Source organism: Nicotiana tabacum, chromosome 12, assembly GCF_000715075.1.
Source record: "Nicotiana tabacum cultivar K326 chromosome 12, ASM71507v2, whole genome shotgun sequence".
In the NCBI taxonomy this organism is placed as follows: domain Eukaryota; kingdom Viridiplantae; phylum Streptophyta; class Magnoliopsida; order Solanales; family Solanaceae; genus Nicotiana; species Nicotiana tabacum.
The window spans coordinates 95,258,971-95,331,059 of NC_134091.1; the positions used below are offsets into that span (position 1 = coordinate 95,258,971).

At 37.9% G+C, this 72,089-nt stretch overlaps 2 protein-coding genes across 3 annotated transcripts; one reads left to right on the forward strand and one right to left on the reverse strand.

Annotated features, from left to right (window-relative positions):
* The first annotated feature begins 26,331 nt into the window (after positions 1-26,331).
* LOC107821314 (serine/threonine-protein kinase PBL34) lies at positions 26,332-32,744 on the forward strand. Of its 2 annotated transcripts, none has more exons than XM_016647752.2 (6): positions 26,332-27,329; positions 28,563-28,900; positions 29,013-29,148; positions 31,450-31,586; positions 31,657-31,780; positions 32,092-32,744. In XM_016647752.2, the coding sequence occupies exons 1-6, from the start codon at positions 27,140-27,142 to the stop codon at positions 32,616-32,618; spliced, it is 1,452 nt and encodes a 483-aa protein (XP_016503238.1). In that variant the 5' UTR covers positions 26,332-27,139; the 3' UTR covers positions 32,619-32,744. The 2 variants fall into 2 exon arrangements, with proteins under 2 accessions (XP_016503238.1, XP_016503239.1); XM_016647753.2 differs by having other exon boundaries at positions 26,594-27,329; positions 28,566-28,900.
* An 886-nt stretch (positions 32,745-33,630) lies between these two features.
* Positions 33,631-36,769, reverse strand: LOC107821313 (pentatricopeptide repeat-containing protein At2g02750-like). The gene has a single exon (XM_016647751.2). The coding sequence runs from the start codon at positions 36,654-36,656 to the stop codon at positions 34,800-34,802; it is 1,857 nt and encodes a 618-aa protein (XP_016503237.1). The 5' UTR covers positions 36,657-36,769; the 3' UTR covers positions 33,631-34,799.
* Between the last annotated feature and the right edge of the window lie 35,320 nt (positions 36,770-72,089).

Consider the following 72,089-nt stretch of genomic DNA (forward strand, 5'->3'; position numbering starts at 1 on the left):
GCTTTCAGAAGCTCAAGACAGCTTTGACTATAACACCAGTTCTAGTGTTGCCTTCCGGTTCGGGGATGTATACGGTGTATTGCGATGCTTCACGCGTTGGTTTGGGTTGTGTATTGATGCAGGAGGGGCGAGTTATTGCATATGCTTCACGTCAGCTGAAGCCCCATGAGAAGAATTATCCTGTGCACTATTTAGAGTAAGTCGCGATTGTTCATGCTCTTAAGATCTGGAGGCATTATCTATATGGGGTACCTTGTGAGGTTTATACTGATCACCGCAGTGTGCAGCACTTGTTCAAGCAAAGGGATCTCAATTTGAGGCAGCGCAGATGGCTTGAGTTACTAAAGGACTATGACATTACTATTCTTTATCATCCGGGCAATGCGAATGTAGTCGCGGATTTCTTGAGCAGGAAGGCAGAGAGCATGAGTAGCTTGGCATTCATTTCAGCAGAAGAGAGGCCACTAGCTTTGGACATTCAGTCCTTGGCCAACAGACTTGTAAGGTTGGATATTTCAGAGCCCAGCCAAGTTCTTGCATGTGTTGTTGCCCAGTCTTCATTATTGGAGCAGATCAAGTCTCGACAGTTTGATGATCTGCACTTGGCAGTTCTCAGGGAGACGGTACTACAGGGTGTTGCCAAGGAGGTTTATATTGAGGATGGTGTCCTGCGACTCTGGGGTCGTCTATGTGTTCCTAATGTCAATGGCTTGAGGGAGAGGATCCTAGAGGAGGCACACAGTTCTTGATATTCCATTCATCCAGGTGCTACGAATATGTATCGGGACCTGAGACAACATTATTGGTGGCGGCGGATGAAAAAAGACATAGTTGAGTATGTATCTAGGTGCTTAAATTGCCATAAGGTTAAGTGTGAGAACCAGAAGCTAGGTGGCTTACTCCAGCAGATGACTATACCAGAGTGGAAATGAGAGTGCATTACTATGGACTTCGTAGTTGGGTTGCCACGGACCTTGCGGAAGTTCGATGCAGTTTGGGTCATTGTTGATAGGTTGACCAAGTCAGCACACTTCGTTCCAGTTGCAACTACTTATACTTCAGAGAGGTTGGCCCAGATTTATATTCGGGAGATAGTTCGGTTGCACGATGTGCCTGTTTCCATCATATCACACAGAGGCCCTCAGTTCACTTCGCATTTCTGGAGAGCCGTACAGAGTGAGTTGTGGACCCGTGTAGAGCTCAGCACTGCGTTTCATCCATAGACCGACGGGCAGTCATAGCGGACAGTCCAGATCTTAGAGGACATGCTTAGAGCATGTGTGATTGACTTTGGGGGACAGTGGGATCAGTTCTTGCCTTTGGCCGAGTTTGCTTACAACAACAGTTATTAGTCCAACATCGAGATGGCTCCATTTGAGGCTTTATATGGTCGGCGATGTCGTTCTCCTATCGGGTGGTTTGAGCCTGGCGAGGCTAAGTTATATGGTACTTATTTGGTGAAGGTAAAGTTGATTCAGGAGCGACTTTGCACCGCACAGTCCAGACAGAATAGTTACGCGGATCAGAAGGCGCGTGATATGTCATTTATGGTAGGCTAGAAGGTTCTCTTGAAAGTCTCACCGATGAAGGGTATTATGAGATTCGGGAAGAATGGAAAGCTGAGCCCCAGGTTTATAGGCCCATTCGAGGTGTTGAGGCGAGTTGGGGAGGTTGCTTATGAGCTTGCTTTACCTCCCAGCCTATCAGGGGTTCATCCGGTTTTTCACATGTCTATGCTCCGGAGGTATCACGTCGATTTGTCACATGTGTTAGACTTCAGCACTATTCATCTAGATAAGAGCTTGGGTTATGAGGAGGAGCCAGTTGCCATCGTTGCTAGACAGGATCGCCAGTTGAGATCCAAGAGGATTTTCGCGGTAAAGGTCCATTGGAGGGGCCAACCAGTCGAGGAGGCGACATGGGAGTCCGAGGAGGACATGCAGAGCAGATATCCACACATATTCAGCACTTCAGGTATGATTCTAAACCTGTTCCCCTAAATAAGACTTCCCATACATGCGTTTACTGTTTTATGACTTACGGGTATGGTTAGTTCGGGATTTGGAAGGGTTCAGGTTGAAATCGGAACACTTGGCTCCTTAAGGTTGGCTTAAAGGCCAAGTTTGACTTTGGTCAACATTTTGAGTAAACGACCTCGGAATCGAGATTTGGCTGTTCCAATAGGTTCGTATGATGATTTCGGACTTGGGCGTATGTTCCGATCGGGTTTTGGATGACCCTGAATCATTTCGGTGTCTAATAGTGAAAGTTGGTTCTTGAAGGTTTTAAAAGTTCTTTAAATTTGGTTTAGAGTGGGTTTTGGTGATATTGAGGTCCAAATAAAATTCTGAGATCGGGAATAGTTTTGTAATGTCATTTAAGACTTGCACGTAAAAATTTGGTATCATTTCGAGTAGTTTAAGTACGATTCGGCGCATCGGAAGTAAATTGAAGAACGTGAAATTCTTAAGTTTGATTCAATTGGTTTTGGGGTGCGATTCTTAGTTTTAATGTTGTTTCGGGTGTTTCGAGAGTTCGAGCGAGTCCGTTTTATGATTCCAAACTTGTTGGTATATTCGGGCAGGGTCCCGGGGGCCCTGAGTGTCAATCGGACGAGGTTCAGACCAAGATGAGAATTTGGAGCAACAGCAGATGCACCAGATCTGTCAAAACCGCACATGTGCTTGGTCAGCCGCAGGTGCGAGCTCGCAGGTGCGGGCTAAGCCTCGCAGAAGCGGCCAAAGGAGGGCATCCCAAGTTCTGCAGATGCGGCCCATCCTCCGCAGAAGCAGGTACCCGTCCACAGAAGCGATCCCAGCCGGCCCAGTGAATTTTGCGTAAGCGGACCCTTGTCCGCAGAAGCGAGGGCGCAAGTGCGGAAACCGTTGGGGGCAGTGAGCCTCATTTATTACGGGTTAGGACCATTTTTATCACATTGCTTCTTCCACTCTTGGGCGATTTGAGAGCTTCTAAGGAGGGGATTTCGACCTAGCTTTGTGAGGTAAGTAATTTCTTTTAAATATGAGTTTAGTACATATATTATGGGTAGATTTCCACATGAAAATTGGTAGAAATCATGGGTTGAGATGAAAAACCTAGGGTTTAATAAAAAATGAGATTTTACCACAAAAATGATTATGAAACGTAGTGAAAATCATATATTGTGTTGCTAAGGTTATGGGTAATAACTTTCTTCAAAAATTGCCGAAATCCGGGCGTGTGGGCCCGGGGTGAATTTTAGGAATCTTGCAATTTTGGTTGGGTAATCACTTTAATAGTGGAGATATGAACTTTTGAGTATAGATTGATCGATTTATATAATGTTTGGCTAGTTCCGAGTCATTTGGCATCAAATTTGGAGGTTTGAGCGCATTCTTGAATTGGGAAGTAAGCTTTGAGACGAGGTAAGTCTCTTTTCTAACCTTGTAAGATAATATGTGTTGTTATTTGTGGAGGGGCTACGTATGCACGAAGTGACGAGAGTCCGTACGTAGCTACTATTCCTGTTTATGTCCGGATAGTTTTAGGTTTACACCATACTTATGGACACCATTATTTGATTATATTTGTTAACTGTATCAAATGGAACCGAGTTGAGGATTTTTAAGGATTTAAAAGCTTCAAGTCGAATTGTCTTTATTTTGAAAAGAATCAAGAAAGGGTTATGATTTATTGATAAATTTTTATTTGACTGTGTCGCATGTATGATCCACGAGCGGGGTAATAGATGTATCTATGATTTGCTTTGTTCGACCCTCGGCAGTGCACAGTTTATATTTATGTTGGATTGGGCCGAACGTCCTCGGTGGTATTTCGCGTGTGATAATAGAACTGGGAGTTCCTTTCATAATCGGTATAAATTTATTGTTTGTATGATCTTATGTTTTAAAGGAAGGAAGTGATTCAAGCTCTTAAATACTTATGAAGACTTGTTCAGTTATTTCTTGTTCTGAGTCTTATTGTTGTATATCATGAATAATTAAAATTTCATATTATCATATTATTGGCCCTAGTAAGTGTCGGAGTCGACCCCTCGTCACTACTTCTTCGAGATTAGACTAGATACTTACTGGGTACATATTATTTATGTACTCACGCTACACTTGTACTTAATTGTACAGGATCTGAGGCAAGTGCATCCGGTTACCAGTCTGGTGCGCAGATTTGATCCCCATATCGAGACTTCACGGTGAGCTGCCTTCCGAGACGTTCTGCAGCAGCTAGAGTCTCCCTTATGTTTTATTTATTTTTTTTGTCTATTTTCTTTCAGACAGTAGGCTAGTGTCCTTTTGTATATTCTATTAGATTGCCCACATACTTATGACACTAGGTCTTGGCACACACACTAGTAGACTTTTGATTTTAGATTTATTTATATGATTACGATTTGTACTCGTTTGCTTCCGTTTACTTATGTCACATTCGCAAATTTCTAAATCTATTTAACAAATGAGGAAATGTTATCCACTTAGTATTTTGTTTAAACGGAAAATCATTAGTTTGATAAGTGTTGGCTTGCCTAACAATGGTATTGGGTGCCATCACAGCCTAAGATGGAATTGGGTCGTGATATTTAGATAAACGACCACTCAAGCCTATCAAACGCTTTTTCTAAGTCGATTTTAAGGATCATATAGGCTTTAGAACCCTTGAAACAATTAAATCTAGCAAGGATTTCTTGGATAATAATAGCATTATCACTAATCCTTCTATTTTTCAAAAAAGTAGCTTGAAAAGGGCTTATAAGGCTGCTTAAGAAAGGCTTGATTCTATTGGAAATGATCTTGGTAATTATCTTATATATAGTGTTACATAGACCCATAGGTCTAAATTTTTTTAGGTTTTTGGCATTAGGAATTTTTGGGATAAGACATAACTATGTATCATTGATAGAATCAGAAAGAGATAGTGTAGAAAAAATATCATGGCAAAATTTTAAAACTGATTGACCTACTATTTTCCATTATTTTTGGGAAAAAAGGGGTGAAGTCCATCCGGGCCCGGAACTTTAAAAGGTTTGAAGGAGAAGACATCTCTAGTAATCTCACTATCTAGAAGAGGATTATGTAATTGGGATAGGTCAAGATTGCTAAAAGAAGTAGGGTCATTTTGGATGCTGAACCAGTTTGTGTGTAAGTGAGAAGTAGTGAACATTTCGGAAAAATAATTAAGAGTGAGACATCAGAGTTATGGTCATTAATCCATTGACCTTGGTCATTTTTAAAACTAGTAATATGGTTCCTTCTTCTCCTGTTGGTGGCAGTAATGTGAACAAATTTAGTATTTGCATCACCTTCATTAAGCCACATAATTCTAGATTTAAGTTCCTATAGTCTTCTTCTAACTTGAGGATATTATTATAGTCGCGTATTAAAGATTGTTCTAACTGTTGGAGGAAGTCACTAGTGATGTAATTAGAGGAGTTTTGAATACCATTAAGTCTAGCCAGCAGTCTCCTCTTTTTATTAAAGAGATCACCAAAAGTCTTTTTTTTCCAATCCAAAATATCATGTTTAAAGGAGAGAGTAGCATCACATAAGTCTTTGTCTTTCCAACTGGAGTTCACAACATTAATAAAATCCGGATGAGTACACCAAATAGATTCTAGCCTAAAAGATTTCTCTTGACTTATATTAGGCATAGAACTAAGGTTAATCAATATTGGTCTATGATAAGAGTGAGTTTTGGGCTAGTGAGTAACAGAGACTTCAGGAAAAAGACTAACCCAATCTTCATTGGAGAAGACCCTATCTAATCTTTCCATGATTAAATCTTTATTCCTTTTCCTATGATTTGACCATGTAAACTTACTCCCTTTAAACCCAAGATCAAAAAGATTACAATAATTTATACTAGACTAGAGTTTGCAGGACTTATTAAAACTAGCAGGCTTACCGTAAAATTTATCCTCGACCATTAGAACATCGTTGAAGTCACCTCCTACTAGCCACGACCCTTTATAGTTATCATAGATTTTTTTCAAATTGTTTCATAGAAGATTTCTATTGGCCTGATAAGTGTTGGCATAAATAGTAGAAAAAAGCCAAGAGTATCGATTAGGCAATATCTCGATCATTGCATGTATTTCAGGATTATGCCTAACAAAATTCTGGATAGTCACAGTGTTGTGATCCCATAAAATCACCATTCCTCCAGATCTACCCTCTGCATGGACTTCTATCATCTTCGTCAAATTAAAATCATTAAGAGAGGAGATATGGTTATCCATTCTAGTCTCAAGTAGAGCCAATAACCATGGCTTATGAGTATCCAATAGATTTCTAAAGTTCATACGAAAAGTTTAATTATTAGCACCCCTAACGTTCCGGATTATAAAACTTTTTGCTCTATTCATCATTGGAGTGTGTGGGATTTAGTTCAATAAATTGTTGTCCTCCAAATTGGAACTTTGGTCCCCCTCAGTGGTAGGTTTGATATCATGATGTAATTCTTCATTGACCTGTTTGATGGAGTTCTTGTGGCTATCGATCACTTGTACATATTCGGATGACAACTGAGAACATGCTTCTTGTCTATCCTCTCCGTGAAGTCCAACGTTGTGGCTTTTCATAGTTTTGAAAACTCTATGCGAGGTTTCTTGACTTGGTATGGAATTTTCTCTACTTCCTTGGCTTTGTTTGCGTCTCATTCTAGTGGATTGGGAAGGGGTGGGTCCTAAGTAGTTAGTGGAGTGTGTTGCATCTCCATAGGGGTTGGATTCAATGTATTCCGTAGTATTGTTGGTCGAGGCATTATGGAGTTTGTAAAACTAGTCTTTGTTGGAATAGTTATTGGACTTAGTTGACAGTTCAAGATTATGATTGATCCGGTCCTTCTCCGGCTTACAAGTAAGGGAGGTCTTGGTATTCTGAGATGAGTTAGGAATTACATGGTGTGTTTGATCTATATAGGTATAATCAGGTGATGAAGAAGAGCTAGGAGGATCTAATAGAGATCACATCTATATGCATGCATGAGTATTGCTTTTCCAAGAGAGAATTAGGAATTTGGTTTACATGCTCTTCAATTGCAACTTGGTCAATATTATTGTCCAAGATTTTCTCTTTGTTATTTTGATTTGAATCTTTGGATGGTACTAGGTTATTATTGGAGTTTTTAGGATTATAGTTCCTTGAATAAGAATTTTCGCTAATGGGAGAGGCTTTATGAGTGACTATATCAGAATACAACGGTTGTATAGTACCATCCATAGTTGAATTAATTGATGCCTTGTTAAGCATAGTTGGTGATGAAAGGGTACTATGCATAGATTGTAACGAAGCATCATTCGTAGTTTTAGATAAAGAAGAAACAGACAAGTGCATATTATTTGTATTGTTTATGCCAATATCATTAACATGAATCTTATTGGCCATAGGATTAAACATAGTAGGTAAATTATGAGTAGTGTCCTTGACATGTTTATTTGATGGCACGTTGTTGCCACTTGTAATTATAACACCATTAGGTTCATGCATACATTGGGTAGTATTATGGTTAGGAGTGGTTTTGTCTAAAATCATGTGCTCCTCTAAGCCTAAAAATTTATTTTTTATTTCTATCTGATTTATGGCTGGAGCAAAAGAAATATTAGTAGGAACAGAAGAAATAACATCAGTGGTAGGACTAGTAATAGTATATTTATCAATATATTGTAATTTCTGAGTATTGAGGTACTTACCTGTAGTAGCGTCGAAAATTTTAACATTTATACCTGGAGCTTGAGCTGCTTTGATGGGGCTAGTCCTCTGCTGTGAAGTATTTTTCTTCTTCTTATGAAATGTCACAGTTTACCACTCTTCCTCAGCTTTGTCTTCCTTTTTTTTATCTGGACATAAGTTGGTATGTTGAACTTCTAATGCTGAGTAGGGACAAATACAATGTAGGAGTATATGACCTAATTTTTTGCAGAATTTGCATAATAAACTATCTCCCTTATATAAAATAACTTGTTTGTGTGATCCAATAAAGATGTGGGTTTTAACTTGTTGATCCAGAGGGAGTTCAATGCATAGTCTTGCGTAACGACCTCGTAGAGTAGCAGATGTACATGCATCAATTTTTAACAATCTTTCAATTTTCTTTCCAATTTTTGTCAATATAATTCTATCATAAAATTCAGTTAGAAGTTGTGGAAGACGAACCCAAACTGCAGTAAAACTTTGTCTTGCGTGAGAGGCCATGAAGTTTGGTTTCCATTTTTGCACAGATAAGAAAAAACTATTGATAAACCAAGGTCCATTCTGAAGAGCCTTGATCACGTTCTCCTCTTTACTAAATTTAACAATATAATAATCTTCTCCAAGATCTATTAACGAAAATTTTTCAGTCGCTCTCCATAAATCTTGTATCTTTTTTTTGAGGTAGTGATGGAGGATTCTCTTACCCATAAGCTTGATGATAACTGAAAATTTCCAAGGCTCATAAATGCGTTGTATATCTTGGGGAGATAGCTGGATGGAGTTGTCTTCATTGATTTTTTCTGCTCCCGAATTATCACCATCGGCTGATATATTAATATCCATTGGACATGAGTAGGAGTGGATAAATGGTTAAAAGAAAACAGTTAACCACTCATATTATAAACTTAAAAATGGGTTGGATAATGAACTTTTTAAAAATGGGTCAAATATGGATTAAAACCATATTATTCATTTAGAAAATGGATAACCAATGGATAACTAATGGGTTTAAATTTTACATTTGTAAAGCCTCAAATTAGGGGCTGCTCAAGTTTGGGAGACTAGGAATTCTCTCAAAAGTGATCATATTCATGAAGCCATGCGTCGCTTAACCCGTTTTTTATCCGTATTAAATATGGATCGGGTCGGATAATTTATCCGTTTTTTCATTACCCGTTTTCAATCGAACCATATCCAACCCGACCCGCCCGTTTTGCCAGGAGATATTTTCTATGGCGTGTATGGTATCATAAATGCTATGCCCATTAGCAAGTAGTTTTTCTTTAAACGAGGGATTGGTCTTATCTATAGTTTGTTTTAATTCATTATTGGTAATATCAAGAGGTTTTGGGGGAATGGAAGAGGATTGCTGTTGATATTCTGGTTGGTTAGCCATTGTCAAGTAGTAGGGATGATGTTAATGGATTGTTTTAGACTTCTAGAGAGAAGGCAGAGTCTCTCTCTAAAACTTGATTTCTAATTTTCGTACTATGAAAATTAATATGCTTGATAATCACCTAGGCAATACTTTGACGGAAGAAGTATTGGACAATATATTAAATAAATTAAAGATAAAGATATCTTTATTCATTCAGAATAAACAATGCGAAGTATTCTGGGATGGAATAACCTTTATAGCTTGAATCAGAGAAAAGAAATAAAAAAGGAAAAGTAACAGAATTAAAGTTAAAAGATTATTGGATTTAATCAATACACTAAAATATAAAATATTTTAATAACTAATAGTGCTGTTGTACCAGGTTAGATATTGACATATTTTTATGTTACTGACTCCCATTTAACATGAAAAATCACTTATAATTATTTTAGATAATTTGATAATATATAAATATCTTCATATATAAAATTTGATAATTATGTTAGTGCACGTGAGTTTAGAACATAAACTATAAGCAGAAATGTGCTTGTTGGAAAAAATAAAAAATAATGCGCGTGTTTGAGCTCACAATTCATGGAACGACACGTCATCAAGTGAGTCCCGCAACTCTTCTCTCTCGTGACCAATGGTTGCCCACGTTTACAAATCTATCAATAATTAAAAGTAGAAGAAAAAGCACACATACCTACAAAATAATCAAGTGGCATTGTTAAAGACAAAATAAATTACCTTTTTAACTAAAAAATATTTTAAATTTTAAATTTTGAATTAATTGATTTCTGTATTTGAATAAATATAAATATCTTATAATTATTTATAATAAAAAATAAAATATAAAAAAAAACTACCCTTTCAAATTATGGAGTACTTTCAAATTGAAGTTTTAAAATCAATCTATAATTAAAAGTAGGCAAAAAAGCAATCTCATTAAGCCAAGTGGCATAACTATAAAAAATTAAGTGGTATTATTATTAGAATTATGATGAGAAAAGTCGTACATATACACATAACTAAAATCATAATAAATAAATAGTTATAAAGGAAGAATACTAAAAAATATATATTCAAGCGATAGCGTGAAATGTATATACTAATTAAATTTCTCATTTAAAAAATTTAGTTAATAAATAGAACTCATAATTTCATAATAAAAAATATAAAGATACTATTATGATATTATATATAAGACAAGCATATTTTATTTATTTATATATATATATAAAAGTTTTTTTTATAAAAATAATAAAATGCTTATCTCTTTATATTTTTGATAAATTCAAAATTATAATTTAGTAAGAAAATATTACATTATTTAAATTTTCAGTAAACTATAAATTGAGAAAACTAATCAAATATTACAGTAGAAAAGAATGTATGAAAAGAGGGGGATAAAATTTTTATGATATTTATATTTTGAATTGATTAAAAATAAAAGATAAATAAATAACACTCAGAAAAATAATCAATAATTTAGATAATTGAAAAATTATGAACAGTATAACATAAGTTTAAAAAAATAATTTTATTTCAAGAGTAAGAAAATGTATATATCTATGTTATATTAAAAGAGAAGTAGTATCAAAATATTAATAAAAAGTCACATTAGTAAATGTATAGTATTAACTACTTGCTAATTTAACAATAAGAATAAATAAGGAACAAACAATTTATTTGTTACTATATGATGTGTATCCTTTGAGTTCGTATAGATTTTGTTATATTTTTGCACACTATATTAAATAATAAAATATAACTTTAATTTATTAAAATAATATGATATATTATATCATAATTTTATAAGATTAATATTTTGTCAAATTATCTGCAAATCGCGCGGGTTCTAACACTAGTTCCCTTGATATGTGTCACGATCCCAAATTCTCTCTATAGGATGTCGTGATGGCACCTAGTCTCTAAGACTAGGTAAGCCTATCAATACAGAATAACATAATAAAAATCTGAAATAAATAAAACTACAATTCAAATAATTTCAACTCCTAAAACCCGATAGAAATAAGTCACAAGCTTCTAAGAATTTATTCTAAGTGTCTCTAAACATCAGAGTCTAATGAATATAAGAAAAATAACATAATAAAGATAGATGGGGACTCCGAGGTCTGCGGACGCTGGCAGATATACTTTGAAGTCTCCGCGTGCCGACTAGCTCACTGATGCCTGGTCTGGTAGGAATACCTGGATCTGCATAAAAGGATGTGCAGAAGTGTAGTATGAGTACACCACAGCGATACCTAGTAAGTGCCAAGCCTAACCTCGGTAGAGTAGTGACGAGGTCAGGTCAGGCTCTACTGGAAGTAATAAAAGACAGGGTGAAAGTTTAATCAATATAATAATAATAATAATAATAATAATAATAATAATAATAACAATAATAATAATAATAATAATAATGACAATGGGAATAATTCAAGTAAGTAGTATGTCACAATTCAACTATACAAAATAAGGGCAAATAATACCTCACGGAAGGAAAACAGGAATTTTTAAATATTTAAGGAAAACACAAAATAACCAAAGGCAAGTGCAGCCATAGAGAAATATCAACAAGGGCACTCCCGAGGTACCGCCTCGTAGTCCCAAATCATAAATAAATTCACAATATCTCATTTCCCTTATATCACCGCGGAAGACTTCACATTTAATTTTAAAGAAAATATTTTTTCCGAAATAGCATCCCGCGTTTTAGCCACCCTTATCACACCGCATGACTTCTATTAGTTCCCCTACTGGCCACGCGTATCAAGTCACCCTTATCTCACTGCATGCGTTTCAACATCCAGACCTTATATCACCGCATGCGTATCAATATCACAATATATCATAATTTACACCTCAAGTGCCCAAATATTTTAACGTGCCAAAATAAATCAACAACAACATTATTTCCATAATAAGGAGCTCACAACTCAATCACAATGAATACAAAATCTCACAAAATATTCGAAAGTGAATAACTCAACAAAAATAATATTTCACAAGTTTAACACCTTGCCTCAATACCAAATTTTTAATGTCAAATACTTCATATTAATAATAATTCAATTAAAAAATTCAACTTTCAAATAATGAGCACAGAATAAAAGAAACAAAGTTTCAACTAAACAGGTGAAGCAATTAGCAGGAAAATGTCAGGCAAATTTAAAATATAAAAATAGATCAATGATGATGAATGTAACCGGATAAAATAATTTAATTAATGTGTAACAAAGATCTACAAAATTTTAAACCAGAGTTTTTCATATTTAACCCGTGTACACACTCGTCACCTCGCCTACACGACTTTCAACACATCACAATTATCATATCAATACCAATCCTAAGGGGAATTGCCCACACACAAGGTTAGACAAGTCACTTACCTCGACTTGCATAATTCTTTACTCCGTTATGCCTTTGCCTCGCGAATTGGCCTCCGAAAGTCGCGTATCTAGTCACAATTAATTCGATCTAGTCAATACAAATTATTGAAATTAATTCCATATGAAAATACTAATTTTTCCAACAAAATCCGAAATTTAATCAAACATCGCCTGTGGGGCCCACATCTCGGAACCCGACAAAAGTTATAAAATATGAACGCTCATTCAACCACGAGTTCAACCATACCAAAATTTTTAAATTCCAACATCAACTCGACCCTCAAATCTTCAATCTAAACCAAGAGGGTTTTCTAAATCTTCCAACTTAAATCACCAATTAAATGTTAAAAACTACCATAGATTCGAGTACTTTAACCAAAATTGAGTTAAGAACACTTATCCCAATGTTTCCCTTGAAAAGTCTCCTGAAAATCGCCTCACCCGAGCTCTTAAAATCCACAAAATGGGTAAAAATGGCCAACCCTCGAATTATATGTTCTGTCCATGGCCTTTCGCACCTGCGAGTGAATTAGCCGCATCTGTGGTCTTGCAGGTGAGGCCCAAAATTTTGCACCTACGCTGCCAGGCCTCCTCGCCATTTTCGCTTCTGCGCTCTTGAGGTTGCAGGTGCGAAAAAATGCTCGCACCTGCGCACTCCGCCTCACCATCCCCTACTCACTTCTGCGCTTGCCAAAATCGCTTCTGCGGGCTCTCACCTGCGAGCCAATTTCCGCAGGTGCGATTGCATCAGTAGGCAGCAACAAGTTTCAATTGTTCTAAGTCCAAATTTGATCCGTTAATCATCCGAAACTCACCCAAGGCCCCCAGGACCTCAACCAAATACACCAACAAGTACTAAAACATCATACGAACTTAGTCGAAGCGTCAAATCACATCAAACAATGCTAAAAACACAAATCATACCTCAATTCAAGCCTAATGAAACTAAGAAATTCCAACTTCTACATTCGATGCAAAAACTTATCAAATCAAGTTTGATTGATGATGCGTGGCTATAATTCATGGTTTAGCACATTATTCGCCTTGAATTGTTATACGCTTTAATGATAAAGTACACCTTATTTGCGTGTAATATGGTCCATTTTATGTGTAGGTGAATTGGAGATGAAAGTAGAAGAAAAATGAGACCTATAAGTTGAAAGCGTGCACGGGAGAAGTGAATGAGAGAACCTGGCGATGCCAGGCTTGAAGCTGGCATTAGGCTGGCGACGCAAGGCAAAGGCCTAGCAGAACCAGGCGTTAGGCTGGCTACGCCAGGCCTGGGGCCAGGTCCAATCCGAATTTTGAAGACTTAATTCGTTTCCGGGTTTGACTAGGACTTGGCCTACACGTTTAATTCTTTTTCTACACATATAAATAGACCTAAAAACACCACTTGGAAGGACTTTTGCAACCAGAGGCAAGGATAGCTCATAGAACAACCGCCGAGAGTTAGAGTCAATAATTTCTACATCACTTTATCTTTATCTTGTACTTTAATTATGCAACATACTTTGGATATTGTTACTTTGATCATGAGTGGCTAAATTCATAGTCTAAGGTTTTGATGGAACCTATTGAAGGATGATTTTCTTGTTACATTAATATAAATTTGTCGTAGTATTTTCTCTATTTGTTAAACTATATTATTCTTGTGGTTGATTGAAGGGCCCTCAATTAGCTGTGCCTATTTAGTATGTATTACTCGGGAGAGAGTACATATTTAGGTAGTTATTGAACAATATCACTCCTAACATATATGAGGGATCAATACGAAGGGTTTAAAGGTGGGATTAGGGATAACAAAACCTTGGTGCGATCTGAGTGGGCCATACTTAATGCCAGCTAGCGTAATTCGGGAGAATATGTCTAGTAAATTGTGGTAATTACTCGGGAGAGAGTTACGACACTCAGAGCGCTCATGATCGGTAGAGAAGACTTAGGCGGATTTATAGAAAACGTAGCATAAAAGATTCCGACAATAGGGGAAATCACAACCTTAGATCTTTCCAATTCTTGTTTACAAACCATTCGTAGTTAGTTACGTTATTGCATTTTCATTACGTAATATTTAGTTAATAAAAATCCAAAGTGTTACTTAAATATTTCTGAAGATTGATTGTGTGAATTGTGCGAGTTTAGTAGCTGTGTTTGATAGGTTAATTTCCTGTGGGATTCGACTCCGAACTTATTAGTCAGAATATATTTGCAACGACCGCTAAGTCCTTTTTATAAGGCACAGTTGGGTATGATCAAATTTTGGCGCCGTTTCTGGGGAATTAACGGTGTTATTAATTGCAGCTAAAAGAAGTGCTAGAATTCTTAGTGCCCCAAGGGACGTTACCTGCAGATACACAAGCCAATCTAAAAGAACAGGGCCCGAAACAGCTTATGGCAGTGAGTCTAGGAAAAGGTAGAGACCTAGATCTGGAGCAAGAGATGGCTCGCAAAAGTCGGCCTACTGAAACACTTGTGCCAGTACCCATCGAGACAGATGACTCAACAGGGTTAACAGAGGTGACGGTACAACATGCGCCAGCTGAAACAAGCAAAGAAAAAGAAGTCGCGAAGGAAACTGAGTCAGAGCAAGAGAAGGCAGTGGAAATAGTGCCAGAGCAGGTTCAAAATCAAATCACAGGAAAGAAGCGGCCTCCGGCACCCTTCCCCCAGAGATTGGCCAAATATAAAAAAGATGAGCAATATAAGAAATTCTTAGAGATGTTGAAGCAAATTTAGGTGAACATTCCATTGATTGATGCCTTAAAGGAAATGCCTGGTTATGCAAAAATGATGAAGGACTTGATGTCTCGTAAGTTTGACTTTCAAGACTTGGCCACGGTTACATTGACTCAGACATGTAGTGTTGTTGTGACAAGACCCATAGCTGAGAAGTTATCTGATCTAGGGAGATTCACAATCCCATGCACAATAGGCAACTATGCGTTTGCTAATGCACTTTGTGATTTGGGGGCAAGCATAAACTTGATGCCCTTGGCTATCTACAAAAGGTTAGGCATTGGAAGAGCTAGAACCACGTCTATGTTATTACAGCTGGCCGATTTGACCGTGAAGAGGCCCTCTGGTATCTTTGATGATGTATTAGTACAGGTGGAGAAGTTTGTTTTCCCAGCAGATTTTGTCATTCTAGACTGCCGAGTTGACGAGGAGATTCCCATAATTTTGGGAAGGCCATTCTTAGCCACTGGGAGAGCCCTAATTGATTGTGAAACTGGGGAGCTAAAGATGAGACTGGACGATGAAGAGATAACGTTTAATGTGCAAAAATCTATGCGGCGACCCAGTGAGTTTTCTAACTGCTCTCTGATAGAAGCTGTGGATGTGATCTTGGAGGAGGAAGATGAGACTTGAACGCAAAAGACCCTCTAACAGCATGCCTCATGAACTTAGAAGAAATGGATTGTGAAAACTTGGCAGAGTGGGTTTTGGCCCTTGAAGGGCGAGGGTAATGGAAAAGAGAGCTCGAATTCGAGCCCTTACACTTAGAAGAAAGAAAAACACCTCCAGCTAAGCCATCAATTGAAGAGCCACCACAGTTGGAGCTAAAACTATTACCGTCTCACCTCAGGTATGCTTTCTTGGGACCTAAATCCACTTTACCTGTTATTATCTCATCCAGTTTGTTAGATGTGCAGGAAGAACAACTTTTGCAGGTGTTAATGGAATGCAAGACTGCAATTGGCTGGACCATTGTAGATATTAAGGGGATCAGCCCGACATTTTGTATGCATAAAATTCTACTGGAAGATGGGCATAAACCTTCCAGAGAACATCAAAGAAGGTTGAACCCGAACATGAAAGAAATGGTGAAGAAAGAAGTGATCAAGTGGTTAGATGCGGGAATCATCTTCCCAATCTCTAACAGTAACTGGGTCAGCCCAGTTCAGTGTGTGCCAAAGAAGGGTGGAATGACTGTAGTACCCAATGAGAATAATGAGTTGATCTCGACTTGTACAGTTACGGGTTGGCGAATTTGTATGGATTATAGAAAACTGAACACAGCCACCCGAAAATACCATTTTCCTTTACCATTCATTGACAAAATGTTGGATAGATTGGCAGGGAAGTCTCACTTATGCTTTTTGGATAGGTATTCGGGGTACAATCAGATTTCCATAGCCCTTGAGGATAGAGAGAAGACATCATTCACTTGTCTGTATGGCATCTTTGTCTTTCGGAGAATGCCGTTTGGCTTATGCAATGCACCGGCCACCTTTTAGAGGTGTATGTTAGCCTTTTTCACTGATATGGTTGAAGATATTATGGAAGTCTTTATGGATGATTTCTCTGTGGTGGGGGATTCGTTCGAAGACTGTCTTCACAATTTAAGAAGAGTGTTGAAAAGGTGTGTGGAGATAAATTTAGTGCTAAACTGGGAGAAGTGCCATTTTATGGTACAAGAAGGTATAGTGTTGGGGCATCGAGTGTCCAGTAAGGGTATTGAGGTTGACCATGCTAAGGTTGACATGATTGAGAAGTTGCCACCGCCCACTTCAGTCAAGGCAGTAAGAAGTTTCCTTGGGCACGCCAGGGTCTACAGGCGATTTATAAAGGACTTCTCTAAAATTGCTAACCCCTTATGTAAACTCCTTGAAAAGGATCATTCTTTTGTATTTTCTGATGACTGCAGGTTAGCATAGGAGCTGAAGAGGAGACTGGTGACTGCACCAATCATTGTTGCACCCAACTGGGAGCAACCATTTAAGCTCATGTGTGATGCAAGTGACTATGATATAGGAGCAGTCCTGGGGCAGCGGAAGGACAAACTGGTGCACCCAATTTACTATGCAAGCAGAACGCTAAGCGATGCACAACTTAATTATACCGTGACTGAGAAAGAGATGTTGGCTGTGGTGTTTGCATTCGACAAATTCAGGTCTTATTTGATTGGTTCAAAAGTGATTGTTTATACTGACCATGCAGCACTTAGGTACCTGATAGCAAAGAAGGAGTCAAAGCCACGCTTTATCCGTTGGGTTCTTTTGCTACAAGAATTTGAATTGGAGATCCGCGGTAGAAAAGGGGAAGAGAACCAAGTGGTAGACCACCTTTAAAGGTTGGAGGGAGCTGAAAAGAAAGTCGAGGTATAAGATATAACTGAGACATTCCCAGATGAACAATTGCTAGCAGTGATATTGGAGGAGGCGCCATGGTATGCAGACATTGCAAACTACCTGGCAAGCAGTATTGTCCCCTATGATCTTTCCTCTGTTCAAAAGAAAAAGTTCTTTCGTAATTGTCACATGTATTATTGGGATGAGCCTTACTTGTTCAGGAGTTGTGTTAATAACATGATCCGGATATGTATCCCCGAGATAGACCAATCTTCAGTTTTGCAGGCTTGTCATGCATCATCATAGGGTGGCCACTTCGGGGAGTAAGGACCGCTGCAAAAGTGCTGGAATCGGGCTTCTACTGGCCGACAGTATTCAAAGATGCAAACTTATGGGTGAAAGGTTATGACGAATGCCAACGAACTGGAATATTTCCAGCCGACATGAGATGCCTATGAACCCAATTCAAGAGGTAGAAGTATTTGACGTGTGGGGAATCAATTTCATGGGGCCCTTCGTCAGCTCATATGGGAACAAATACATACTCGTAGCTGTGGACTACGTGTCGAAATGGGTGGAGGCTGCAGCACTCCCGACAAATGATGCTAAGGGGGTAATTGGCTTTTTGAGAAAGAACATATTCACCCGATTTGGCACTCCAAGGGCAATAATCATTGACGGAGGCACTCACTTCTGTAATCGAGCCTTTGCAAAGTTGTTAGAAAAGTATGATGTATGCCACAAGGTCGCCACCCCATACCATCCACAAACGAGTGGGCAAGTGGAAGTTTCGAATAGAGAGATAAAGAGCGATTTAACAAAGACTGTGAATGCTACAAGAACAGATTGGGCGAGAAAACTAGATGATGTACTTTGGGCCTACCGTACCGCTTTCAAAACTCCGATTGGTATGTCGCCGTATAAATTGGTATTTGGGAAGGTATGTCACCTACCAGTGGAGTTGGAGTATAGAGATTTATGGGCACTGTGGCAGTTGAATCTCGATATAGAAGCTGCGGGCACAAGTAGAGTCACAGAGCTGCACGAGCTTGATGAATTTCGTTACCACGCTTTTGAGAGCACAAGATTATACAAGGAGAGAATGAAAATAATGCACGACAAAAATATTCTTGAGCGGAGTTTTAAACCCGGAGATAAGGTATTGTTATACAACTCAAGGTTGAGGTTATTTCTGGGTAAGTTAAAGTCACTATAGTCGGGACCATTTAGTGTGGTAGAGATTCACCCAACCGGAGCCATAAAGATTGCTGCATTAAATGACTCTCGCACGTTTAGAGTCAATGGGCACAGGTTAAAACATTATTTGGGCATGAAAGATGCAAAAGTAGTGTCGGTGACTCATTTTCTTGAGCCACCAAGGTTAAGCGAACCTTAAGTGCAATTATCTGCATCGTGCCGCGATGTTAAATCAGGTGCTTCATGGGAGGCAACCCATTGTAATGTTGTAATGTTGTATTCGTCGTGCTGCGACGTTAACTGAGGCACTCATTGGGAGGCAACCCAATTCGTAGTTGATTTTTAGTGTAGTTAGAATTTTTCTTTTCGTTTTTAGGTACTAACAAGTTTGCAGGTGATTTTGGGCGAGACGAGCAGAGCTTTAAGTGTCACATGAAGGACACCAGGTGCCATGACTCGCGCCGTGAGGGGTAAAGTCAGGAACACCTGGCGTTATGCCTGGCGTCGCCTGGTCTAAGGCCAAGTGCATTAGGCGCTATGCCTGGCGTCGCCTGGGCTAAGTCCAGGTCCACCAGGCTCTAAGCCCAGCGCCGCCTGGGATAAGGCTAGGTAAGTATTTTGCTTCAGCTTATTTTAATTTTTGTCCCTTATTTTTTTTAACCCCTCCCTTCTTGAACTCTAACTTAAACGCCCAAACTAATATAGAATAAAACCTTAACCTAAATCACTACACTCCTCATAAAACACTCACACACGTACACTGCCATTCATCCCCATCCCAATCCCATTGAAGTCAAGCAAGTTTTTTCCTCTTCTAATTATTGGAAACATCAATTCAAAGGCAAAGCCCACATCTTACAACATCTAAGGTATGATTTTTTATCTTTTTTCTTTCTCATTTTGAGTTGGATGAAGGTATGAGATTATCCACAAAAAATTGGGGTTATTCTTCATTGTAAAATTGTGTTTCTGTGTCCCAACCCCATGAACCCCATAGGAATGGTGTTGTTATTGTGTAAACAAGTGGTAGTAAGAAACTCCCGAGCCGATTTGGGAGGGTGAGGCAATCCCTCACCTTTACAAGCACTCTCATGGCACTAGTGCACATGATAAGTGTTTGTTATAATGCCTCAAAGGCATTCCTTGTCCCCATTGGAGCCCGAGTCTCTGAGATTAATAGACTAGTGTTGTGTAGTCGTGCACCACGTTAAAATCTTAAGTGTAGGGTGGCTCACGGGTAGCCCATGTGTTGTTGTTTGATTCTAATGTTAAGGAAATACGAGGTGAAGTCTGAGTAACCTCGGAATATTGGGCACACTACTCATTTGTCTTGTTTTGCCAGTTTGTGCATGCACTGAGGACAATGCATGATCTAAGTGTGGGGTGGGGACTTGTAGAAATTACTTATAGTTGTGTGTTTTGTTATTTTAGTAAGTGTCGTTTTCATTAGATAATTATTTTAGTTATTTGTTTTAAGAATTTAGTTTAGTGATTTGTTTTTGTTATTTGTTTAGTTATTAAAAAAAAAACTGGACTCTTCCCAATGATAGATCTCCTAGACAGTTTTCTTGAGAGAAGTAAGTCTAAAGAAAATACCAAAAAGATTTAGTTTTGTGTAGGTAGTGTAGTAATTCCCCCTTAGTTTTTCTTTGGGCCGCGGTTCTTTTCCAAGGATTTTTGATTGAACCAGGTATAGTTAATTTTAATTTTTAGGAGTAGGAACCACAAAGCTATGCATTTAATTGTAGCAATATCTCTTAGCTTTGTTATGCCTTGAGAATAGTTAGTACTATGGTCGTGACTCTTAGGCTCGATTTTTGACTCCAGCATAAATACCTTAAATCGTAGATTCTTAATTTTTCTTAACTGTTTTGACTGGAGTGTCGCGATGAACTAATCCTGAGTGAGTTATGTGCCATGTGTGTGTGAGCTTTATATGTATTCTGTGCATTGCATTTGATGTCTAGAACTTTTCATGTGTGTGTGCAAAACGAAATAGTAGTCTTGTTCAGTCTGAGAAGTGATATAGGCATTTCTTTGTTAAGCCAGATATATATAGTTTACCCACCTAAAAGTTATGTAACGTAGTTAACTCCTTTGAGCCTGTAATCCTGTTTCTTTGGCAACCACACTACAAGCCTTACCCAATTGTTGAATTAACCATCTATTTGAACATTTTCACCTCTAATGAGCACTTGAATTGTTATGAACTTTATAAAAGTTAAAGTGTGGGGTGGTTGGTTTGGTTTTTGAGCGGAACTAATGAAATAAGGAGAAAGGTGCACTCTTTTGAAAAAGTAAGAGCCGCTTGAATTGAAAAAGAAAGAAAGAAAGAAAAAAATAGTTGTATTGCTGTGAAAAATAATATTCTTTGATAAGTGACGACTCTTAATGTAATTGTGCTTAAAGAAGTATGGGGTAATATACATTGATGTGAAGATGAAGTTTTGGTTTGACATAAGTATGGGCTTGAATGTTAAAGTATATGTATTAAAGTGCTTAGGGAGGTGTAGTCACTCACATATCCAAATATATCCTACCCAACCCGCAACCTACATTACAACCAATCAAAGTCCTATTTGATCTTAGACTGAATAAGTTCGATTAATAGAGTATTACACTACGGGCAAGCCTATGGTGCATCATTTGTGGCATATGAACATTATTTCTGAGAGCGGGTGAATTTTGTCTATCTGGAGTTCCTATGTTCTTAAAATTCATTGTGTGTAGAACTAAGCTCTTTGATTGGGTGAGGGCACATGATTCATAAAGGAAAGGTAATGTTGTTGACTTCCATGTAGAGTAAGTAAGTGAATTGTGAATAAGGCATGATATTTGTGAGTCGAATCTTGAGGCGAGGATGTCACACCTTTGTGCTTAAACTATTTTAAAGATTCTTGGTATAATAAGTTATAGGGAATTGCTTAATAGGTTGTGTCTATGAGTGTAGTTTGATTGCTCGAGAACGAGCAATATTTAAGTGTGGAGTATTGATGTGTGGCTATAATTTATGATTTAGCACATTATTTGCCTTGTATTTTTATATGCTTTAATGATAAAGTACAACTTATTTGTGTGTAATAGGGTCCATTTTATGTGTAGGTGAATTGGAGATGAAAGTAGAAGAAAAAGGAGACCTACAAGTCGAAAGCGTGCGTGGGAGCAGTGAATGAGAGAACCTGGCGACGTCAGGCTTGAAGCTGGCATTAGGCTGGCATTGCAAGGCAAAGGCCAGGCTTGAAGCTGGCGTATGGCTGGCGACACAAGGCAAAGGCCAAGCAAAACCAGCCGTTAGGCTGGCGACGCCAGGCCTGGGGCCAGGTCCAATCCGAATTTTGAAAACTTAATTCGTTTTCGGGTTTGATTAGGACTTGGCCTACACGTTTAGGTATTTTCCTACACATATAAATAGACCTAAAAACATCACTTGGAAGGACTTTTACAACCGGAGGCAAGGATAGCTCATAGAACAACCGCCGAGAGTTAGAGTCAATAATTTCTACATCACTTTATCTTTATCTTGTACTTTAATTATGCAACATACTTTGGATATTGTTACTTTGATCATGAGTAGCTACATTCATAGTCTAAGGTTTTGATGGAACCTATTGAAGGATGATTTTTTTATTACGTTAATATAAATTTGCCGTAGTATTTTCTTTATTTGTTCAACTATATTATTTGTGTGGTTGATTGAAGGGCCCTCAATTAGCTGTGCCTATTTAGTATGTATTACTCGGGAGAGAGTGCATATTTAGGTAATTGTTGAACAACATCACTCCTAACGTATATGAGGGATCAATAAGAAGGGTTTAAAGGTGGGATTAGGGATAACAAAACCTTGGTGCGATCTGAGTGGGCCGTACTTAATATCAGCTAGCGTAATTCGGGAGAATATGTCTAGTAAATTATGGTAATTACTCGAGAGAGAGTTATGACACTCAGAGCGCTCATGAACGGTAGAGAAAACTTAGGCGAATTTATAGAAAATGTAGCGGAAAAGATTCCGACAATAGGGAAAATCACAACCTTAGATCTTTCCAATTCTTGTTTACAAACCGTTCGTAGTTAGTTACGTTATTGCATTTTCATTACGTAATATTTAGCTAATAAACATCCAAAGTGTTACTTAAATATTTCTGAAGATTGATTGCGTGAATTTGTGCGAGTCTAGTAGTTGTGTTTGATAGGTTAATTCCCTATGGGATTCGACTCCGGACTTATTAGTCAGAATATATTTGCAACGACCGCTAAGTCCTTTTTATAAGGCATAGTTGGGCTTGATCAATTGACCTCAAATTTTGCACACAAGTCATAAATGATATAACAGACCTATTCAAATTTTCAGAATCGGATTCCGACCCCGATATCAAAAAGTCAACTCCCTGATCAAACTTTCAAGCTTAAATTTCTATTTTAGCCATTTCAAGCTTAATTGAACTACATGCTTCCAAATAATTTTCCGGACACGCTTCTAAGTCCAAAATCACCATACGGAACTATTGGAATCATCAAAACTCTATTCCGAGGACTAAGTGTCTCAATTCATTTCAAAACCTCACCGGACTCCAACCAATTACTCCGACAAGTCACATAACAACTGTAAAGTACAATTTAAACAGTAAATGAGGAAACATGACTACAACTCTTAAAACGACTGGCCGGATCGTTACAATATGTGAAGTATAAATTTTATTTCTTGTATTGTCATCTCTCTTTTTCAATGTTGGGATATAAAGAAAATACGTACATAAATGACTCATTTAAGTTGTCAACCAACGATCAGCTGAACATCCCCACTTTCCAAATGACCAACAAGACACCTCAACTTGATATATATGTCTGCGTGTTTGCTAAGGAATTTTTGAACTCATTTTTTCAGACTGTTTTTTTATCTTTGAAAGAAAATCATTTTTTTTTCTTGGTCTCTTTTCCACCTTTACGGTCGACAATCACCTCCATTACCGACCACCATTCACGGCAGCCTTAACTGAGAACCAAGAAAATTATATTACTCCAGCTTCATCTACGCCACGCTACCGTTCTTCCATAATTCTCTTCCCCACCAGGTTTCCACCATATAAACAAGAATAGCCTTGTCACCCCATCTCCACCAAAAAGAACAAAACGTTCTCCACTCCCTCATCATCATCTCCATCAGATAAACGCCAGCAGCCCCGTCAACCACTACCGATAACAATACCTTCCTTCCAATAGAAACACATAAACAACTACCAATTACTTGAATCGGCCAAACAATAATTTGAAGGAAAATATTACACACAAAAAGGAAACAATAAATTAGAGAAAGAAAAGTGATACTACAAGTCCAAATTCATAATCTAGAAAATGACAGAGAAAAAGAGAGGATTAAAGATTCCAATAGAGTCGATTTTCAGACTTTTCCAGCGACGAGCTTTTCCTGCGAGAGGCCACAAGATGAGATTTTTCGGCGAGGTCCGTGGATGAGTGGTTTATTCGCTTGGCTATTCTACGCCTTTTCATATTTGTATGAGTTTTAAGAAAATGTTTTAGATTTAATTTCTGAATATGGATAGGATAGGTGTTGGGTGTAAGGTGGTCGGAGAACTGGGAAGGGTCTGACGGGAAAAACTTAGGTTTGTTTGGAGGGAGGATGGTTTTGGGAAAGGGAATGGGGGATGCAGATTCAGATGGGTTTGTTTGGGCAGAAGGTGGGTTTGGGTTTTTCTTTTTTCTTTTTCTTTTTTAGTTTATTGAATTCCTTTTTAAATTATTGTTTACCATTTTTAATTCAACATTCACGTGTTATTATCTTATTGGTTAATTTACCACGTAACCAACAATTGCATTTCACGCATGTGATCTATTGAACGAAGGTGTTCGATTGATCGTTGGTGACAATTTAAATGAGCCGTTTATATATTTCGCCTAAAGAAAAATATATCTCTAACATAAAATATTACCATGAAAATTGGGTAAAGTTTTTTGTATTTGGTTGCATATAAAAGTAAGCTCCCACTATGAACAACGGTCATAGAAGAATCAGAGACGGATTCAGAATTTAAAGATTGTAGGTGCCGCACAATTTTACGAACATAGACATATTGCTATTACATGATCAAAGTAAGGTTTTCATTTGATCAGTTGATCCAATTTGAATTTCTGTTCGAGTTATTCATCTTTACGAGTTATATAGACAAATCGATTAAGTAAAAAGAATTGCTATTTTAACAATTATAATAATCTAGAGCAAAGTATAAACTTTAAAGATATTATTATATCACAAAAAATTAGGAGAAAGTAGTTTGTATCAAAATTAATAACTATAACATTCTTGAGAAGATATGAGAAGACTTACCAATTTAATGACCCTAGAAGTTGAAACTAGTTTAAAACTAGCAAATGGTAAACAATACTAATACATTAGGTACATTTACACCAATACATACTGATTCTTTTCCTTTTGTTTTCTTTTTCTTAAATTAACCGAGCAACCAAAGTGATGTTAGGAAAAAGTTAGAAATAATAACACAAAATGCATATATGTACATAGTACATACAGGGAACTCGAAAAGGCAGAAGGTATGGGGAGAAAATAGATTTAATGTATGAGTTTAAATTTTGAAATTTTGGTTGTTATTTGATTAAAGAATTAATTTCTTTAGTTCAAAAAAATGAAAAAGATATTGTTATACTTAAAAAAGTAAAGAAAAACAAGAAAATATAAAGATGAAAATATATGAGGCTGAAAGTCTTAAATTTCCTTTTATTTTTTATTTTTTTTTTTCAATTAACTGAGCAACCAAAAGAAAGTTAGGATAAACTAAAATAGAAATAATAACAAAAAATGCAAATATGTACATAGTACATATATGGGACTTGAAAAGGCTGAAGGTATGGGGAGAAATTTTTTTTGTGTATGAGTTTGAAATTTGAAATTTTGATTGTTATTTGATTAAAGAACTAATTTCTTTAGTTCAAAAAAATGAAAAGGATACTGTTAGACTTAAAAGGTAAAGAAAAACAAGGAAATATAAAGATGAAAATTTTTGAGGCTGAAAAGTCTGAAATTGAAGCTCAGAAAATTTAAGTATCTAAGGATGAAAAGCCTTCACTTAACCAGCGGCACCAAGCACATGTTTACTAATCCGGGTGCCATCCACTAGTATATATCAAATTTCTTCAATATATACACAGAATATATAAGTTTCGGTCGAAGTTTACGGGTGACGTGACACCCCATATTTTCTTCTGCCCCTATTTTCACTCTTTATGATAACCAAATAAGAATAATTTTTGTAGAAATAAAAGTTGATAACAGTGCCAAAGCAATGACAAATGTAAGCGACAAAAAGTGGAAGTTAAAGTTAATAAAAAATACATTAGAATGGAAATCATTATTTTACTTTTGAAGGAAGGAAAATAATTTCATAATTCAAAGATAAGTTACCTTGACAGCATTCTCCAGGCAGCTCTCGATTTGCTTTTCCAGTCTTCGATTCGATTTACATTACAAAAAGATAAGAGCGGCGATAATTCAGTGTTTGTTTACATTTTCTCTTTTCTTTTTGCTTTAGTTGTTCTTACTTTATTTTACTCCTTTTTAGAAGAAAAATTTATGCGACATAATTTACTCAGTAAAGAGTTTATTAAGAAAATAAATATTTCAAATACTTATAACTTTAAATATATCATAATATTTATGTGAATTTAATTATTTTTAAATATAAAATATATTATTTTTTAAACTGCCTAATAATTTTTTTTATATCCACATATATTGAAAGGAAGATAGTACTAGTAGTATTTTATTAGACAATATACAAATTCAACATAGGAACATATATTCCACATTTATATATTTGAAAACTTATTTTATTCTTTCTTTCATTAAGGAGCCAAGAACTGGTCAGCAGACTCGGCGCATATGAGATTTTTGCGTCTTTTATAGTAGTAAAATATTTGATTATCGTTAGGGAGCAGACATATTTTGGGTCACTTTTGGAAGTGGAATAATCTGATAGCAACTTTGTTTGTACAGTTATTGGTGCAAGTTAGTTCTCTGCTTTAAAGGTCAAAGGGGAATATGATCTGAATTAAAGTGAGCTCTTTTGAAGGCTATTTTATCTTTGTACAGTAGTATATTTTCTGGGTTTGTGGATTTGGCTCTGACAAAGATGGGAGAATATTTATGACCCCTTTTGCCCATCTGGGTCATGCAAAAATTCGGTACAAAATTTACCATTTTGTCATTTTTGGGTGATTTAGGGAACTGGGGTTCAGTTCTTGGTTGATTATTAGGGGTCTCTAGATATTATAAGAGGATATGTTAGGAGACAGGTGACAAATTTTTGGGCCTATTTGTGGGGGTGGGGGTGGAGTTGGGGTTGGGTTGATGAAACCTGAGTTTGAGTTTAGGGATTTTGGAATATGGGATTAGATGGTGATGGTATAAAGGTGGAGTCTTGTGAATCAAAGGGGAAGAAGAAGAAGAAGGAGAAAGAAGAAAAAGAGGGTGTAGAGGATACTGGTTGCTGGATTAAGTTGAGGTTTATTGGTAGCTGTATTTCCTCAAAATCTAAAGTTGACAGTTCCATCAGTAGCATCAGCACTATCTGTGGTAATTATTTCATTCACTCTGAAGCAGCTGCATGGCTAGTTTTGAATTATGATTTGAATTTATGCACTCCATTTTCCGAATTCCTTGAATATTGTTTCCTGTTTAACCCATAGAAAATCTGTTGTTAGTATAGTTGTGCAAGTACTTGGTGCATTCCTCGTGGTTGAAGTGCACTTGCTGTTAGAGTAGTAGATTTTGGTGTTTCTGTGAAGTGCTGGTTTGAGTAGCTTTTTTCCTCGCTTTGTCGTTTCTTTTGTTTGTTTCTTTATTTGTTTTGTTATTCTCCTTTTTGTGTGTTTAGAAGGTTAAGTTGAGCATTGAACATAGAATTCACCTATTATAAAAAAGGGTAGCCCAGTGCAATAAGCTGCCGCTATGCGCGGGGTCCGGGGAAGAGCCGGACCATAACGGTCTATTGTACGCAACCTTACCCTGCATTTTTGCAAGAGGCTGTTACCAGGGCTCGAACCCGTGACCTCCTGATCCCCTTCAAAGTTGTTCCCATGGTAGCAACTTTTATCAGTTACGCCAAGACTCCCCTTCAATTCACCTATTATAACTGAAAGAGTAACTACATGACCCTTAAAGAATTTCGTGGAATACTGCGAGGTACTAATTAGTTGGTGAATTAAACAACTTCCAACTGAATTTTGGTTTCATCAACACCCCGTCCTTATCTTCCTTCTACATTCTTCTTGTTTTCTTTTTCTACTTGTAAATTCACTGGGAGTGTCAAAATCTTGTGGTAGCAAATAGTAGTTCGCAAATCAGGACGCCTTCATGATTGCAATAAAATTGATATCTTCTTAGTTTTCTGATGCCTTGTTCGATAATTAGTTTCCATTGACAACTTCTAGTTGGACATTAACAGTTCATGTTTTTTTCAATTATTAATGGCTGCGACTTATGCAGAGACCAAGTAAAGAATTGGTAAATCAACATGATAGTGAAAAACAATATCTCGACCTGATGAAAACAGAATAATAAGTAACTTTAAGACTTTGTTGAATGTTGATAAAGATGTGCTGGATTACCCGTACACACGCTTATTTGTGTTATACCATATTGGCCTGCCATAAACATTTTGATTCACTGCCTCGGAGTTGTTTAAGCCCTTTATTATATACAAAAATGACGGGGCTTCAAAGAACCATTCATGATTAATATTAAATGATCTCTTTCCCTATATGATGGTTAATGCCAACGTTGCTAACTTCTTACACTCATTATTAGCAGAAAATAAATCCAAAAATGATACAAGCAAAGACCAGCCCATTGCTCAGGTTATCTCATCAACGACCACAAGTAATGCGGAAAGTAACTCTTCTACCTCTAAACTTGAAGAGGAACTTAGAGTTTCTTCTCGGCTTCGGAAGTTCACATTTAATGATTTGAAGTTGGCCACGAGAAACTTCAGACCAGAATCCCTTCTTGGTGAAGGGGGTTTTGGCTGTGTCTTCAAGGGGTGGATTGAAGAGAATGGGACAGCACCTGTCAAACCCGGGACAGGGCTTACTGTTGCTGTGAAAACTCTAAATCATGATGGGCTTCAGGGTCATAAAGAATGGCTGGTCAGCTTCTCTATTGATTTGATTTCTAAAATTTTTTCATAAATTTCCTTGTCCTTTTTGTTTTTTGTTGATTTTTGTTTTAGTTTTATATTGTTAAATTCTAATTTGGCAGGCCGAAGTAAATTATCTTAGCGATCTCATTCATCAAAATTTAGTTAACCTAATTGGCTACTGTATTGAAGATGATCAGAGGCTATTAGTTTATGAATTTATGCCACGAGGAAGCTTGGAAAATCATCTTTTCAGGAGTACGTAATTGACCCTTCTCTAATATGCTTTACAAAATTATTTCTTTAATATATTCGATAATGTTACTAAAGATCTGTTGTGAAAATCGTCTTTCATTTATCACATTGAGATATTCTTGTGATACATTCTTGGTTAAGTTAAAATACAAATGTTAATTCCATGCATATAACTGGTCTCCTTGTCAACATTACTCGCTTTAGTCAAGTGGTAATGTTATTACTTGGATGAGTAAGAGATACGTGGCTTCTCAAACTTTTTGGGAATATAACTTGAGTTCTATTGGTGATGTTCAACTTTCTATGATGATAATATATGACTAAGTGATGTCTCATTTTAAAATAAAACTTATTTTCTATGGTAGAATGCAATTCACGAGCATGAAAATTTGAATGTCAAAAAGGGTAACATGGGGCTGTCTTTATATTTAAAACAAAAGCTAACATGGGCCTGTAGGATATAGAATCTCTCTCATGGAATTGTATTTCCTATTTTCTAATGTTTGGTTACCTGAATAATCGTGGAAACAATCTTTTATGGGGAAATGCATTTCGCACTACTGGGGTAAAAACAACTTATGTCTTTAAGGCCACCAATTTGCGCTCTACTGCTTATCAAAAATATTTCCAGCTCTACAACCAAAATAATAGTTGTCTGATTGTCATATAACCACTTTAAGCACCTGTCAAGTGTCAATACCCACTGTCGTGATCCACTACAGCTATAACTCCTACTAATGCCTACAAAATTCACTACTGTGTGAATCTAATCAAAAAACCCGAAATGGCTAAGGAAACAAGCTCTTAACAAGTTTTGTTGTAACATATCTGCTGAGGATTTTTCCTGACTAAATAATTTTGTACCAACTTCCTGTCAAACAGTCACTATGCCTTATTTATTAGCTGCTAATCTCCTGCTTCCGGGCAGGATTGAGAGCAGCTTCTTCATAGTTACATTCTCTTGATTAGCGAAATATCTTTAGTATTTACTAATTCAAGCTAGCACGATCATCCACTTGGAGATTCTATCATGTCCTCGACGTCACTGAGTTAGGCTCATGGATTAATTTAAAGTGATGGTGTTTGTCATCTCCATTTTCTTCAGAAAAGAAACTTTCAATCATTTGTACGGTGCATTGAGGTAACTATGGTGCTCTAGTGAACAAGTGGAATTGTTGCCATATACCATTCTTGGTTCCCTTAGCTCGAAGTTCCAGCCTTCTTTTTTTTTTCTGCTAAATGACTCGAAACACCAACTTTAAGCTTGAACTTTGGCTCAACTGAGCCTACAAGTTCTGACTTGAGTTCTTGCTTGGAGATTGTAATACTTGTCTCAAGCTTGATCTTAGCCAGCACGATTCTTTGCCACGCTCAATGCTTGCTGCACTAGGACTTTCATTTCCAGTTAACCAAAACAAATGATATTCTTTGACTTTAGGTTTTATATGAGGGGGGAATAGTCAATTTAAGCATCCCAATTAGAAGCACATCAAAAATATTTTTTTAAAAAAAGATTATAGAGATAATAGGATTGAGTAACCTTATTTTTGGATCGAGTTAGCCTAGAACTCTTAAAAACCTACTCGAGAAGCCTTGTGCCCCACTAAATGCGGCATCTATTCTTGGCGTCATTTTCTCTTAGAAACTTGTTGGTATTTGTTCAATGGAAATTGGTCAATTAACTTGCTAGCTTCCATTGCACTGCTATTGCTAAAAGTCCTTGATCGTTGATTGGCAATAGTAAGCTATATACCTTTCAAGCATTTCCTAAATTCTCTATGCTTCAGCAGTTGGTAATGGTCAATTTAACTGAGTTGGCTGGAAGAAAGGGAAATTAGGGGAGGTTGCCTTTCATGGGAAAGAAAAAAATGATTTCATACAAAAAAATAACCTTGAAGGGGAGCCTTGGGGCAGCGGTAAAGTTTTCTTTCTTTGATAGGGTTTGAGCCGTGGAATCAACCATTGATACTTCAGGATAGGCTGCAAATATCACTCCTTGGGGTGCGGCCTTTCCCAGGACCTTGCGTGAATGCGGGATACTTCATGCAGCGTGCTGCCCTACAAAAAAAATAACCTTACACTGGTTTCTATGTTGATGATGCTTTTTGGTATAACCAAAAGATGATGGCTTTTATTTTTTCACTTTTCCTCTTATTCAGAATTGAAGCCTGACTTTTTTATAAGTGATGGTGCATTTAGACTTGTGAATTGCTAGAGCAAATGGTATGTTCTTATGAGTACTATTGAAGTAAAACTTCTTGTGTTCTATTGTGTACTTAGTGCTGATGATGTATTTATCTTCAGGGTCCCTGCCCCTTCCATGGTCTATCCGCATGAAGATAGCTCTTGGTGCGGCAAAAGGTCTTGCTTTTCTTCACGAGGAAGCAGAAAGACCAGTGATATACCGTGATTTCAAAACATCCAACATTCTGCTGGATGCGGTATGTTCAAACACATTGTTAAATTGGTCTTTCCAGTCATCATCGTTGTTCTAATTACATGTTTTATCAGGATTACAATGCCAAACTTTCTGATTTTGGACTTGCCAAAGATGGTCCAGAGGGTGACAAAACTCATGTTTCTACGCGTGTCATGGGGACATATGGTTATGCAGCCCCGGAGTATGTGATGACAGGTAAGACTGAGCCTTGGTAGTTCTCTTTTCTTACAATGTTAATGCACATTTGACTCGAATGGCCAAGTCAACGTCATCAAATGCTGCTAATGCTTTTTATACTGGTCACCTTTCCACAACCAAAAAAAGAAAAAAACACTTTTTATACTGGCCGCCTTTCCCCGAAAAAATAAGACTTTTTTTGCTGGTCCAAAACATGTACCCGAGTTGAAGAATCTTGTAAATTTTTTACATCTTTGGCTAAAACTTGCATTAGCTGGCTGATTGGTTCCTTACTACTGATTGAAGTGTGTGCACTTCTCTTGTTGCAGGACATCTGACATCAAAGAGTGACGTGTACAGTTTTGGTGTAGTTCTGCTTGAAATGATAACAGGTAGGAGATCAATGGACAAGAACCGGCCCAACGGCGAACACAACCTTGTTGAATGGGCGCGGCCACAACTGGGTGAAAGGAGGAGATTTTACCGCTTGATAGATCCTAGACTTGAAGGTCATTTTTCTATTAAAGGCGCCCAAAAAGCTGCACAGTTGGCTGCTCGGTGCCTTAGCCGGGATCCCAAAGTCAGACCTATGATGAGTGAAGTGGTTGAAGCCTTAAAGCCATTACCAAGTCTCAAGGACATGGCAAGTTCATCTTACTATTTTCAGACCATGCAAGCGGACCGAGTTGGGTTCAGCCCAAATACCAAAGATGGCCTTAGAACACAGAGATCATTCTCAAGGAATGGACAACTGCCTCCAAGAAGTCTCTCAATTCCAAATGGTTCTCATGCTTCTCCACATCATTATCAGTTTCCTCAGAATTCACCAAAACCAAAACCAGATGGCAAATCATAGAACTGGATTGTTGGCTCCCTTACTAGCAGAGGAAGAACAGTAAATTGTTTAATCATGTTTTGATCTTTCAAAATGCATTAACTCCTAACAGAGGTCAAGTCCATGGAGTAAATATTTGTCTTTGTCGATAAATTGGGTTCTCTCTCTCCCTTTCTCTTCCCAGATCGATTGATGGTTGCAATGGGGTAGTTCCCTAAAATTTATGGGAAGGTATACCTCGTCCGCAGCCAGAAAATGGTTGGAGTGAGCAGGAGGAAGCACTAATCGCCCTACATCAGAAACTAAGGAGAAATAAAATGTGACTCATCCTATTAGTCAAGCATAGCTAGCACTACCATGACGCTCTGCTGCGCCTACACTGACGTGACTTGCAAACAATGCTGGTGCTATAAAGCCATATAGGCAATGCTTGGGACCACCTCCCTTCGTTTTAGAGTCTTAGGCGCAACTCTTCTAGTCAGAGGAGAGTCCAGTGCATTCCTATCCTATTGTTGCTTCTATCACGATAGGGAATCGTGTGATTCTTTCTATTCCTGTACTTTCTCGTTCTTATGTTGTTGTATTCCCTAGATTATGCAGTTATCTTCTCTGACCCGACAATAGTCAAGGGAAAATACTTGAGCTTTTTCGCCTTTGTTCATTGCTCTTTTATTTTTCAATTATTTCTTCGATTAACAAAACGAAAGAGAATAAATCAGATTCTCTTAGCTCATTAAGAAGGATCTCGTAATTTCATTATCCATGACTGTTCCCCTGCGGATCATGGCCTTACCACTCAATCCCTGATGGCCGGCGGGGGATTCGACATTGACGCTAGAGGCTCTACCCCCACCCACCAGCCCTTTATGGCGTTAGCTGGCCTACAAAAGCATATCTTTGTGCTTAGATAATTTAATTCCAGCGGTTTGACACTGGAAATAAAAAAAAGGAAGAAGAAAAATTCCAGCGGTTTGGCATATCAACAGAGATTCCCCTACTACTGGTGTTTACGTCCAACTGTTTGGAGCTTCAGTTTGCCTACAAACCTCTCAAGAATGAACATTAATGACTAGTTTGAGTACATCAAAAGTCTACAATTTTAGGAGAGAATTTATGATGAATTTAGAGTCATATGTCATCCTCTTGAGACACATGATAACCTACATAACGTGAGGTCCATCATAAGCTACTACGATTGGTCACCTTTCATTCCAGCAGCGCGGATGCTTCCATGTTGAGTGGCTTTCTAGTGCAATCAAAATATTGTCTGCAAAGCACCTGTGATCAGAACAGTATACCATTCCTTAAGAACTTCACAGCTAAAATTGGGCATAAAGCCAGTTCTTGAAGGATGCAAAAGGATTTGGTTTTGACTGCATTTCTGCTTATTCCACATCTAGCTTGGCCACCTTTCCTGTCCCCCAAGGGGGTCAGCTATTCTTAGCTACTGATAAGCTACTATTATCTTGAGATAATAGAAAATGTTGATGCCAATTTCAAAGTTTTCCACCTCTGCACCAGGTTATTGGTTTCCAAAGTGACAGACTGATTCAATAAATATCCAGGCAAATGAGAACAAAATTGGACGCTTTCCAGAATCAGTAGAGTTGCAATTACAAGAGAGGCTTTCTCACGGATGAACTAAACACAACACTTGCAGTTAAGAGACAACTCGGGTGGTTAATCTAGACAACAAAAGTCAGAAAATAGTGACCACAGTAAATCACATTCAAACTAATACTCAACGTCACAATGATTTGACCTTTATCGTATAAGCTTATAGATGTTTCCTGTTACTTTTTGTATTGCTATTTGCCCATCCTAATTGAAGGAAGCTGACTGGGAAAGGACTTCACAAACAATTGCTTCGGCAACACATGGTGCCATGAAGGTCGTCACACAAATAACACAGTAGCTTGATCCAACTCTTCGTACAGCCTTGCTTCCAAGTCAGTTCACAGGATCTGTGACAAGTGGCAAGGTTATTCAAGTATTTGTGTGATTGCACTTAGTGATCTCATCTCTTGCTTCATCTTTGAACCACCAACTTCTTTGACATTCGATTTTGGATTTTCTTGAACAAGGAATGTTGGGGCAGTGATGCAAGTCAAAAATAAGAGCGAGACCCATGTCATGCACATCAGGCATAAGATCCAACAGTAGTCTGTTTGACCAGTTTTAACATGTAAAAGATGTTCCTTTTTATGTCACTCCTACAGAACTGTAGCCTGGTAGTTTTTCGAGTCCCCTTTCATTGATTGTTTCTCTGATTCGTTCAGCATCGCCCCATTTTCCTTGTCTAGCATAAAGGTTGGATAAAATTACAAAGGGAACAGGGTTTTCTGGCTCCAATTCTGAGAGCTTTTTGGTCATTTCTTCTCCCATCTTGGCATTAGAGTAGTGCTCAGAAGCTGCTAATAAAGAAGCAAAAACAGATGCCGAAGGTTTGGGAATGAGCTGTAATAGTTCTCTAGCTTCATCCAGCTGACCAGACCGAGCAAGTAGATCAACCATAATATTAAGTTGCTTTAGAGTTGGGGTTAAGCCCAAATCTGTGATCATCAAATTAAAAACTTGCCATGCTTTCTCTAGTTTACCAACGTGGCTGCACACAGACAAAATGCAATTCAGAGTAGCTGAATTTGGTTGTACTTTCTCCTTTAGCATCAGAGAGAACATTTCAAAAGCAGCTTCACCTTCTCCATTCCTTCCATACCCTGAAATCATCACATTCCACACAGCTGGATCATCATATTTTACTTCCAACTTATCAAAAACCTTACGTGCCAAAGAAAATTGCCCACATTTCATGTACATATCAATAATTGCGGTGACAACAAATTCATCTATGGATTTTCCTGCCCTAAGAATATATCCGTGAATCTCCTGGCCACAAAAGAGTGAGGATAGAGACGAGCACGCCGTCAGAAGACTAGTAATAGATTTCATACTGGGAATGACACCAGCAGAAAGCATTTTTCTGAAGAACATAAAAGCTTCAGCCTCTTTTTGCAGCAGAGAAAACCCAATGATCATTGAATTCCATGTAGCTGAATCTGGTTTCAATCCTTCCAATTCTAATTCCACGAAAAGCTCAACAGCTTTCTCTGTTTGCTCATTCAACATCATTCCAGTAATCATCGAATTCCACGTTATCAAGTTCCTGTTGCCACCCATCTCTTTGAACATTTCATATGCACATAACCAAAAAGCGCATTTCGAATACATGTCTACAAGTGCAGTTCCAACCATTGTATGAGATTGTAACTCGACTTTCACAATAAACGCATGGACTTGCCTACCAAACTTCAAATTCTTAAGATTAGCAGTAGCAGAAAGAACAGATATTAAAGTCACTGCATTCGGTTCTTCGTCTAGTGACTTTTTCATCTCCTTAAACACACTCAGGACCACTTCATCCACCCCATTTTGCAACAGCCCAGAAATAAAAGCATTGTAGCACACAACATTCTTATTTTGAACCAATTCAAACAACCTCGTAGCAGAAACACAATCAGCACAATTCAAATACATAGTCAAAAGCGAAGTAGCTGCATATATGTCCATTTCCACACCAATCTTTATAGCCCAGCAATGCATTTGAACGCCATGATTACTATTCACACATCCTGATAAAATACTAGCTATAGTAACCGAATCCGGCTTAAACTGTAAACTACTAAATAACATCCCAAACATCCGAAAAGCTTCAAAATGATACCCGTTTTGGGAAAACCCAGAAATGGTAGCGTTTACTGAAGCAATATTTGGTTGAGGAATTTCGTCGAACATCTTTAAGGCACTGTCCACTAAGGTGAGTTTCATGTACATATCAGTAAGAGATGTGGCTGCGTATACATCTGTGCCGAATCCGTATTTAATCAAATGGGTATGGAGTATTTTGCCTTGTGGAATAGCCTTTAGCTTGGCGCAGGCATTGAAGAGACAGGGGAAGGTGAATTTGGTGGGAACAAAAGAAGAAGAGTGGAGCTGGGAATACAAGTTAATGGCTTCTTTGTAGAGTCCATTGGCTACCAATTTTGTTATTTGATTCTTCATGGATTGCTCCCTTCATAGTAAGCATTAGAAACTGAACCAATACCCTCTCTTTCGGGTCCGTCTTTGTCAGAGAGATTTGACTCGTGTTGCACACTCTGTCAGGAAGGATCTTTTATGCTTGGGCCCGGTCGGGCAGATCCGCATATGTAAATGTTGAGTCCGGAACCAAAGTGTGGTTCTTTTGGACTCAAACGATAAAAATATATGGAAAAAAAAAATTGATTACTATTTTATATTTAGCGCGTTTATTCACCGGGTTATACCTTAACGACACATTTGTCTGTTAAGGTATAACCCGGTAAATAAACGCGTTATATTTGAACTTTGCTGCCCCACCAATAATTCAACTGCACTTTAGTGACCCACCAATTCATATGGGTATAGCGCATGGAGTATACGTGTTACATATATAATGTCTATTATGCATGTGCTATACATCAAATAATTGTATCCACAAACTGTTTTTTTCTTATTTAAAGAGTTTTAGAATTTGGTAAAAATCCATTCAGGATCCTTCACATCTTCCAAAATATTTGTTCGTTAAGTTATTTTGCATTTTGTCATAATGTCCGAAGAGCGAAAAATTAGGGTTTCATTATATTGGGGGGAGGGGGGGGAGGAGGTGAGGTTGTGGTGGAGAATAACTTAGTACGCTATAGTTGTTCTCCACAGTGTCATGTTAAGTTACCACTTACAACGGAGTACGATAGATTGTTATTGTTGTTATGTAAAAAAATGAGTGTGAGCAAACGTTCGGTTAATATTAAAGTAACCGGAAGATATCCGTATTTTGTTACTCCGCAAGAGGTTGCTTGTTATGCTAAGTTTAACATCGAAGACGATGAAACTCTGACAGATTTTTTGAGGACTACAAATGAACACCGGAAACTTTTTGTGATAAAAATGTTGGAAATGTATGTCAAGGCTGAAGATGTTCGCAATAATGAGGTTCCGCAAAATAGGGATATCCCTCAATCATCGGGTGGTTTTTTTGGCAGTTTTATCCGAACAGGTTGCGGGTGAAAGAGTTTGGCCAGATCTAAACTTATCTCCACGGACGAATGAGGAGCGAGGACATAATTTATCCCCAAGTTTACATAATCCACAAGCCGAGTGATAAACTTCAAATTTCCTTTGCGTTACAATGTTTATTTTTATGTATTGAATTTGTATTAACACTCATATATTCCACAAGGGGGTACCGGCCAGATATGAATTTTACAAGTTATGAACCAACAGACAGTTCGAATATGCCTAGTTTTGGTATGTTGGATCATGGTAGTCCATCCGGGAGTCATCAACAACAGGATAGTATGCATCATGGGATATCAACACATTTTGATTTGTAAGTTAAGTGATAAAGTTTTTATGTAAAAGTTTGGATGAATTTGAGAAACTTATTATTTTATTGGTTGTGCAGTGAAAACGAGCAACTTGAAGGTCCTGTCCTTACTCAATTGCCCGAAGACGACATATTTAATTGGGATTTGACAGATGCGCAGAGTCAGGAAGATGCTAGTGATTATGACAACAATGTTGATGAGTCTGGAGATGACACACCCTTCCCTGATGATGGTGATGATGATGAGGATGAGAATGAAGAACCTGATTTGACGAGAGAGCATGCTCCACCTCCCATTAGACTAAGAGTATACAAGTCCCATGTGCCGTTTCATTCAAGGGTGATTCCCTACCTTGATCGGTTGCCAAGTATGCCGGATGTGTATGCCCTCACAAGGGATCTTGATAAAATTCGGACAGTAGTGTGGGATGAATCTACAACAACAGTGTTGTCAAAGGGCATGCTTTTTGCTGATAAAGCGCGCCTAAGCAAGGCAGTGCGGATGTACAACATAAAAGAGTGTCGTGAGATCGTGGTTCATGAGTTATTTTCGGAAGTATACAAGGTTATTTGTCGTATATGGTTTCAAGGTTGTAATTAGATATTGCGTGCGATAAAGTTGAAAATAAATATGTGGATTATAGGAAAATACATTGGCATCCACACTTGTGAAATGGATACATTAAGTGAGAATCATTTTAACTTGAATGTTGACTTGATTTCTCTTGTCTTGATTCCACATATTGAAGCGTCCATAAGGTACAAGATCAAAGAGTGTATAACATCTGTCCACCAGGTATATGGATGTACCATTACCAAAAGAAAGGCATTTCTCGGGCGTAAACGTACGTTTTAAATTATTTATGGTGACTAGGATAAGTCCTTTGCCGCTCTACCCAGGTACATGGATGCGTTGCAACACTTTAACCCCGGGACTGTTGTTGGATGGAAGCTTGAGCGGAGTCCGAGAATACCAAAATACATATTTAGGTATGTGTTCTGGGCATTTAAACCAGCCATTGATGGTTTTGTGCATTGTCGGCCGGTAATATCCATAGACGGCACTCATGTCTATGGAAAGTATTATATTAAGTTGTTGATCGACGTTGCAGTAGATGCTAATGGTAGTATATTTCCCCTAGCATTTACTATTTGTGCCAATGAAAGCCAAGAGATGTGGACATTATTTTTAAACCACTTGAAGGAGCACATTGTCAAACAACGTTAAGGTATTTATCTAACATCTGATCGGCATGGCGGTATTTTAAGTTCTGTACATAATTTGCGTGCACGGCAAGAACGGTGTGCCTGCCACTGTTACTGTGTTAGGCACTTGAAGGCCAACTTCCAGAGGGCTTATCCATGATTTAATGTGGATGGCTTCAACAGATCACCAAGAGTGTAAATTCGGGAGGCGAATGGAATTGATTAGGAAGAAAGATCCAGAAGCCTATCGTTATGCGACATGAGCTTGACAAGTGGACTTTGCATAAGGATGGTGGTAAAAGAAAGGGAAATTCTGACTACATGTGTCAGAGTCTTTCAACGGGTTATTGAAGTCTGCACGTAGATTGCCTGTCATTGCCATGGTGCGGATGTCATTCAAGAAGATGGCAGAGAGGTTTGTTGAAAGATCTAGAGGTGCATCATCATTGATGGAAAGGGTTGTTGAATTTATGCCACAACCAATGAAACGATTTGAGAAATATAGGAAGCGAGCACAGTGGCATTCATTTTTGCAGTATTGCAGCGAGCGAAATATTTTTGAAGTTCGCACTGGTCTGCATCACAAATGCGGGAATAATACACACACTGTCAATGAAGCCAGAAGATTATGTTCATGTGGAAAATGGTCAATCTATCACTTTCCATGCTCACATGCAAAATTTATGAAATACAATTATGTTTTCAATGGGGTTAAATCTAATTAATATTTAGCATTAAAGATTCAATACAACAATTTAACATACACCCCAAGAAATAAATAGCAATTTTTATTGGCCATTATCGTCACTGTCTGGCACTATTTCATTGTCACTGTCTTTATCTTCTTCGTCAACATCTTGTATGCACCCTTCCAGACCGAGGGCATCGTAATCTAGGCCGAGTTGACACATATTTCTCATATTTCATCGCTATCATCAATAATACCACTTGCTTGATTTCTACAACAATATGGGACTCCTACGCCCAATGTCTGTGATATAAACATAGGTAGTCTCTCCCACTCGACAACTATTGGGAAAGCAGGATAATCATTGTCTCTATGCAATGTTAAATTTTATAATTAATCCCAATACTGATCCTCCGTCCCTTCCAGGTAGTTAAGATCATCCATTGCATGATTAACGGCTAGTGCCTTTTCCATCTCTAGAATCTCCTTCATCAAATGCTGAATCACTTTTGGTTCATCTTTATGTGTGTTTGTTTGGAAGGTTGCAGACAGTGCTTGTGGTAAAACAAGCCCATGCCCGTGACATAGTACTTCATAATCACATCATTTTGAGTAAAGGGGAACCCATTGTAGTTTTTCGCCCCAAATTCGCATACCTTCAGGCTTTGTAGAATGCGCTTCACCCTCAATAATGTGCCCTGCAACTTTGAGATCGGTGTGTATATTGATAGGCTTATTTTCCAAGGGACATAGAACACCATACCACTTATCATCAACCAAATCTGTATAGCAACCTAGCATATTCTTTTCAAGGTAGGGATCGATTGTGTTATGACGTATTCCATGTGGATCTTTTAAACTACCTTCACCTTTTTGCCTCTTCTTAAACCACTTATTAAATGTTAGTGGCATTTCTGAAATGGATGTTGTGATGGTTCTTCAAATGGTCTTTGAATACTGATCTCTTGGTTCAACTTAAGAAGAACTAAACTGCACGAACTTGTATATTAAACGTAGCGCCTCACCAATATGCGCTATGTGTATTGTCATATCGACCTGAAAAAGCTGAACCCACTTGTACCCTAGAGAATCACTATCACGCGAAACACAACACCTCACCAATATGCGCTATGTGTATTGTCATGTTGACCTGAAAAAGTTGACGATCTAAAAAAGCTGTCGACTTGAAAAAGCTGGACCCACTTGTACCCTAAAGAATCATTATCACGTGAAATATAGCACCTCACCAATATGCGTTATGTAACCTAAAATCACTCTTAGCTGTCTATAAAAACCTCACGCATTTTAGTTATTAGTTGCCTTGTAACAAAACGAATAGAAAAACTTTCCATTAATTTTTCATTTTCGAGCATTACATGATTGGACGCAATGACGTACCAAGGTGTTACTGTGGCAAATGTGCGATTTTGAAGCCATGTTGGTCAAATTGCAATCTGGGGCACAGACGTTGGATGTGTAAACAAGTTGTAAGTTATTATTTTTGGAAAAAATGTTTGTTAATAGTTTTTATATAACACGTTAATTAATAGTCTTGTGTTATCATCCCATTGGTAGGACAAAAATCAATGTGGTTTTAAAGAATGGTATGATGAACCCATTAACCAAGAATACTACAAATCATGTTTGCTAAACATTTGGAATCTGACTGGTGAATACGAACTTCAGATCTTGAAACTACAAGAACAACTTGCGGCAGTGAAGGAGAAACTAAAAGAGGCAGAAGAAGAAAAAAATAGGTTGGAAGAGAAATTTAAGTGGTTGAAGCATAGAATAATGGGCGATAGACAAACACATGGATGCATTTAGTGTAGTATTTTATTTTTATGTTGTACGTGTCATGTATTATCTTTAATTGGTAACGAATTTAAATTTATGTTAAGTTGTCGTTTTTTGTATTCTAGTGTTAAACTAATAAATAACCCGAGAAATAAAAACATATGCGCAAATTATGTAAAACATAAATAATGTTGCTATTATATATTTAATGTCATATATACAACTAATAATACATATCAATGAGTCCCACATCGTGTATGCTTTAAAGCATTGGCTGGCCTAAGGCGCATCCCATCCCGCCCGGCTATGCTATCAGGATCATCCTCATCACGTTGCCTCTTTATCGGAGGATGCGCTGCAGCATGATCATCAGTAAAGCTGGCAGACTCGGTAGCAGCGGCTGTTGGACCAGCAGTAACCTACAGAATAATAATATATTTTAGTATATGAAATATAAAATACTAACATATGTGTTAGCAAAAAATATTTAATGGTCATACCATGGTCTCAGGGGGATCCTGAATAACATCATCCGTCTCCGGCAAGTCAGTATCGCACAATATGGTCTCTGTGACGGGCGATGACGAAATCTTTAAAAAAAATAGTTTAGATATTACTGACTAATCAATGACATAAAAACAAATTGAAATAATAGTAATACAAACAAACCTGCATCTGAGTAGCACCACAATGCTCTGTAGGAACATCGAGGTGCACTGGAGTAGATGAAGTATGTGAAAGATCCTCAGCATCCCTCGGCGATTAGCCATAACTCAGTCGTCGCCCACTATGCACCTCTCGTATCGGCCGATCAGCATTAACCGTCGATGGCTCTAGAGGAGCAGAAAAATACTGATCCCACTCCTGTCGCGTAATGGCCGTGCCCGCAATCAACAATGGAGCAGACGGAGTCACCTGCGAAGTCCCTAGCGACAGCTGAAGGCTGAATGACGGCATATCATGAGGAGCATCATGTGGCTCAGGGTGTTCACCCGGATGATCATCTCTAAATATCCTCCATGGGTGCCTCAATTCCCCCTTGCTCCCCGTCCTCGCCGATCACCATGACCTCGTGGGCCACCACTTCCTCTCTGGCCATGCCTGCCACATCTACCACGTTCAGGATCCAATGGTGGCCCATGATGGTACTCCTCGGGCGGCACACACTACTAGAAATCCAGTAAAAACCGACCAACGTTGGTCGGTAATGGCCATAAATCGACCAAAACGCGACCATTTACGTGTGGACGGTATTTTTGTGGTCAGAAAGGAATACCGACCAAAGTTGGTCAGAAATTACCGACCAACTTTGGTCGGTCAATTAAATTCAAAAAACAAAAATATTGCAAAAAAAAACCGACCAAAGTTGGTCGGTATTTTAATTATGTAATAAAAAGATTCACTATCTGAGAATCGAACCGGGGTCTGTATTGTGGCATGATACTATTCTACCACTAGACCATTGGTACATTTTATTTTGAGACTGTCTTTTATTTGATTTAGACTCTTTAATTGTATTTTCGCACGAAAATAACCGACCAAAGTTGGTCGGTTTTATTAAAAAGTAAATTTACCGACCAAAGTTGGTCGGTTTTTTTAAATGACCCGCCGAATTAATCGACCAATTTTGGTCGTTTTTTAATGTTAATTTTTATTTATTTTAATTGAAAATCCGACCAAAGTTGGTCGGTTTTTTGAAACATAAATTTTGCGGGACTCAAAAATAGTTTCCCACATTTTTGCGCCAAAGAAAACCGACCAAAGTTGGTCGGTTTCGTAAAAAAAAAAATTAAATTTTTTTTTTTGAAAAATCGACCAACTTTGGTCGGTTTTTGCCAAATTTCTAGTAGTGACATAAGCAGCCTTGTCCTAAGCGCCCATCCTCTCAGGCACATCTTAATGTGTCGGCAACAAGATCAGTAACCTGACAACCATAACACGTGCAAAGCTATCGTTCCCTCGCCTGTATGCTGTAACATCTGCAGTGCCAACTGGTAGAACTGATGTAAGCCAATAACCTGCATAATATGTAAAATATTAATTACGGAAGAATAATGTAACATTATAAGTAAGTATAACAATTAACATACCAGTGTCTCATGCCTCCAGGTGTATGGAATGTACCGACCACCAGCGCGATGAATGGGATACCAGATGATAAGTCGGGTAACGTTGCGATACCAACTCATGTTGTCACGACCCAAACTAACCCTGTCGTGATGGCGCCTATCGTGGAACTAGGCAAGCCGACTCATTTCTAAAACAAATCGATATTTTCATTTCAAAGATAATTTCAAGGCTATCTAACATAAAAACCTTCGTAAAGGAGTTCAAATCAATATAAAAGTGCGGAAAGAAAAGCCCGACATCGGGGTGTCACTAGTCATGAGCATCTACTATAATTTATCTGACAATATCGAGACTAACATAGTCTGGAAAATAGATAAATACAACTAAAGGAAGATAATAGGGAAAAGAGCAGGGCTGCGATCACCAGGCTGCTACCTTGCTATCCCCGGGAAAATCTGCAACCGGAATAGTCAACAACCGCTACCGTGTCTAGCTACACCTGGATCTGCACACATGGTGCAGGGAGTAACGTGAGTTCTCCAACTCAGTAAGTAACAACAATAAATAAAGACTAAGCAATAGTGACGAGAAATAAGCATATAAAGTTCATATCATGAAATCTTAGTAAAATACCACATGATTTTAAAATCAGGGTTTGAATCAAAACATCCCGTTTAAACCCAGTTCCAGTAAAATCATTTAAAGATATTTTTCAACAGTTTTCAAACAAAGACTCAATGCAAGGTAAGCAAAAATGATGAAATCATAAATAGCCCCTCGGGCAAAACATCACTCATATGCAGCCCATCGGGCAAACCTTAGTGATAAAATCATAAACAGTCCCTCGGGCATACCTCACAATCACTCGTAAATAGCCCCTCTGGCATACCTCACAATCACTCGTAAACAGCCCCTCGGGCATACCTCACAATCAACACTCGACACTCGCACTCAGTAGGTACATGCGCTCACTGGGGGGTGTATAGACTCCGGAGGGGCTCCTTCAGGCCAAGCACTATATCAAGCCAAATCATGGTATAAATCACTCAGCCCCTCGGCCTATATCAAACATGTTGCGGCGTGCATCCCGATCCCAAAAATAACCTCACAAATCAGGCCCTCGGCCTCACTCAGTCATAAACCTCTCAAGCCACTCGGGGATTTTAGTAAAACCAGGGTACTTAGCCCAAAACAATATTTATATGCATCAAAACAGAGTAATAAAAACTGAGTTATGCAGTAAACAGGTATAACCATGACAATATAGATTTTCAATCGAAAACAGTGAGAGGACAGTAAGAAAAGGCCCCTAAGGGTCCAAACAACACTGGCACAAGGCCCAAACATGACATTCAACCCAATTTACAGAAACTCATTTCTAAAACTCATAAGTATCATATAGTTTCAACAAAATATGCAATTTTACAGTTGCTACGGGACGGACCAAGTCACAATCCCTAACAATGCACGCCCACACGCCTGTCACCTAACATGTGCGTCACCTCCAAATAGTAAAATGATACGAAATCCAAGGTTTCATACCCTCAGAACTAGATTTACAATCTTTACTTACCTCAAACCGGTCAAATCTCTACCCCGTAATGCTCTTGCCTCCCGACACGGCCTCCAAATGCTCCAAATCTATTCATAATCAGTACAATACTATCAATATACGCTAATGGAATGAATTCTACAAGAAATACTACCAATTTAGACCAAAAATCCGAAATTGGCTCAAACCGGCCCCCGAGCACACGACTCGAAATCGGGTAAAAGTCACAAATTACGAACACCCATTCACTCATGAGTCCAACCATACTAGTTTCACTTAAATCCGACTTTGAATTGATATTCAAATCCCAAAAATTCATTTTATGAAGTTTCTACAATTTTTCCCAAATTTCCACCTCAAATTACTAATCAGATGATGAAATCATTGATATATTCATGTATATTAACCAAATTCGAGTTAGAATCACTTACCCCGATGAATTTCTTGAAAAACCCACGAAATATCGCCACAAACCAAGCTCCTTAAGTCCAAAATGTGAAATAATGCCCTAAACCCCATTTATATAGTGCACCCTCTGAACTCCCACTATGCGGTCCGCAAAATTCCAAGCGCGGTCGTGCCTCCCAGGTCCTGCAGTCGCGAAAAACTGGTGTGACCGCACTTTTTGTTGGCTGCACTGCAATTCTTTAGTATTTTGGCCATAACATTCTCGACAGATGTCCAAATGATGAGTTCTTTATCTTTTTGGCAACTAGACACATAGGGCTACAACTTTCAATTTTGAATTATCTCAAAATTACTTGTAGATCATAAGATATAGGCTTCCAAAGTCGGACCAGCGAATCTGCAGAACTTTTTCCCCGAGTGCGGCTGCGGCAGAATTATGCGGTCCGCGAAATTCTCCTAAGGTACGCGAAATTCTGCTGAGGTCCACGAAATTCCAAGCACCAGAACCATACCTGAGTTCCGGAAATGCCTGGACTCGCTCAAAACTAACCCCGAAACATACCCGAGGCCTCCGGAACCTCAACCAAAGGTACCATCAAGTCCTAAAATACCATACAAACTCAATCGAGCTCTCGAATCACATCAAACAATAACAAAAACATGAATCACACACCAATTCAAGCTTAATAGACTTGAAATCTCAAACTTCCACAAACGATGCCGAAACCTATCAAACCTCGTCCGAATAATCTCAAATTTTGCACATACGTCACAAATGACACTATGAATCTAATCCAACTCCCGAAATTCCATTCCGACTCCGATGTCAATTTTTTCACTGCCGATCGGAAATCACCAAATTTCCAATTTCGCCAATTCAAGCCTAATTCTACCACGGACCTCCAAATTACATTCCGGACACGCTCCTAAGTCCAAAATCACCTAACAGAGCTATCCAAACCATAAAAATCCCAATCCGAGATCGGTTACTCATAAGTCAATATCCGATTGACTTTTCCAACTTAACCTTCTAAATAAGAGACTGAGTGTCTCATTCCACTCTGAAACTACTCCGGACCCGAACCTACCAACCCGATATAACACAACACAGCTGAACAACACATAATAAAGCAGAAATGGGGAAAACGGGGGTATAACTCTCGGAACGACCGGTCGGGTCGTTACACATATACTCATGCTCGCCATCCATACGGTGAGGTGAAGGGTATGGCGGAATCAGGTCATACCTCTGGTCTCAAACCTCAATCTAGGCCTCTAGCCAGGCTATATATCTCTAGTCAACCCTGGAACGATCATCTCACTGGTAATATGTCCCATGCCAAGTGGGCGGAATAGGTTCAAGCTGCGGGAGACCAAACTGGCGAAGGACTCGCTCGGTGGCATGATGCTCGACTATATTGAGACATATCATTGGGACGAAAGAGCTCCACATAGCTCGACTGCAGGAGCAATAATCGGGCAAACCAGCTATGAGAGCGTCATTGTATGGCCTCCATACGAACTATTTTAATAAATACAAGAATCGTGAGTAAACACAATGCATATCAAGCCAGGCCAAGTAAACTTAAGTATATATGTACCTGCGCGACTTCAAGTAAATCCAACAAATCCCTGTAATAAGGGAGATGATGTCGAGCCTCGACCTCATGTGCGTAGCCTCGCCTATCAACCCACTTCCAAGCTAAAGGGAGAAACGGTAGAGGTGGTGCATCCGAAGCGATCAGTGGTAGAAGTGGATAGAACTGCAGCAACCGCTCCTAGGCCCAAACCTAATATAGATTGTGGACGTAAAATTTAAGGTGGTTTTTTACTATGTATGTTATAATCATGAAAAGAATTGACTGTAGTTTCACTTACAGCAGTGGTAAAAATCCGACAACGTCTCTCTGGGTTCCCATGCAGGCCCGACATATCTGCCTATACAAGTAACCTAGAACAGCTGCACCCCAGCTGTAACCAGCTAAATCATCTAGCCGCTCTAGATGATGTAGAAATCTTAAGCTGATTAGGTTTTCTTGAAGTGTTCGGGAACAATGTACCACCAAATATCAGTAACATCAATAGTCTCATGTGCCGGTCGATATCCTCTGGCAATGAATCATCTGTAATCTTCGTATCCATCGCCACCAGATGCTGTCGAACGGGCGTCAGCTACAATCGACTGGCCCCATTCAATGCAGTCGGCTCTGCTGGCTGGAAATCGGTGAGCTGCTGCAACATATGAAGGTAATCCACTCCCCTATAGTCTCTAAGAGCATGCGGGTAAGCTACAGGTATATCATCAACAAGTAGCCCGAAAAGAACCTCCACGTCCTCAAGCGTGATGGTAGCCTCGCCGATGGGTAGATGAAATGTGTGCGTCTCCAATCTCCACCGCTCTATCATAGCCGTGATCAACGCTAGTCGAACTGCAATCGGCCGATCTCTATGATCTTGTAGAAACCTGTATCCTGAAGGCGTCTAACTATACAGGTATGCAATGGGTGGTCCCTAATGAACTCTCATATATCGTCAACACGTCTGGGACGGAATGTCTGGGGACAGACAATGCCCATCCCAGATATGTGAAGACCTATGGTTGCCCTGTGGCAATAGTAGCTCTCAAGATGTAGGTCCCAGATGCACATGGGGAACCTCCATGACGATGTCTGTAAATTGAACAATATTAATTAAAGTATTTTTCTGTTTAATTGTTTAACATCTTAAAATATATTGAAATATCTTTTATATTAATATTTAATTGATATTTTTTCTATATTATTACTTATGTTAATATATTTTCTATATTATTATTTTATATGTAAGTTTATTATATTATTTTATATGTTAGTTTATTATTTTATATGTTTATTTCTTACTCAGCTATTTTTGGGTATAATAGAATTAAATAATTAATTTTCATAACTATACATGATATAATTAATAAGTATTCATATAAAAATACTTAGTTTGACAAACTTTCTATATTGTTGTTTTTATGTTATTTTCTTACATATGTTGACTAAAATTCGAGAGAGTTTGTGTTTGAACTATTATTGTTTTCATATATTTTTGGGGTTAACAGATAATTAAATGATTAATTTTAATAACTACAAAGATAATTTAGTAATTATTCATATAACAGATACTTAGGTTGATAAATTTTCTATATTAATATTTTATATGTTAGTTTCTAACATTTTTCTATTAAAGTAACACTACTCTAAATGGCCATGAACAAAGTCAACTACCATAAGATAAAATTTATTATCAGTTTTACTACGCTAAAGGGCACTACATTACAATTTAGGGTACAACATAACACTAAAGGGCACTAAATAATAATAAAGTCACATATTAATATACGTACAACATTAAAATCACATATAACATTAATTATTCATAAAGTAATAATTTATCTTTATTACTAATTTCTTAGCACATAAATAATCTAATTCGGATAAAAATAACAAATTAATTAAATCACAAAACGATCACAAAAAGACATAGACCACAATAAAAATAAATACTAAGCATTTTATATACATGAGTTTTACCAAAAAGTAAGTCGGAATACCTCGATTTAAAGTTTTTTAAAATGTAAAAATGTGATGATTTGGGGGACGAAATGAGCAATATACGATATCCACTACATGAAAACGCCTTGGATTTTAAATATGTAAAGATTCATATTAGAGTGTTTGGATCTAGCATTACTCTCCACTAAGAACCCGTTTGCATTAGTTGGTTGTAAATAGTTGATAAGCTTAAAGTGATGAAATTAATTTTTTAAATAAGCATTTATGTGTTTGGATAGATGTGTTGAAATTGATAATAATCAAATGATGTGTTTGGTGATAAACAGTTCTTTTATTACAATGACCAAAGTACCCTTAAAACTTTACAAAAGATTATAAATTTAAAAGATTCTTTGTAAAGAAAATGATGAACATCGAATATGGAATGAAGAGAAAGTTAGAAAATTTATTTTGGGAAAAATATTTTGTGAATTAAAAAATATTACTAAGGATAAATTAGTAAAGCCTTGGTCAAACTAAAAAAGCTCATAAGCTGAAAAACCATAAGTTGGGGGTGACCAACTTATGACTAGTTTTAGCTTATAAGTACTTTAGGTGTTTATCAAATACGCAGATAAGCCAAAAGATGTTTATAAACTAGTTTGACAAGCTTATAAGCATAGCTAAACACCCTATAATTTGGACATTAGAGTCCCGACTAATTTGTAAGGTTATCATATCTTAAATCTTGGTGGCCTGGTCTTCCATACTATTTCTGCGATACTTAACACCCGTTTGACCATAGATTTTGAGTATAATTTTTCGAAAAATAAATAAATTGAAAATACTATTTGTTCATGGAACATATTTGAATTTGTTTTTCAAGTTCCCAAGAAAAGGTTTAGGGCAGTTTTTGGTGAAAATTTTTCTTGCATTCACAAAACTTCAAGTTTTTTTTTTTCAAATAAAATGCATGTCTAAACACAACTTCAACATTCAAAACTTATTTTTCAACACAACTTCAAAAACTTTCTTTTCAAGTTTCAACCAAATCTATGTCCAAACGCTAACTTAGATAAAGTTGGGTAACTTTTTTATTACTCCCTCCGTTTAAAAAAGATTGGCACTATTCCTTATGTCCGTTTCAAGAATATTGGCACATTTTAATATTTTTTCAATAAGAAGCATTTATAGCCACATAAATGTTATGATATATTTAAGACCACATGCTTTAAAAGTTTCACAATCACACAAATGTTATGACTTATTTGAGACCACATATCTCAAAAGTGTTTACTCATTTATTAAAGTTTGTGCCAAGTCAAACAAGGACAATATTTTTAAAATAGAGGGAGTACGAAAAATAATTTAGTATATTTTGTTACAATAAAGTGAAAGTTTAGAGATCATCCATGTCTTTAATACTAGGTGGGGGTGGGGGTGGGGGAATAGAGTGGGGAGGGTTGAAAAGAGTTTTGGAAAATATTGTTTTTCCTCTTGGTAGAGAAAATGTTTTCATCCAATTAGAAAAAAATAAGTTTATAAAAAAAATATTTAAATCAACCAAACATGAAAAATTAAAAAATCTTTTCTAAAAAATATTTTCCTTCGTACCAAGCACACCCTTAATTATCAATAAATAGCATAGATTCTACAGACTTGCAATAACATGCTTACTAGTAATTTTATCATTTACAACCTTTGTGGGTTTACGGTCAATTTGAACATTGACAATCTACAATCAGTACTACATATTTGAAGTTGTCTATAAAGAAAACAATTACGACTATATCAATATAATATGATAATTTTTTTCCTGTTTAAACGGCTAATCATTTCATATTTAATAGGAAAGTGGAAGGGAAGAGTTGTGTAACGACCCGACCGATCGTTTTAAGCATTTACGCCATTTTCAATTATTTTAAGTCTTGAATAACTTCATATGATGTATTATGACGTGTATGAATTGTCGGTTTTGTTTTCAGGTATTTCGGAATATGTTCGGAAGAATGAATTCCATGTTGGAAGCCTTAATTTGAAAGAGTTGACCAAATTTGACTTTTTAGTATTCGACTTTGGATCGGAGTTTTGATGATTCCGTTAGGCCTGAATGGTAATTTTGGACTTGGGCGTATGCGCCCGGAATTTAAGTTGGATATTTCTAGAATGTTTCGACATCATTTCTTCAAGAATAAGTGGTACCACATTACGCAAATGAGTTTCGAATTCCGTTTTGATTGAAGCATTAGATCCGTATTGAAATTACGGAGCCATAGCAAAAAGAATCGTCGAATTCAGACATCGTATGAGAGAGTTATGCCCATTTCCGTGTCGAGAAAGATTGTTATTTTTCTGGGGCAGAGGCAAATCGCAGGTATCAAATGCGATTTATAAGTCTCAGGTGTCAATTGCGACTTGCCTGGACAGATTCTAAAACGGGGGTTTCGGCCATTTTTAACACATTTGGAGCTTTGGAGCTCGGATTGAAGCGATACTTGAGGCGATTTTCACCATATGGATTGGGGTAAGTGATTCTAACTCGATTTTGGTTAAAGTACACGAATCTATTGTTGTTTTTATCAACAAATTAGTGTTTTGGGTTGAAACTTTCATTAACTTTAATTGAAGGTTTGAAGGCCGAGTTGTGGTCGAATTTGAGTAATTTTTGTATGGTTGTACTCGTAGTTAAATGGGGGTTCAGATTTTGTAATTTTTGTGGGATTCCGAGATGTGGGCCCCACCGTTGACTTTTGGTTAACTTTTCGAGCGGAGTTAAATTTTTTTATAAATTGTTAAACTGTAAGCATTGGAGTATATTTTGATTAATTTGCACGTTGGTTGACTAGTTTTAGATCGTTTGGCTTGGGATTGAGGAGATAGGAAGACGTTCAGAGGTTGATACGCACGTAATGAATTTTTCGGAGTATTGTTTAGCTTGCTCAGATTTTATTCGTCTTGTTCGAAGTAAATAACACTTCTAAACTTGGTTCTGAGGGTATAAATTCCTGAACTATGTGTTATATGATTTGTTTGAAGGTGACACACATGCTAGATGACAGGCGTGTGGGCGTGCACCATAGAAATTGTGGCTTAATTGATTCCGTGGACTTGCCTAATCGAATAATCATGTCATTTTCCACATATCCTTCACGTGTTTGAGAAATTGAGCTAAGACTCGTGTTAAAGATCATGTTTAGACTACGTATCGATAATTTTGGGACCCACGGAGGTCGTATTGCTGTTGAATTATTTGTTTAAATTATAATTTTGAACTTAGTCACATCTGTCATTTGCATATCATATCTCAGTCTCTGTTGCCATTTATTGATACATCATATCATCATGTCGGGCCGATTTTCATGACATTGTGAGCCTTAAGAGACTGGAGAGATTATTGACTGAGCGGGGCCGAGGGCCGGGTTGTGAGTGATATTTATGGGATCGGGCTGCACGCCGCAACATGTTTCTTTTATTTATTTATGCCTGGATCTGGCTTATTATAGCGCTTGGGCTGAAGGAGCCCCTCCGAAGTCTGCATCCCCCACAGTAAGTGCATTTGCATTTACATTTGGGATGGATCTTCCCTAAGCATTTACATTTGGGATGGATCTTCCCTAAGCATTTACATTTGGGCATGGATCTTGCCTAAGCATTTATATTTGGGATGGATCTTCCCTAAGTATTTACATTTGGGCATAGATCTTGCCTAAGCATTCACATTTGGGATGGATCTTCCTAAGCATTTACATTTGGGCATGGATCTTGCCTAAGCATTCACACTTGGGATGGATCTTCCCTAAGCATTTACATTTGGGCATGGATCTTGCCTAAGCATTTACATTTGGGATGGATCTTCCATAGGCATTTACATTAGGGATGGATCTTCCATAAGCATTTACACCTGGGCATGGATCTTGCCTAATTATTTATATTGAGGGATGAATTTTCCCTGGGCTGGATTGGCACTATACAGTATTGAGTGATTGACTGTCAGTTGATCTTCATATTGAGAGATAGATCTTCCCTGGGCTGGATTGGCCATATACAGTACTGAGTGATTGAGTACTCTGAGAGTGTGAGTTCACAAGACTCCATTTTAGTGCATCACATACAACATGTTTATTGACATATAGATATAGAGATGTCACATTACTCATATGAGTTGATCTATTTTACTTGTATTGAGTTTACCTGTTGAACTTGAAAGCATGCCTACAATTTTGTACTGTTATTTCTATATTGGACTGCACCTGTTGAGCTCGTCATTACTTTCATCCCAAAGGTTAGTCTTGTTACTTATTGAGTACATTGGGTCGATTGTACTCATACTACACTTCTGCACCTTGCGTGCAGATTTTGGATGTTGATGCTGTTGTACATGGCGGGAGCTAGCATCGAAGATGTACATGCGATCCAGTCACAACTGCCTCTTGTTTTAGGTAGCTTTAGAAATTTTAAATATGTATTTGTATATTTCAAGCAGATGACGTATTTGTATTTCACTAGCTTTGTAAATTCTAATCTTAGAAGCTCATAATTTATACTACCAGTCCTTGGGGAGTGGATTAGAGTCAGTTAAATATTAATTAAATCGGATTGTTGTTATCTGGCTTACCTAGCGGGTGAGGTTAGTGCCATCACGACTAAGTGTCAAATGCGACTTGCCTAGACAGATTCTAAAACGGGGGTTTTGGTCATTTTTAACACATTTGGAGCTATGTAGTTCAGATTGAAGCGATTATTTGGGTAATTTTTACCATATGGATTGGGGTAAGTTATTCTAACTCGGTTTTGGTTAAATTACACGAATCTATTGTTATTTTTATCAACGAATTAGTGTGTTGGGTTAAAAATTTCATAGACTTTAATTGAGGATTTGAAGGCCGAGTGGTGGTCGAATTTGAGTAATTTTGGTATGGTTGGACTCATGGTTAAATGGTGGTTCGGATTTTATAATTTTTGTCAGATTCCGAGACGTGGCCCCCACCGTTGACTTTTGGTTGACTTTTCAAGCGGAGTTGAAAATTTGTATAAATTATTAAATTGTAAGGATTGGAGTATATTTAGATTAATTTGCACGTTGTTTGACTAGTTTCAGATCGTTTGACTTGGGATTGAGGAGATAGGAAGGCGTTCAGAGGTTGATACATGCGGAATGGATTTTCTGGAGTATTGTCTAGCTTGCTCAGATTTGATTCAGCTTTTTTGAGGTTAGTAACACTTCTAAACTTAATTCTGAGTGTATAAATCCCTGAACTACGTGTTATATGATTTGTTTGGAGATGACAGACATGCTAGGTGACATGCGTGTGGGCGTGCACCATAGAAATTGTGGCTTAATTGATTCCGTGGAGTTGCCTAATCAAATAATTATGTCATGTTCCACATATCCTCTATGTGTTTGAGAAATTGAGTTGAGACTCGTGTTAAAGATCATGCTTAGGCTACGTGCCGATAATTTTGGGACCCACAGAGGTCGTATTGCTGTTGAATTATTTGTTTAAATTATATTTTTGTACTTAGTCACATCTATCATTTGCATATCATATCTCAGTTTCTGTTACCATTCATTGATACATCATATCATCACGTCGGGCCGATTTTTATGACATTGTGAGCCCGAGAGACTAGAGAAATTATTGAGTGAGTGGGGCCGAGGGACGGGTTGTGAGTGATATTTATGGGATCGAGTTGTACGTCATAACATGTTTCTTTTATATATTTATGCCTGGATCTGGCTTATTATAGCGCTTGGGCTGAAGGAGCCCCTCCGGAGTCTGCACCTCCCACAATGAGCGTAGTTGCATTTACATTTGGGATGGATCTTCCCTAAGCATTTACATTTGGGCGTGGATCTTGCATACGTATTTACATTTGGGATGCATCTTCCTTAAGAATTTACATTTGGGCATGGATCTTGCCTAAGCATTCATATTTGGGATGGATTTTCTCTAAGCATTTACATTTGGACATGGGTCTTGCCTAAGCATTTACATTTGGGATGGATCTTCACTAAGCATTTATATTTGGGCATAGATCTTGCCTAAGCATTCACATTTGGGATGGATCTTCCCTAAGCATTTACATTTGGGCATGGATCTTGCCTAAGCATTTATATTTGGGATGGATCTTCCATAAGCATTTACATAAGGGATGGATCTTCCCTAAGCATTTAAAACTGGGCTTGGATCTTGCCTAATTATTTATATCGAGGGATGGATTTTCGGTGGGCTGGATTGGCCCTATACAATACTGAGTGACTGACTATTAGTTGATCTTCATATTGAGGGATGGATCTTCCCTGGGCTGGATTGGCCATATACATTACTGAGTGATTGAGACCTCTGAGAGTGTGAGTTCACGAGACTCCATTGTAGTGCATCACATATAGCATGTACATTGACATATAGATATAGAGAATTCACATTTCTCATATCTTTCTGTGTTGATCTATTTTACTTGTATTGAGTTTACTGTTGAACTTGAAAGCATGCCTACAATGTTGCACTATTATTTCTATATTGGACTGCACCAGTTGAGCTCATCACTACTTTCAGCCCAAAGGTTAGTCTCGTTACTTATTGAGTACATTGGGTCGGTTGTAATCATACTACACTTTTGCACCTTGCTTGTCAATTTTGGATGTTGATGCTGCTGTACATGGCGGGAGCTAGCATTGAAGATGTACCTGCAATCCAATCACAACTACCTCTTGTTTTAGGTAGCTTTAGAATTTTTAAATCTGTTCATGTATATTTCAAACAGATGACGTATTTTTATTTCACGAGCTTTGTAAATTCTAATCTTAGAAGCTCATGATTTGTACTACTAGTCCTTTGGGGAGTGTATTAGAGTCAGTTAAATATTAATTGAATCGAATTGTTGTTATTTAGCTTACCTAGCAGGTGAGGTTAGATGCCATCACGACTAATTAGATTTTGGGTCGTGACAAGTTGATCGAACAATAGGGATGCCAAACACTTTTTAAGATTTTAGTGCTTTAGTTTCAGTAATCTATTTTTGTGGTTATGGAAGCCGGCAATTACCTTAGAAGACTTATTCTAGCAGTAAGATTCTCATCCAACAAAACATGCTTTATACCATTTCCTGTGACTCCAGTATGTAAATACCGGATACTTTGCAATAACCATTGGTATTGCCGTTCATTATTGCCATTTTAATACTTTGCTTTGCTTTTTCCATCATGCGAAGAATAAATTAAAGAATCAAAATTTAAAGCGCTTTTTCTACATGATAGCTGGCTGTCACGACCCCAATTTTCCTCTGTAGAATGTCGTGACGGCACCTAATCCCTTGGATTAGATAAGCCTAACACTTACTAAATAATTAGAAGAATTCAACCATCAAATGAAAAATACGAGATAAAAATCTTATACAAATTACAATTCCCAAAACCGGTAGTGCAAGTCATAAGCTCTACTAAGTTTGCTAGAAATCCCTAAATACAACTGTTCGGATGGAATTAAATAGTACAATGAAAATATCAAAAGGTGACTCCGAGACCTACGAACGTGACGACAAGTTTACCTTGAGTCTCCACAGCTCGACTAGCCAGCTAATAATCAACAACAACTGAGGCACCTGGATCTGCATAAAACTGTGCAAAAGTGTAGTATGTGTACACTACAACGGTACCCAGTAAGTATCAAGACTAACCTCGTTGGAATAGTGATGAGGGACAGTCAAGGCACCTACCGGACTAAACAATCTGAATAAGTGTGTAGATGAAATAACAGAGAAACAATATTATTTTAAAACTAAGCACGATAAGGAATACAAGACAATACTTGCAATAATACACTAGTAACAACAATATTCGATAGGAACCAGTTATGTAATAATGTTGTAGAGTAACTAATCACAGTCTAAGTCCGGGGAACTCAAATAAAGGAAAAACGAGCAACAACTCAATAAAAACAACCGCTTTCACACCAGATATGTTCAAACATTTCCACGAGGTATCGAACCTTATAATCACAGCTCACTGGTCCCAATTCATGAACCCTAATCACTTGGAATCTTGTACTCACATTACAACTCATAACCACACGAACGACTCACGTGGCAATAAAAGAATCCTCACACAGAAGGCAAGAAGACAAGAGTACGTATAATGGTTAATGTCGTCAGGATTCACCTTTTAAAACCGATATGGGTGATATAACTACGTGTATGCTTGTGCAAGTATTCTACCATAATTCCAGTCAACAAATAAGAGTACTGTCAATGAATGAAACATAAGCAACGATCACCACGAAATGTACGATGTAACAGAAGCAACAATGAAGTTTAAAGCAACGACCAACACAACAAGATTAGCTATACAGAGCTGAGCAAATAGTGCAACATGGAGGAAAACAATTAATAGTATGCTAAGGAAAACAACAACCAAAGACAAGTGCACAGAAAAGGGGAAATGACAACAAGAGCACTCCCGAGGTACCACTTCGTAGTCTCAAATCGTAAATGAATCATAACTTTTCTTATATCACCGCGAGAGCCTTTATATTTAGTTTTTAAGAATTATTTTTCCGAAATAGCATCCCGCATTTTAGCCCACCTTATTACATCGCATGGCTTCTAGTAGTTCCCCTACTAGCCACGTGTTTCAAGCCCGCCTTATCTCATCGTATGCGTTTCAACACCGAAACCTTATACCACCGCATGTGTATCAATAACAACAACACGGCAGAAACCTCGTGTAACACAATAACAACTGCACAAAATAAACCTCTCGCAAAACAATAACAACCGCACGACAGAAACCTCGTGCAACACAATAACAATCGCACTGCAGAAACCTCGTGGAACACAATAACAACCGCACGGCAGAAATCTCGTGCAAACACATAAACAATTTTCTCAACTAAACACGTATGCCAAAAACATAACAACTCAAATAAATAACTTTCACAATATGTGCCCACATGCCACAATATTTCCTCAAAACAGTTACAATATCACAACCACGTATATCCCTCGGCTCAACAACACTGGATACAACAACAATATTAATAACATGAGAATACGACAAGTAAATCATTATAAGAACTTTAGAATACAAATAAACGGAAGAACGAACTTACAGAGAAAGACACAACATAGAAATAATAGTCTCAACAATAATAGTTCCACAAGGGAGAGGTAATGTGTAATAATGATTCTACGAAAGTGCAATTCGACGACAAGAGAGATAACATGAATCAATGAACCCAAATAAGAATACGTCAACAATGAAAGGGACAACAAACTTTAATTAAGGCTAAGAAATTATGGAAGAGATAATTATTATTTCAATTAAGGTTAAGCAATTACGGAAAGGATAGCATGACGAAAAAAGGAGGCAACTACTTCAGTTAAAGCACATAGGAGTTTAATCGGCAATAAGGGTAGAATATGAAGCAATTAATTCTAATTAAGACACGTAAGGGTTAATTTAGTAAATGAGGAATTTAACATGAGCAAAAAAACTTCATATTTTTTGGACATAAGAACTTAAGAGCACTAGACGATCAAATTTCCATAAAGAAGTCCGAGCACGTACCTTTTACTTCGCGTACTCGGCTTTCACATGACACAATTAGCACAAAGACTCAAATCCTAAGGGGTAGTTTCCCACACAAAGTTAGGTAAGATACTTACCTCAAAGAAGCTAGATCATTACTCTAAAATGATCTTCTCGAGTGAAACACCCTCCGAAAGGCTCAAATCTAACCAAAATAACTTCAATTCATAAATAAAACTCACAGAAAATAATTCCGGATAATAAAGTTTCAATCTTTAACAATTACTAAAAGTCAAACCATGGGCCCGCACCTTAAAATCCGGCCAACATTATAAAATTCGAACACTCATTCGATAACGAGTTCACCCATACAAGAATTACCAAATTCCGATATCAATTCGTCATTCAAATCATCATTTTATATTTTGAAAGATTTCTTCAAAAAATTCTATTTTTCCTCAACTCAAAACACTAATTTAATGATAAAAATAAAGATAAAATCATGAAGTATAATCAATTCCGAGTGAATAACACTTACCCCAATAATTAGCTTAAAAAACCTACGAGAAATCGCTTAAAACCGAGGTCTACAACTCAAAATATGGTAAAAATGACAAACCCTCGCATTAGAGTACTTTTATATTGTGCTGAGGTGTTTGCACATCGCTATCGCGGAAGAAATGACGCGATCGCAAAGAAGAAATAACTACTGCTCCAAAATTATTCTACGCGATCGCAAATAAAATCATGCGATCGCAGAAGAGAAAGAAATACCAGCTGCCAAGGCCACACTTCGCGATCGATAGAAGGCGTGCGATCACGATTAAGGAACATCACTTCCCCCTAATAAGGAGCACTATGCGAACGCGAAAGGGGGAATGCTAACGCAAAGGCAAAAATCTTTCAAGCTACGCGATCGCAGGCTTCTGATCGCGAACGCGAAGGATAATACTGCCTGCCTCCAAATACCTCTACGCGAACGCGAAGGCATTGACGCAAACACGATGAAGGACACAAGATACCAGCAGATCAACAGTCCAAAAATTGAAGGAAATGGCTCGTAGCCAATCCGACACACACCTGAGTCCCCCGGGACCCATCGAAACATACCAACAAGTTCCATAACATACCACGGACCCACTCGAAGTCTAAATCATATCAAACAACGCCGAAACTACGAATCGCACTAACGAATCAAACTTATGAACTTCCAAATCTTCAAACTTCCAAAACTCGTGCCGACACCAAATTTTGCACACAAGTTTCAAATGACATAAAGAAACTAATCCAACTCTCAAAATCGCATTCCGACCACAATATCACCAAGGTCAACTCTTGGTCAAACCTCTCAACCTTCTAAAACTTCAACTTTTTAACTTTCGCCAAAATGCATCATATTATCCTACGGACTTCCAAGTCCAAATCCGGACGCACGCCTAAGTCCAAAATCACCATACGAAACTATTGAAATCATCAAAGTTTCATTCTAGAGTCGTTTGCTCAAAGGTCAAACTCTGGTCAACTCTTTTCATTTAAGTTTCAAAAATAAGAATTGTTCTTTCAATTAAATCCTGAATTATCTGAAAACCAATCTCTACCACACACGCAAGTCATAATATACATTACGAAACTTTTCGAGACCTTAAACCGCCGAACGGGGAGCTAATTCTCAAAATGACCAGTCGGATCGTTACACTGGCAGCTTATAACTAAGATGATCCTTTAATGATCCACTGGCAATATGTTCAGCACGATGAACACTTTGCTAGCTGTATATGAGTTATTTTGGTATGTGTCAAAGAACACTGACCAGATGCCCATGCCTTAGCTTTGATACCATCTACATGTGCTGCTGCAAATTTTGAGGTGAAGGCTTCTGCTTCAATTTCAGACATTTCACTAGGACCCCCTGACGACCCATCATATCTCGTAGCCAAGCTCAATAAAACTAGAAATAATGAATAAGATTCAGATGTGTCAAAAAATTAAAGGTCTTCGATCCATTTTACCATGATCAGTGACTAACATATCCATGTACATATGGCTTTCTAATATGAATCAAATTCTTTACTGTATTGGATCCTAAGAACCTTCTTGTTTGATATTGAATTTGGGTATCGGGTCGCTCTATGTGGGCTGACCCAACTCAATTTGAAAGAGGTAATTAGTTTGACAAGCAAATCCATGTCTAACAATTGTTGCCACTTTGCAAACCTATATTTGATACGAAAAGGCTTTGTGAGTTGTGAATGACAACTCACTAATCAGAATTTGATGAGAACATGGATCTGTGAGTTGTGACGTGCTGAGCCATTTGTGTTTCCGAGATGGAGGGCAACAAAATTTTAATAACAATAAAAGGAAACTTATGGAAAGTGTATATATATTTTGGTCCAAAGAAACAAAATTTATATTAACTAGCGAAAAACAGTACAGAAAGCTTGGTGCTCTATTGGCACCTCATTACAAAAGGAGTCTATTTAGTGGGCGTTTGGACATAAGAATTGTATAATTCCCGAAAAAAATGAATTTCTTTTCAAGTGAAAATGGTATTTGAAAATTAGAGTTGTGTTTGGACATGAATATAATTTTGGGTTTTTTTGAAGTTTTGTAAGTGATCTGAGTGAAAATTTTAAAAAATAGTTTTTTGAAGTTTTTCAAATTTTCGAAAAATTTCAAAATCCATGTACGAGTAAAAATTTAAATTTTTTTGGCCAAACACTAATTTCGAAAAAAGTAAAATTTTTCTTATGTCCAAAGGAGCTCTTAAACTAGCTAGGGTTTCATTAAGAGCAGTATCTGCTGCAGAGTTTTGGCATACAAAAAATGAGTATTTTTAGTACATGCATTATTGTGAGGCATTTGATGGTATCAAGGCCTTTTGATCTTTTTGCAGTTGAGCTAACAAACAAGGGGGTACTTGAACAAAATGTTTGGTGGCAATACCCAAAGGCAATATTGTGCCATGTTTAGTATGACGGTCCGGCCGGTCGTTTTGTCGCGACCCAAAGTCCAACTAGTCGTGATGCCACCTAACCCAACCCGCTAGGTAAGCCAGTTAACAATAAACCAATTCAAATGAGATTCATGAAGGGAAGTAATGATAATACAACTGAACTCTTATACAAAATATTTCCCAAGGACTGTTAGTACAAATCATGAGCTTCTAAGATTTAGAGTTTACAAAGCTGGTATGAAATAAATACATCATGTATTTGAAATACACATGAACAAATTAAAAATTCTAAAGCTACCGAGAACAAAAGGCAGCAATGACCGGAATGCGAGTACGTCTTTAATGTTAGCTCTCGCCATAAACAACAAGATCAACATAAAAAATCTGCATGCAAGGTGCAGAAGTATAGTATGAGTACAACCGACCCCATGTACTCAATAAGTAATAAACCTAACCTTAGGTTGAAAATAGTGATGAGCTGGGATAAAGGTCAGAGTCCAATACCAATAGCCATCAATAACTCAGAACAATATAATAAAAGTGGTACAAGAAATAACCCTGAGATATGATGCTCAACTAGTTAACAGTTGCGGAAAAATAATCATGCTTTTCAAGTATAACAGTAAAACCCAAATATTTTACTGAAATCACCAAAATATGAGTGAGTCAGAAAAACTATGATTTTTTCCAAAACCTTTCAACAATAAATAAGATGTTTCATTATCGGATAGCATGAGAAAAGTACTTCTCTTTGCCTACATATTAGTGTGCACGTGAAATCATGAATGTCAAACTCGATGTTTGGTTATGCAACTTTATACCTGTATCTCAAGTATGCATGTCAAATACAATGTATCACAATGATGAACTCATGCACTCACACTCTCAGAGTACTCAATCTCACTGTCTCGCACTTTTCACTCATCACACATAATCACTCAACACACTCAATCACTCAGCACTGAATAGGGCAGATCTAGTCCTCAACACTCTTAGTCACTCAACACTATACCGAGCAAATCCGGTTTAGGGAGATCTATCCCAAATGAATCAATAACAATTGCGCTCACTGTGCGTGTGCAGACTCCAGAGGGACAGATTCAGCCCAAGCACTATAATAAGTCAATCATGGCATGAATCGATAAAGCATGTTGCGGCATGCAGCCCGATCCCATCATGAATCAATAATACCTACTGCGGTGTGAAGCCCGATCCCATCAATATCACTTACAATCCGGCTCTCAGGCCTCAACTCAGTCATCAATCTCTCTAGTCTCTCGGGCTCACAATGTTATGAAAATCAGCCCAAAAATGATGATGGCAAAAGAGACTGAGTATGGCTGAGTATGTAATTGCAATGTAAGCAAATAACTCAACAACAGAAATGACCTCAGTAGGTCTAAACAGGATAAGCATATACCCTAGACATGGTTTCTAACATGGATAACAGCTCAATTACTCTACCACGTACAAATTTCATAAATAGAAACAAGATTAGGTCACTACACAATACCACATAATCAATCGAGTGATAATTCACACGGTGCATGCCCATACACCCGTCACCTCAACACCAAACACATATCACGTATATTCAGGGGTCCATACCCTCAGCACCAAGTTTATAAGTGTTACTTACCTCGAACAAGCTAAATCCAATACCGAGCAAGCCAAACGATGATCCAAAAATGCCATCCTGTGCGTACCGACCTCCGACGGTTCAAAACTAGCCAAAATCAACTCAATACATCAAATAATGCCTAAGGAACCCAACTCAATTGATAAAGGTCAAATCTTTAATCAAAAGCCCAAAGTCAATCCAAAAGTCAAACCTGGTCTTGCACCTTAAAACCAACAAAACTCACAAAATGCATTGACTCATTCAATTACGAGTCCAATCATACTAGTTTCACTCAAATACGAGTCCAAATCGATATTCAAAACTCAAAAATTCACTCCATGAAACAATAGACAACCCGCCCCGCCCCCTCCAATTTTCTCTCTTGAACTCCTCAATCAAATACCAAAAACGAAGATAGATTCATGAAATATAATAAAAAAATGAGTAGAGAACACTAACCCCAATCCGCATGGTAATAATCGCTTCAAAAATCGTCTCAATCCGAGTTCCATAGCTCCAAATATGCAAAAATGGTCGAAACCCCCGAAATAGAGTACTTTATAATCATTGGACGAATCTATGAATCGCGGAAATACCACCGTGATCGCGAAGAAGAAAAATGCACTGCCCAGAATTACCCAACGCGATCGCGGAACAACCTTTGCTAACGTGAAGAACAACCAACACTGCCTCCCAACAATACCCTATGCGATCGCGTACATATCCATGCGAACGCGAAGCACATAGGCACATCCCATCTAACGCGAACGCGTTGAAGAATTTCTAGCTCCCAGCTTCCCGCCTCAGATCTATGCGAACGCGGCCTACACCATGTGAATGAGGATAGTATCCAGCTCCAACCTGGGCGATCGCAAACCTCCAGTCGTGATTGCAATTAAGAAACTGCCTAGCTCCAAGTTTTCCTCTATGCAATCACATCACATACTTCGCGATCGCGAAGACAATTTGGCGCACCATGCTTCAACAGAAACCAGCAATGCAATATAAAGAAACAATGGTCTGAAATCGATCTGAAACACGCCCGAGCCCCTCGGGACCACATCTGAACATTCCAACAAGTCTCATAACATGACACAGACCTATTCGAGGCCTTAAATCACGCATAACAGTATCAAAACGACGAATCACACCTCAAATCAAACTTAATGAACTTTTGAACTCTTAACTTCCAAAACGTATGCCGAAACCTATCAATTCATCCCGGAATGAGCTCAAATTTTGCACTCAAGGCCCAAATGACATAACGAAGCTATTCCACTTTCTGGAACCACAATTTGAACCCGATATCCTCAAATTCAACTTCCGGTCAAACTTATGAATATTCCAAACCTTCAAATTTTTAACTTTTGCCAATTAGTACCGAAACATTCTAGAATTATCCAAATGCAAATCCGGACACATGCCCGAGTCCAAAATCACTATCTGGACCTAATGGAACCATCGAAACTCCGAACTGAGGTCAGATACTAAAATTCAAACTTGGTCAACTCTTCCAACTCTAAAACTTCAATCATGAAATTCATTCTTCCAAATTAATTCCGAATAACCTGAAAACCAAAACCGACGATTCACACGAGTCATAATACATCATACGATGATGCTCAAGACTTCAAATAGCTAAACGGAATGCAAATGCTCAAAACAACCAACTGGGTTGTTACATTCTCCCCTACTTAAACATACGTTCATCCTCAAACGTGCCAAGATTCATTCCAAAGCCATCAAACCACTGTGCCACCTTACTATGCACATACCCGGGGGTGATCTAACGTCACCCTATTCCATATAGGCCCGACAACGCAACATAAGTGAAGATAATTACTTTAACCTTAGTCTGCAAATCTTAGAACCCAATTTCCAACATCTGGAACTTCTTACAAGACCTGAATGTCGCATCTACACACTGTATAACTCTGAACAAGCTGTATCAAGACATAACCAAAGCCCAAGATGCAATCAGATAATATACCACATACCTCAAATGCTCCCAACAATAATTTTTGACCATAGTAGCTGCTAAATACAAACCTAATACCGGTAATAAATCTCATATCAACAAAAACCTCGTTGTAAAACCTTCGTACACTACCGATTGTTGATACCCAATTTTGCCCTCATATTTTCTCAAGTAGTATATATACCTTCAAAACATCATTTTTGCATCATTATTTAGCTTACAAATCTATACGAGCATTTTCTATAATTTTTCATAATTTTTAAAGCTTTTAAATTGATTTTCCTGTACTTAAATTATAATTATTAATTACTCCTTCAAATTATTTTGTGATGACTTAGTTATCTAAAATTATTATTTGCACCTATAATACATTTTTCAAATATTTTTACTTCATTTTATATAATTACATTAGCATTTTTAAGCTTTTTGCATAATTTTGCAGTAATAGCCTATACTTATCCATAATTGATTTTTATTTATGTTATTTTTGTCAAAATAGCATTTTATATTTTTATAAAACTAAATCATTATTTTTAATCATTTTAGTATATAAATAATAGTTTTATTTATTTATTAATTATTTTTATAAATTATGTTTCATAAATGTTGTATATTTAAATAGTAGCCCAGATTTTAACCAATTTTCAGACCAAAATGGCCTAGCACTTTAGCCCAATAGACCCCAAGACCAAACCAGGCGACCTTTGTAACCAACCCGGTCATGACCCGCTTAATAACCCGCCCTGCTTCCCCGTTCGATCTTGGCCGTTGATCTTAAATGATCAACAACCCATAATTAACCCACCCTTTTCTTATATCCCCAATACCCCAAACCCTAGAGACAAATCTCCACCCCGCCGCCTCTGGATCCTCACACGCTCTCATCTCTCAAACCTAAACCCTAGCCGTCGTCACTCAAATCTCAGCCCCAATCCGACATTACATGGAAATCATCCATGATTCATTTCCTTTCTTGCATACGCGGAGTTACTTACCATCTTTTGAATGCTACAAGTACTGGTTACTTGATTATTGATGGAAGCTGAGTCGTTGTGTTCGTTTGATTCCGATTATGTATCATCTTCATGTTTCTGACCTGATACACTAACTATCAGGCCCCTTGGCTTCGATTCAGTGAGATTTTTGCCATTTTTGTTCCTCGTCTAAACTAGGATTTCCTGGATTTGCCCTAGAACTAATTTCAATTGATTCTGCATGCCATACTTTCCTTATTTTGTGATTAATTTACTGTATTTCCTTATTTTATGTGTTAATATTTAACTACTACATAAACCCCTCCCCATTCCCTTTTGAGGGAGACCTTTTAATCGCAAGATCCACTAAAATTGAGGCTATTACTCTATTGTTCTTTCATTCTCTGTTCTATACTTTGGTTCTTGGCCGGCTGAAAGCCAAGGCCACCAGAATTTGATTTTTCAACCTTTGTTGGTGCGAGCACTGCCCGAGATTCATTTGAAGCTCTTGGGAACTTTGGTGCACTAAGATTTTGGGTTCTTGCTCTTTGTTGATATTCAGAATATTGTGGAATTTGTTCTTTCTTGTTGTTTGTTTAACTGGTAAGTCTCATGGCTTTACGATTTCATTCTTTTGTGTTTATGACCTGTATATCCATGCCTCTGAACTTCATGACTTAATATGTTAGCATTTGAACCTGTTTTGTAATATGAACTTTCCTAACACTTGAGTTTACCTAATGCTGCCAGTTCTGAGACATGTTTATGCCTGATTTGAATAATATGGACTCTCTAAAGTTCGTTTAGCTAATGGGTTTTGGGCTACTTCTGTGTGTAACCTTGTTAGTTTTACACTTGTTTTGAACCTCTTTAGTATTTATTTTTACCTAAAGCAACCAGTTATGAGATATGTTATTTGTTTATGCCTAATTTGGATAATTTGGACCCTCTTAAGTTAGCTAATGTATTGGTGCCTGAATATTCACATTTGTTGTTGGGCTTGAATATGCTTTCTTGCTTTGTTCTAAATCCCTGTAACGAATGCCTCACATCTGTAATGTGTTATAACCTGTGTTAAGACCTTCACTATTAACTATGACTTGCTCCCCTGTTAATATGTCCCTCAGCATGTCTTTGGCTCACTTGATTCCATATCCCTTCAGTGATTACTTGAGACTTTAGGGTAGTTATCATAATTTGTGTTTCCCTACCATGTTTGATACTGTTTTGTTTCATGATGTGAGTTAACATGCCTTTCTTTTGATACTGGGATGGATACTTAGCATAATTTAGAACTTTAAGCTTTAAATCTTTTAAGTTAGTGACCTACTTAAACTTGTTTGGTATTATGCACCTTTGTATGATAATCTTGTTAATCTTGCAAACTTGTTTCTCCCCTAACTCTTTCAATACGTTTCTGCCAATGTGTTACTTTTGCTAAGTGTTAAACCTGCTTCTAAGTCTTGTTGACCTTCTTGCTTAGCTGTTCTGTGTGTCTCAACTTTGCTATGTCTACTTTTAAATTATAAGTGTATTTCCTCAACTTCTATCCCTTAGCCATTGTCCACTCACTCTCATTTGTTACCTATGCTATTATGAACCTATCATTCTTGGTCGGCTGAAAGCTAAAGCCACCAAGACTCTTACTATTTACCTCCCTAGTGTGAGCACTGCTCGGGGTCCATTTGAGACCCTTGTGAACTCTGACACATTAGGACTTGGGGTCTTTTGGCCACTCTTTTTACTTCTAATACCTGAGCTATCTTTGACACTCAGTTCTTCCCTAATTCTATCTATTGAACATGCAAGCTGTTTTATTTAAATGATTTCTGGGTAACTCGATGTTTGGTCATGTGGTCAATCTGTGGTTGTCTTGTTTTGGCTTGGGTTCCTCTGTGATTTCTGGGTTGTGCTGATGGATATAGTTCCCTGTTAATGTGGGTGCGCTAAATTGGTGAAGAAAGAGTTTTGTTGAAAGCCCAAGCAATGTTGGGTATTTCTTTTGGGCCTGTTATAGGCCCGCTGTTATTATTTGTATAATCCCTTGTAATTACATTCGTTACTGGGCCTGTAATAACTTTGTAATGAACAATTGGGGGTGTTAGTAAAAATGGGGAAAACGGGTATACTTAATGTTTGCATGAAAGGGTAGCAAGCATGCTTATAGGATTCATATGATTTACTTGTTATCCAACCTGCTATATATGCTTTTCAATTTCTATGTGCACTGTTAGAAATCATGTCATTAGGAGAATCACACACACACTACTCATCTACCATCAAAGCATGAGTTCAAATGCTTCATTTATTTCTATGTCTACTGCTACGTGTTACTAGACAGCAGGCCTATAGGAAGCAAATGCCAATGAACTTTCTTTCAATTCGTTTAAATACAACATATTCATTAGATACCATGTCTATAGGACTATACTAGCTTATGTTTTACTTATCCTCGCTTAGAAATCATGTCTATAGGACCTTAATTAACCAATTAGCTACTGTTATCATTATCATATTGCTCCGCCTAGATAACATGCTCATAGGGATATGGTATTATAAGATCATGTTTGATGTCAATTGCCAGAGATCCTACCTATAGGATATTGTCACTCGCTTAATCTTGTTTATAAGATCAACTTGTCAGGTTGGGTTCCCAGAACTATTTTTATTGTTTAACTATGCCATTATTAGAAATCATGCCTATAGGACAATGTGACTTTTCGAAAACTGGTATCTACAAAACTAGCGTTAATAGCTCTAAAGTTCGTAAATGGTCTACTACCTCTTCACTAAGAGTAATCATGTTGCTGGAATCCAGAATCACATAGAAACCATGCCTACATGGCTTAATAGCTTTAATTTGTCTCAAGTTCTGAAATTGCCTAACGCTCAATGCGAAAACCTATTTTGCATGCATTTATTGTCTAAGTGTAGAGGCTAACTTGAGCCCTTAACTGCCTTTACATGAAGTCCTATGTGTTTTATATGTCGCCTAGTTTTGACATTTTTGAGCAACCTAAGTAAGGTCTAGAACCACCCAAATAGAGGTCCAATACCTCCTGGACCATAGGTATGGGACGGGTAGTGCACGCATAGGGCACAACTTAGAATTGAATTAGAGAGCTTTAGGTAAACAACTTAAACATAGTAATTGGGTAGCAAGAGATGATACTCTGTGCCCGCTGGATAATATGAGTAATTCCCTACCTCAAAGGAGTTGCAGAGTATTATTTATATTGCACGGGGTGATCCTTTAGGCTAAAAAACTTAGGACCCCCCTTTCCTTTATACACTTAGTCACCTAATATAGACCGTTATAGTTGTATCCTTGTAGTCATTAAGATTTGTACCAATTCTCATTGTGTAATAATGAAATCCTTTGACCTTTTATTCTCTTTGTTTATTTGATCATCTCGTCTAATTATAATCCACATAGTTTTAAGTTCGGTCGGGACCCACATTTGTGGACCTCGAAGAGTGCCTAAAACCTTCTCTTTGAGGTAATTTGAGCGCTTACCCAATCTTTGGTGACGTTGACTAGTCAAAACAGAGTTACTTGCAAATAGGTGCCCTAACGCACCTTAAAAATTGTTAGGTGGCGACTCTTCTTCTTTTAACACCCTATATTCCATCCAAAAGAGTTGTCACACGTCGAGACCCGCGTTCGCAAGAAAACGGGGCGCGACACCGATGATGAAAGAAACACGCATAACTCATAACCACTCATCAAATCAACCAGTTACGGAGCTCTCTCGCCTAACCAGAACCATAGCCCAAATTCTAAGGTGACTTCTGATATTACTCTTCCGAACACACCATAATCAAATTCGATAGCAACCACCTCAAACCCAAAGACTACATCTCATCAAATACAAGCTACCCTACTGCCATGCCACACCAATACTACCCAGATCCACAAACCGTGCAATCCGTGCACCAATACGCGACAATTCAAATGCACTCAAAAATAAAAAATGACTCAAATGAGAGAACTGTTCTGCAACCTCAACAAGTACCACCACAACACAATGCTAAGAACCCATCACACACTGTAGAACCAAAACACACGAATGTATCACAAAGGATCATATCTCAACATAACTCCGCTGCAATGCGTGACCCCATCCAAACACCGATCCATATGAAATACCTCGAGCCCCAACGCTCAAAATCAACAACCATAAGCAATTCGACACCAAGTACACAAGTGCATGACCGTAACCATGGAGAAGCGAATAACACTTTATACCACAGCCGGAAAAGAACATAACCAAGGCGCAATCAACCATTCAACACCCTAATAACCATCTCGCTCAAATTCCGCTACAAGACCCAAATAGACTCACACCATGTGTGCATATAACCAACAAATAACAACCCCTCGTAGCATAGAAGGGTAACACATAGAACATATCAAAACATGCTGAAGCTCAACTCTAACCAAATGATTCACCCCTCAACATTAACCGTGTTGAGTCAACAAATCTGACCCGATGTAGAATGCACATCCTCCTTGGGCCTACCAATGGGCCCCCAAATCAACTACGGTCATTCCCAAATGGATAGATGGCCCTCCAAAAGTCCACAATGATCTAACCATAACACGTACCACCATCTAGCTAACTTTGGCCATATGTTCACAGTCCGCAACCCCTAAACAATATGCTGTTGTGACCTCCCAGTCTCCGAATCCATAGAACGCATGAATCACCATAGCCGATCCCAACTCAGCCACTCGAATGACTAACACATCTATCATACATAACGCACAATGCCCATACTCTATTACTGCCATAATACCACAATGAGATTCAGCTAAATTCTTCATAAGCTCTTATATCACAAACCATATAGTACCTCAAATCATCTGCTAAGCTCTCATTCATCCACGTGATGGTCAGGTTAACTTTCTCAAACAATCTAAACTCAAATCGCAATATCTATAACCCACTAGTGGAAAAGAAAGCCTCCACACAATATTATAAGGATCACACTTTCGTAGATCACCCCGCAGAAGATAAGCCACCTGCTTGGCCTCAAACTAACATCTCTCTATACCTTTGCATAGCCACAACTCACTGCGCAATCACTTAGTCTTCCTGAGTCTGAACTCATTAAGAAGGCATGAGAATCTAATTCGTTCCACAATTAAACAACATGGAAGATCCGTCAACACACTCATAACTCGAGACTATATGTCACATCAGGATAGGAATCAAGCACCCAATAGTCCTTTTTACATCTCAAGTAAACTCTTCTCATCACATTCAAAACCATCTGAACACATCCCGTAGTCACATCATACTCGCCATATAGCCATCTATCTTATCGAGCCACCAATTCCACTCATAGTGACACTACCATACATATAAGTCCTAAAGCACATGCTCATGCAATTGAAACTACTGAGCCTAAGCTTCGGTCAAAACCCAGCCTCAAGTCCTTCAGACTGGCCCATCAGCAAAACATAGAAAACACATCTCGCACCTCATCTATGGAATCCATAAGTCATCGATGAATAGCTAATACCGAGCTCTCACATATGTATACGAGTGAGTGGAAAGGAGTCAAAGAGTTACGCTTCAAGCTGAATCAATGCCGCACGATAAGGAAAGAAAGATGGGAAGTATATCCTAAATGCCATGCAACCTCTGAAAGATAAGTATGGACGTCATCATACCGATCTGCCAGACTCTACTAGACACTTGCTCATGACTAGTAGAATCTATGAACCTAGAGCTTTGATACCAACTTGTCACGACCCAAAGTCCAACTAGTCATGATGGTACCTAACCCA

Excerpts from the sequence above, each read along its gene's own strand:
- LOC107821314 (XM_016647752.2), top strand. The coding sequence starts at position 27,140 with ATGGGATTAGATGGTGATGGTATAAAGGTGGAGTCTTGTGAATCAAAG. Across the intron at positions 31,587-31,656 it reads CCAACATTCTGCTGGATGCG|GATTACAATGCCAAACTTTC; the intron begins GTATGTTCAAAC and ends ATGTTTTATCAG. Across the intron at positions 31,781-32,091 it reads CCCGGAGTATGTGATGACAG|GACATCTGACATCAAAGAGT; the intron begins GTAAGACTGAGC and ends CTCTTGTTGCAG.
- LOC107821313 (XM_016647751.2), bottom strand. The coding sequence starts at position 36,656 with ATGAAGAATCAAATAACAAAATTGGTAGCCAATGGACTCTACAAAGAA.